The 72089-nt window shown below is 39.0% G+C and overlaps 1 protein-coding gene across 1 annotated transcript; it reads right to left on the minus strand.

Annotated features, from left to right (window-relative positions):
- Nucleotides 1-9511: 9511 nt before the first annotated feature.
- NBDY (negative regulator of P-body association) lies at nt 9512-44730 on the minus strand. The gene is made up of 3 exons (XM_060138280.1): nt 44418-44730; nt 42578-42712; nt 9512-9785 (listed from the first exon to the last, which is right to left on the minus strand). Exon 1 carries the CDS (start codon nt 44651-44653, stop codon nt 44447-44449), a length of 207 nt encoding a protein of 68 aa, XP_059994263.1. The 5' UTR covers nt 44654-44730; the 3' UTR covers nt 9512-9785; nt 42578-42712; nt 44418-44446.
- Nucleotides 44731-72089: the final 27359 nt, after the last annotated feature.

Genomic DNA, 72089 nt, shown 5'->3' on the forward strand with positions numbered 1-72089 from the left:
ACCATTGAGGATGATGTTTGCTGTGGGCTTGTCATATATGGCCTTTATTATGTTGAGGAAAGTTCCCTCTATGCCTACTTTCTGCAGGGATTTTATCATAAATGGGTGTTGAATTTTGTCAAAAGCTTTCTCTGCATCTATTGAGATGATCATATGGTTTTTCTCCTTCAGTTTGTTAATATGGTTTATCACATTGATAGATTTGCGTATATTGAAGAATCCTTGCATTCCTGGAATAAACCCCACTTGATCATGGTGTATGACCCTTTTAATGTGCTGTTGGATTCTGTTTGCTAGTATTTTGTTGAGGATTTTTGCATCTATGTTCATCAGTGATATTGGCCTGTAGTTTTCTTTCTTTGTGACATCCTTGTCTGGTTTTGGTATCAAGGTGATGGTGGCCTTGTAGAAGGAGTTTGGGAGTTTTCCTCCCTCTGCTATATTTTGGAAGAGTTTCAGAAGGATAGGTGTTAGCTCTTCTCTAAATGTTTGATAGAATTCGCCTGTGAAGCCATCTGGTCCTGGGCTTTTCTTTGTTGGAAGATTTTTAATCACAGTTTCAATTTCAGTGCTTGTGATTGGTCTGTTCATATTTTCTATTTCTTCCTGATTCAGTCTTGGCAGGTTGTGCATTTCTAAGAATTTGTCCATTTCTTCCAGATTGTCCATTTTATTGGCATAGAGTTGCTTGTAGTAATCTCTCATGATCTCTTTTATTTCTGCAGTGTCAGTTGTTACCTCTCCTTTTTCATTTCTAATTCTATTGATTTGAGTCTTCTCCCTTTTTTTCTTGATGAGTCTGGCTAGTGGTTTATCTATTTTGTTTATCTTCTCAAAGAACCAGCTTTTAGTTTTATTGATCTTTGCTATTGTTTCCTTCATTTCTTTTTCATTTATTTCTGATCTGATTTTTATGATTTCTTTCCTTCTGCTAGCTTTGGGGTTTTTTTGTTCTTCTTTCTCCAATTGCTTGAGGTGCAAGGTTAGGTTGTTTATTCGAGATGTTTCCTGCTTCTTAAGGTGGGCTTGTATTGCTATAAACTTCCCCCTTAGAACTGCTTTTGCTGCATCTCACAGGTTTTGGGTCGTTGTGTCTCCATTGTCATTTGTTTCTAGGTATTTTTTGATTTCCTCTTTGATTTCTTCAGTGATCACTTCATTATTAAGTAGTGTATTGTTTAGCCTCCATGTGTTTGTATTTTTTACAGATCTTTTCCTGTAATTGATATCTAGTCTCATGGCGTTGTGGTCAGAAAAGATACTTGATACAATTTCAATTTTCTTAAATTTACCAAGGCTTGATTTGTGGCCCAAGATATGATCTATCCTGGAGAATGTTCCATGAGCACTTGAGAAAAATGTGTATTCTGTTGTTTTTGGATGGAATGTCCTATAAATATCAATTAACTCCATCTCGTTTAATGTATCATTTAAAGCTTGTGTTTCCTTATTTATTTTCATTTTGGATGACCTGTCCATTGGTGAAAGTGGGGTGTTAAAGTCCCCTACTATGAATGTGTTACTGTCAATTTCCCCTTTTATGGTTGTCAGTATTTGCCTTATGTATTGAGGTGCACCTATGTTGGGTGCATAAATATTTACAATTGTTATATCTTCCTCTTGGATCGATCCCTTGATCATTATGTAGTGTCCTTCTTTGTCTCTTCTAATAGTCTTTGTTTTAAAGTCTATTTTGTCTGATATGAGAATTGCTACTCCAGCTTTCTTTTGGTTTCCATTTGCATGAAATACCTTTTTCCATCCCCTTAATTTCAGTCTGTATGTGTCTCTAGGTCTGAAGTGGGTCTCTTGTAGACAGCAAATATATGGGTCTTGTTTTTGTATCCATTCAGCCAATCTGTGTCTTTTGGTGGGAGCATTTAGTCCATTTACATTTAAGGTAATTATCGATATGTGTGTTCCTATTCCCATTTTCTTAATTGTTTTGGGTTCGTTATTGTAGGTCCTTTCCTTCTTTTGTGTTTCTTGCCTAGAGAAGTTCCTTTAGCAGTTGTTGTAGAGCTGGTTTGGTGGTGCTGAACTCTCTCAGCTTTTGCTTGTCTGTAAAGGTTTTAATTTCTCCATCAAATCTGAATGAGATCCTTGCTGGGTAGAGTAATCTTGGTTGCAGGTTTTTCTCCTTCATCACTTGCAATATGTCCTGCCACTCCCTTCTGGCTTGCAGAGTTTCTGCTGAAAGATCAGCTGTTAACCTTATGGGGATTCCCTTGTGTGTTATTTGTTGTTTTTCCCTTGCTGCTTTTAATATGTTTTCTTTGTATTTAATTTTTGACAGTTTGATTAATATGTGTCTTGGAGTATTTCTCCTTGGATTTTTCCTGTATGGGACTCTCTGTGCTTCCTGGACTTGATTAACTATTTCCTTTCCCATATTAGGGAAGTTTTCAACTATAATCTCTTCAAATATTTTCTCAGTCCCTTTCTTTTTCTCTTCTTCTTCTGGAACCCCTATAATTCGAATGTTGGTGCGTTTAATGTTGTCCCAGAGGTCTCTGAGACTGTCCTCAGTTCTTTTCATTCTTTTTTCTTTATTCTGCTCTGCAGTAGTTATTTCCACTATTTTATCTTCCAGGTCACTTATCCGTTCTTCTGCCTCAGTTATTCTGCTATTGATCCCATCTAGAGTACTTTTAATTTCATTTATTGTGTTGTTCATCGTTGCTTGTTTCATCTTTAGTTCTTCTAGGTCCTTGTTAACTGATTCTTGCAATTTGTCCATTCTATTGTCCATTCTATCTCCAAGATTTCGGATCAACCTTACTATCATTATTCTGAATTCTTTTTCAGGTAGACTGCCTATTTCCTCTTCATTTGTTAGGTCTGGTGGGTTTTTATCTTGCTCCTTCATCTGCTGTGTGTTTTTCTGTCTTTTCATTTTGCTTATCTTACTGTGTTTGGGGTCTCCTTTTTTGCGGGCTGAAGGTTCGTAGTTCCTGTTGTTTTTTGTGTCTGTCCCCAGTGGCTAAGGTTGGTTCAGTGGGTTGTGTAGGCTTCCTGGTGGAGGGTACTAGTGCCTGTGTTCTGGTGGATGAGGCTGGATCTTGTCTTTCTGGTGGGCAGGTCCACGTCTGGTGGTGTGTTTTGGGGTGTCTGTATACTTATTATGATTTTGGGCAGCCTCTCTGCTAATGGGTGGGGTTGTGTTCCTGTCTTGCTAGTTGTTTGGCATAGGATGTCCAGCACTGTAGCTTGCTGGTCGTTGAGTGAAGCTGGGTGCTGGCGTTGAGATGGAGATCTCTCCGAGATTTTTGCTTTTGATATTATGTGCAGCTGGGAGGCCTCTTGTGGACCAGTGTCCTGAAGTTGGCTCTCCCACCTCAAAGGCACAGCACTGACTCCTGGCTGCAGCACCAAGAGCCTTTCATCCACAGGGCTCCTTAATTTGGGATGATTCGTTGTCTATTCAAGTATTCCACAGATGCAGGGTATATCAAGTTGATTGTGGAGCTTTAATCCGCTGCTTCTGAGGCTGCTGGGAGAGATTTCCCTTTCTCTTCTTTGTTCTCACAGTTCCCAGGGGCTCAGCTTTAGATTTGGCCCCGCCTGTGCGTGTAGGTCGCCGGAGGGCGTCTGTTCTTTGCTCAGACAGGACGGGGTTAAAGGAGCCGCTGATTCGGAGGCTCTGGCTCACCCAGGCCGGGGGTAGGGAGGGTCATGGAGTGCGGGGCGGGCCTGCAGCGGCAGAGGCCGGCGTGACGCTGCAGCCTGAGGCGAGCCGAGCGCTCTCCCGGGGGAGCCGTCCCCGGATCCCGGGACCCTGGCAGTGGCGGGCTGCACAGGCTCCCCGGAAGGGCGTGTGGCTAGTGACCTGTGTTCGCACACAGGCCTCCTGGCTGCAGCAGCAGCGGCCTTAGCGTCCCATGTCTGTCTCTGGGCTCCGCAATCTTAGCCGCGGCTCGCGCCCGTCCCTGGAGCTCTCTCAAGCAGCGTTCTTAATCCCCTCCTCGTGCACCAGGAAACAAAGAGGGACGTAAAAGTCTCTTGCCTCTTCGGCAGGTCCAGACCCCTCCCCGGACTCTCTCCCGGCCAGCCGAGGCGCACCAATGCCCTGCAGGCTGTGTTCACGCCGCCAACTTCAGTCCTGTCCCGGCGCTCCGACAAAAGCCGGAGCCTCAGCTCCCAGCCCCACCCGCCCCGGCGGGCAAGCAGACAAGCCTCTCGGCTGGTGAGTGCCGGTCGGCCCCGATCCTCTGCGCTGGAATCTGTCCGCTTTGCCCTCCGCACCCCTGTTGCTGTGCTCTCCTCCGCGGCTCCCAAGCTCCCCCACTCCGCCTCCCGAAGTCTCCACCCGCGAAGGGGCTTCCTAGTGTGTGGACACTTTTCCTCCTTCACAGCTCTCTCCCGCTGGTGCAGGACCCGTCCCTATCCTTTTGTCTCTGTTTAGTTTTTTCTTTTGCCCTAACCAGGTACGTGGGGGGTTCCTTGCCTTTTGGGAGGTCTGAGGTCTTCTGCCAGCGTTCAGTAGGTGCTCCGGAGGAGTTGTTCCACGCGTAGATGTATTTCTGGTGTATCTGTGGAGAGGAAGGTGATCTCCGTGTCTTACTCTTCCGCCATCTTCCCCCATTACTCTTTTTCAATCATGGTTTTCTCAGGGTATATGCACAGTAGTGGGATTGCTGGGTCATATGGCAGTTCTATTTGTAGTTTTTTTAAGGAAGCTCCATACTGTTCTCCATAGTGGCTGTACCAATTCACATTCCCACCAGCAGTGCAAGAGTGTTCCCTTTTCTCCACACCATCTCCAGCAATTATTGTTTCTAGATTTTTTGATGATGGCCATTCTGACAGGTGTGAGATGATATCTCATTGTAATTTTGATTTGAATTTCTCTAATGATTAGTGATGTTGATCAGTCTTTCATGTGTATGTTGGCAGGCTGTATACTTTCTTTGGAGAAATGTCTTTTTAGGTCTTCTGCCCATTTTTGGATTTGTTTGTTTGTTTTTTTGCTATTGAGCTGCATGAGCTTCTTATAAACTTTGGAGATTAATCCTTTTTCAGTTGCTTCATTTGCAAATATTTTCTCCCATTCTGAGGGTTATCTTTTTTTTTTTTTTTTTGCGGTAAGCGGGCCTCTCACTGTTGTGGCCTCTCCCGTTGCGGAACACAGGCTCAGGACGTGCAGGCTCAGCGGCCATAGCTCACTGGCCCAGCCGCTCCACGGCATGTGGGATCCTCCCGGACCAGGGCACGAACCCGTGTCCCCCGCATCGGCAGGCGGACTCTCCACCACTGCGCCACCAGGGAAGCCCCTGAGGGTTATCTTTTAGTCTTGTTTATGGTTTCGTTTGTTGTGCAAAAGCTTTGAAGTTTCATTAGGTCCCATTTGTTTATTTTTGTTTTTATTTCCATTTCTCTAGGAGGAGGGTCAAAAAGGATCTTACTGTGATTTATGTCATAGAGTGTTCTGCCTATATTTTCCTCTAAGACTTTGATAGTTTCTGGCCTTACATTTAGGTCTTTAATCCATTTTGAGCTTAACTTTGTGTATGGTGTTAGTGAGTGATCTAATCTCACACTTTTACATGTACCTGTCCAGTTTTTCCATCACCAATTATTGAGGAGGCTGTCCTTTCTCCACTGTACATTCCCGCCTCCTTTATCAAAGATAATGTGACCATGTGTGGGTGGGTATATCTCTGGGCTTTCTATCCTGTTCCGTTGATCTATCTTTCTGTTTTTGTGCCAGTACCATACTGTCTTGATTACTGTAGCTTTGTAGTATAGTCTGAAGACAGGGAGCCTGATTCCTCCAGCTCGTTTTTTCGTTCTCAAGATTGCTTTGGCAATTTTGCACAGAGATTTCTGTGCATTAATTTTGTATCCTGCTACTTTACCAAATTTATTGATTAGTTCTAGTAGTTTCTGGTAGCACCTTTAGGATTCTCTATGTATAGTATCATGTCATCTGAAAACAGTGACAGGTTTACTTCTTCTTTTCCAATTTGGATTCATTTTATTTCCTTTTCTTCTCAGATTTCTGTGGCTAAATTTCCAAAACTATGTTGAATAAGAGTGTTGAGAGTGGGCAACCTTGTCTTGTTCCTGAGCTTAGTGGAAATGCTTTCAGTTTTTCACCATTGAGGACGATGTTGGCTGTGGGTTTGTCATATATGGCCTTTACTATGTTGAGGAAAGTTCCCTCTTTGCCTATTTATGCAGGGTTTTTATCATAAATCGGTGTTGAATTTTGTGGAAAGCTTTCTCTGCATCTCTTGAGATGATCATATGGTTTTTTTCCTTCAATTTTTTAATATGGTGTATCACGTTGAGTGATTTGCGTATATTGAAGAATCCTTGCATTCCTGGAATAAACCCCACTTGATCACGGTGTAGGATCCTTTTAATGTGCTGTTGAATCCTGTTTGCTAGTATTTTGTTGATGATTTTTGCATCTATGTTCATCACTGATTTGGCCTGTAGTCTTCTCTCTTTGTGACATCCTTGTCTGGTTTTGGTGACAGGGTGATGGTGGCCTCGTAGAATGAGTTTGGGAGTGTTCCTTCCTCTGCTATATTTTAGAAGATTTAGAGAAGGATAGGTGTGAGCCGTTCTCTAAATGTTTGCCAGATTCGCCTGTGAAGCCATCTGGTCCTGGGCTTTTGTTTGTTGGAAGATTTTTAATCACAGTTTGAATTTCAGTGCTTGTGATTGGTCTGTTCATATTTTCTATTTCTTCCTGATTCAGTCTTGGCAGGTTGTGCATTTCTAAGAATTTGTCCATTTCTTCCAGGTTGTCCATTTTATTGTCATGGAGTTGCTTGCAGTAATCTCACATGATCTTTCGTATTTCTGCAGTGTCAGTTGTTACTTCTCCTTTTTCATTTCTAATTCTATTGATTTGAGTGTTCTCCCTTTTTTTCTTGATGAGTCTGGCTAATGGTTTATCAATTATTTTTATCTTCTCAAAGAACCAGTTGTTAGTTTTATTGATCTTTGCTATCATTTCCTTCATTTCTTTCTCATTTATTTCTGGTCTAATCATTATGATTTCTTTCCTTCTGCTAACTTTGGTGGTTTTTGTTCTTCTTTCTCTAATTGCTTTAGGTGCAATGTTAGGTTGTTTATTCAAGATGTCTCCTGTTTCTTACGGTAGGATTGTATTGCTATAAACTTCCCTTTTAGAACTGCTTTTGCTGCCTCCCGTAGGTTTTGCGTCACCATGTGTCCATTGTCATTTGTTTCTAGGTATGTTTTGATTTCCTCCTTGATTTCTTCAGTGATCACTTCTTTGTTAAGCAGTGTATATTTTAGCCTCCATGTGTTTGTATTTTTTACAGATCTTTTCCTTTAATTGATACCTAGTCTCATTGCATTGTGGTCCAAAAAGATACTTGTACAATTTCAATTTTATTAAATTTACCAAGGCTTGATTTGTGACCCAAGATATGATCTATCCTGGAGAATGTTCCATGAGCACTTGAGAAAAATGTGTATTCTGTTGTTTTTGGATGGAATGTCCTATAAATATCCATTAAGTCCATCTTGTTTAATGTATCATTTAAAGCTTGTGTTTCCTTATTTATTTCCATTTTGGATGATCTGTCCATTGGTGAAAGTGGGGTGTTAAAGTCCCCTACTATGAATGTGTTACTGTCAATTTCCCCTTTTATGGCTGTTAGTATTTTCCTTATGTATTGAGGTGCTCCTATGTTGGATGCATAAATATTTACAATTGTTATATCTTCTTCTTGGATCGATCCGTTGATCATTATGTAGTGTCCTTCTTTGTCTCTTCTAATACTCTTTATTTTAAAGTCTGTCTGCTCTGATATGAGAATTGCTACTCCAGCTTTCTTTTGGTTTCCATTTGCATGGAATATCTTTTTCCATCCCCTCACTTTCCGTCTGTGTGTGTCTGTAGGTTCGACGTGGGTCTCTTGTCCACAGCATATATTTGGGTCTTGTTTTTGTATCCATTCATCCAGTCTGTTTCTTTTGGTGGAAGCATTTAATCCATTTACATTTAAGGTAATTATCGATATCTATGTTCCTATTCCCATTTTCTTTATTGTTTTGGGTTCATTATTGTAGGTCTTTTCCTTCTCTTGTGTTTCCTGTGTAGAGAAGATCCATTAGTATTTATTGTAAAGCTGGTTTGGTGGTGTTGAACTCTCTCAGCTTTTGCTTGTCTCTGAAGATTTTAATTTCTGTCAAATCTGAATGAGATCCTTGATGGGTAGAGTAATCTTGGTTGTAGGTTCTTGTCCTTCATCACTTTAAATATATCCTGCCACTCCCTTCTGGCTTGCAGATTTTCTGCTGACAGATCAGCTGTTAATCTTATGGGGATTACCTTGTGTGTTATTTGTTGTTTTTCCCTTGCTGCTTTTAATATGTTTTCTTTGTATTTCATTTTTGACAGTTTGATTAATATGTTTCTTGGCATGTTTCTCCTTGGATTTATCCTGTATGGGACTCTGTGCTTCCTTGACTTGATTAACTATTTCCTTTCCCATATTAGGGAAGTTTTCAACTATAATCTCTTCAAATATTTTCTCAGTCACTTTCTTTTTGTCTTCTTCTTCTGGAATCCCTATAATTCGAATGTTGGTGTGTTTAATGTTGTCCCAGAGGTCTCTGAGACTGTCCTCAGTTCTTTTCCTTCTTTTTCCTTTATTCTGCTGTGCAGTAGTTATTTCCACTATTTTATCTTCCAGGTCACTTATCTGTTCTTCTCCCTCAGTTATTCTGCTACTGATCCCTTCTAGAGTATTTTTAATTTCATTTATTGTGTTGTTCATCATTGCTTGTTTTATCTTTATTTCTTCTATGTCCTTGTTAAATGTTTCTTGCATTTTGTCTCTTCTATTTCCAAGATTTTGGATCATCTTTACTATCATTATTCTGAGTTCTTTTGCAGGTAGACTGCCTATTTCCTCTTCATTAGCTAGGTTTGTTGGGTTTTTTTCTTGCTCCTTCAACTGCTGTGTATACTTCTGTCTTCTCATTTTGCTTATCTTACTGTGTTTCAGGTCTCCTTTTTTCAGGCTGCAGGTTTGTAATTCCCGTCGTTTTTTGTGTCTGTCCCCATGGCTAAAGTTGTTTCAGTGGGTTGTGTAGGCTTCCTGGTGGATAGGACTAGTGCCTTTGTTCTGGTGGATGAGGCTGGATCTTATCTTTCTGGTGGGCAGGTCCATGTCTGGTGGTGTGTTTTGGGGTGTCTGTGGACTTATTATTATTTTAGTCAGCCTCTCTGATAACGGGTGGTTTTGTTTTCCTGTCTTGCTAGTTGTTTGGCATAGAGTGTCCAGCACTGTAGTTGCTGGTCATTGAGTGAAGCTGGGTGTTGATGCTGAGATGGAGATCTCTGGGAGATTTTCACTATTTGATATTATGTGGAGCTGGGTGGTCTCTTGTGGACCAGTGTCCTGACGTTGACTCTCCCACCACAGAGGCACAGCACTGACTCCTGGCTGTAGCACCAAGAGCCTTTCATCCACATGGCTCAGAATAAAAGGGAGAAAAGGTAGAAATAAAGCAAGAAAGGGAATAAAAGAAAATAAAATAAAGGCAAAATAAAATAAATTAACATAAAAAATAAGTATTAAGCAATTTTTTTGTTTGTTTTTTGCCGTACGCAGCCCTCTCACTGCTGTGGCCTCTCCTGTTGTGAAGCACAGGGTCTGGACGCACAGGCTCAGCGGCCTTGGCTCCCGGTCCCAGCCGCTCCATGGAATGTGGGATCTTTCTGTACGGGGGCATGAACCCGCATACCGTGCATCGGCAGGCGGACTCCCAACCACTGCGCCACCAGGGAAGCCCTAGAAAAATTTTTTTTGAAAATTAAAAACAAAAACACGGACGGATAGAACCCTAGGACAAATGGTGAAAGCAAAGCTATACAGACAAAATCTCACACAGAATCATACACTTACACACTCACAAAAAGAGGAAAAGGGGAACAATAATAAATCGTGCTCTCAAAGTCCACCTCATTAATTTGGGATGATTCGTTGTGTATTCAGGTATTCCGCAGATGCAGAGTACATCCAGTTGATTGTGGAGATTTAATCCGCTGGACCGGAGCCTGCTGGGAGAGATTTCCCTTTCTCTTCCCTGTTCGCACAGCTCCCAGGGTTAAGCTTAGGTCGCCAGACGGCGTCTGTTCTTCACTCAGGACAGGGTTAAAGGAGCCACTGATTCGGGGTCTCTGGCTCACTGAGGCCGCAGGGAGGGAGGGGCACAATGTGGGATGAGCCTGCAGCAGCAGAGGCCAGTGTAACATTGCACCAGCCTGAGGCGCGCCGTGCGTTCTCCTGGGGAACTTGTCCCTGGATCCCGATACCCTGGCAGTGGCGGGCTCCACAGGCTCCCGGGAGGGATAGTGGGGATAGTGACCAGTGCTCACACACAGGATTCTTAGTGGTGGCAGCAGCAACCTTAGTGTCTCATGCCCGTCTCTGGGGTCCGCGGTGATAGCCGCCGCTCGCGCACATCTCTGGAGCTCCTTTAAACAGCGCTCTTAATACCCTCTCCTCGTGCAGCGGGAAAGAGGGAAGAAAAAGTCTCTTGCCTCTTCAGCAGGTCCAGTCTTTTTCCCAGACTCCCTCCTGGCTAGGTGTGGCGCACTAGCCCATTCAGGCAGTGTTCATGCCACCAACCCCAGTCCTCTCCCTGCGATCTGACTGAAGCCCGAGCCTCAGCTCCCAGTCCCCGCCCGCCCCGCCGGGTGAGCAGAAAAGCCTCTCAGGCTGGTGAGTGCCGGTCAGCACTGATCCTCTGTGCGGGAATCTCTCTGCTTTGCCCTCCACACACCTGTTGCTGTGCTCTCCTCCGCAGCTCCTCAGCTTCCCCCCTCCGGCACCTGCAGTCTCCACCCGTGAAGGGTCTTCCTAGTGTGTGGAAACCTTTCCTCCTTCACAGCTCCGTCCCACTGGTGCAGGTCCCATCCCTATTCTTTTGTCTCTGTTTATTCTTTTTTCTTTTGCCCTACCCAGGTACATGGGGAGTTTCTTGCCTTTTGGGAGGTCTGAGGTTTTCTGTCAGTGTTCAGTAGGTGTTCTGTAGGAGTTGTTCCATGTGAAGATGTATTTCTGATGTATCTGTGGGGAGGAAGGTGGTCTCCACGTCTTACTCTTCCACTGTCTTCCCCAATCTGGATGAACTTTTTAGGAATAATTATGTTTTAGGAATGTGTACTTAAAAAGAATCTCTCCAGGGTGTGGAGAAAAGGGAACCCTCTTACACTGTTGGTGGGAATGTAAATTGGTACAGCCACTATGGAGAACAAAACTTAAAACGTAGTTACCCTATGATCCAGTCATCTACTCTGGGCATATATCTGGAGAAAACCATAATTCAAAAAGATATATGCATCCCGATGTTCACCACAGCACTATTTAGAATAGCCAGGACATGGAAGCAACATAAATGTCCATCAACAGAGGAATGGATAAAGAAGATGTGGTACATATATACAATGGAATATGACTCAGCCATAAAAAGGAATGAAGTAATGCCATTTGCAGCAACATGGATGGACCTAGAGATTGTCATGAGTGAAGTAAGTCAGACAGAGAAAGACAAATATCATATGCTATCGCTTATATGTGGAATCTAAAAATATGGTACAAATGATCTTACCTCCAAAACAGAAATAGAGTCCCAGATATAGAAAACAAATTTATGGTTACCCAGGGGGATGGGGGAAGGGATAAATTTGGAGATTGGGATTGACGTATACACACTAATATATATAAGATAGATAACCAAGAAGGACGTATTGCATAGCACAGGGAACTCTACTCAATAATCTGTAATGACCTATATGGGAAAAGAATCTAAAAAAGAATGGATATATGTATATGTATATAACTGATCCATTTTGCTGTACAGCAGAAACTAACACAACATTTTAAATCAACTATACTACAATAAAAATTAAAGAATCTCTCCAGATATTTGGAAATTTACTTGATATTTAGAGTTGTTCTAAGTTAAGTGATGGAAGTTTATTTAATAGCTAGGTTATTCCCAAATAAAATGTTACTGAGATATAAATTACTGAACAGAGAAACTAAAGGTATTTAGCACTAATGATAAATATATTTGGTGCCACCCTGAGTTATTCTCTATAAGAAAGCATATGTTTTTAGAAATCATTAGTATTTATGTTTACCAATCTACAAAGTCCTGGTGCAGAACACAGTTTATGGTTGCTTAAGGAATGTAGGGTGTGTATTTTAAACAAAAGAAGGTGTGAGGAAGGGCATTACATTCTCTTAAGGGAAAAGAGCAATTTTTGTCCTACAGCTGGTTGCTCCTAAATGGGAAGAAAATGGACAAAATAACATAGATACAAAAAGTTGTCAAAGGTTTGTGGAAAAGGAAAAGGAAACTTAGTTGGGTAAATGGATTTTGTTGGGAGTGGGCTGGGGCAAGAATGGATTTGGTTTCTCCCTCCAAAGTTTTCTTAAAATGCTGCTTTTAGTAACAGGTTGTATGAGTTTCTTTGCCTTTAAGTGATCTGTATTTGCTTTTGAGATCTCTTTTAACTTTGGTTAAGGAATAAGTATTGTCTCACAGTGACCTATGATCGTATTTGACCAAGTGTTTTGAAAGTTTTTCACAAACTTCCCAAGTAACAAATTTTAATTCAATTTCTTTTGACTTCCAGCTAACTTTGGGATGTTTTAGAGGGCCCCTGAGGTATCTTAACAAAAGGTATTTAACTAGTATTATTTGGTATGTTAAATTACATGGAGAACATTATCACATGAGCAATAAACCTACTTAAAATACACTGTATGGATGAATGGCATTAATATAGACATTCTAAAAGTTATATAAATTTTTTGAAATTTGGATATGTCCTGGTATAATGCTATAGTTATAGTTGTTATCTTAAAATGTTGTATGTCACAACAGTAACCAAGCTTCTTTATCGATTTCACTGTAATCAGATGTTTAACCATGCATGCTTTAGTCTTTTGTCAGTTATAAACAGTTATTGTTGTACTGATGCTGTTGCAAAAAGTGCTTCATCTTCAAGAAGATTCATAGGAAGGCTACAGAAGCAGTTACAACAGTTTGACATCAAGATGTTGGCTACATGAGGATTCCAGGATTCCAGTCCTTACTACCCTCTGACTCAAAACAAGAAGCCATCCTGCCACTGGGGTCACTAGATCAGGCATCCAGAGAGTTTTATTCCCTGACAGGCAGGGTTAACACTTCTAGTCAGCTCTCAAGCAGCTACAGAAGAGAGACCATCACCCCTCTGCTTCCCAGAAGATTATGGGAGTAAAATCTCTGAGGGGGGAAGGAAACAAGAGAGAAGGAGGCATGGCACAACCTCTAAAAGAATGACACAGCCCTACGACATAAACTGGTTAGAACCATCTAGGTCCAAGATGGCGGAAGATTCAACTTCCAGTAGACCTTGGGCCTCATTATATGCTCATTGTAATACACTAGCATGCTAAAAGACTCACCCACAGGTGCCATGGCAGTTCTGAGGCCGACCATAAAACGTGAAAAAGTGGGCAGTGGCACAATTCTTGGAAATCCCCGCCCCTTTGCCAAAATAGTTGCAATAATCCTCCCACTCATTAGCCGATGAAATTACCCAGCCCATAAAAACTGACCACCCCATATTTTGAGGCCTCTTGCCTTCTGAAATGGCCCACACTCTGTCTATGGAGTGTGTATCTCCCTGAATAAACCTTCTTTCTCTTAAAAAAAAAAAGAAAGAAAACAAGTTAACCTCTTCTGGGAGAGAGAAATGGAAAAAACAATCTCTTCTGGGAGAGAGAAATGGACAGACAACCAGCCAGGCTACATAAATGCTCTGAGGAAGGAAAATATTATGGCAGAATAGACATGAGAACTCCCTTTAATGCTGAGCACTTCTATAAACGTAGACAAGGAATACGATGCTATTTATAAACTATAATTTCACCTGTTTCCAAAAAAGTGTGACTATTTCCCAAGGAGAAAGTAAAAAGTACCCACATAGCTATTCATAAAGTCACTGAAGGGCATCAAAGCCTTACATTCTGACATCTCCTGAACAGCATTCTGTAACAAGAAATTGAAAGTTAAAGAACAATTTGACATTGTGCACCACCTAATATAAAACACTGAGAAGAAAAAAACCTCATTTCAGTGGTATTCCTTGACAAAAGTACATAAGCTGAATCTAACCATGAGGAAAGCTCGGAAAACTGAAATCAAAGGAAATTCTATAAAATAACTGTGTTATATCTTCAAAAACATTTTTTTCTTAGACAAAGAAAGTCTAAGAAATTATTGCAGATTAAAGAAAATTAAACAGACATGACAACTAAATGCAACATATGATTCTGGAGTGGATCCTGGACCAGATTTTCTTTTCTTTCTCTTTACCTAAAGGACATTTATTGGCATAATTGGTAAAAAATAAATAAGGTCTTTAGGAAACACATACTGAAGTGTTTTTGAGTCATGAGGCAACTTATTGTCTAATGTTTCAAAAAATATATGTGTACATATAAAAGAAGAAATAAATGTATAAATATAACTATAAATATAAAAAATCATGATTCTTGATGTTTATCCAAAAGAGTTGAAAACTCATATCCACAGAAAAACCTGCACATGGCAGTTTATAGCAGCCTCATTCATACTTGCCAAAACTTGGATACAGCCTTCAGTAGATGAATGGACAGATAAACTGGTACATCCAGACAATGGAATGTTATTCAGCATTGAAAATAAATGAGCTATCAGGTCATGAAAAGACATGGAGGAAGCATAAATGCATATTACTAAGGGAAAGAGGACAATCTGAAAAGACTACATAATGTATGATTCCAACTACACGACATTCTGGAAAAGGTAAAACCATGGAGTCTCTAAAAAGATCAGTGGTTGCCAGGGGTTGAGGCAGTGGGATGAATAGGTGGAGCACAGAAGATATTAAAGGCACTGAAAATACTCTGTATGATGAATACATGTCATTATACATTTGTGCGAACTCATAGAATGTATAACAGCAAGAATGTATATTGTTCAAGAATAAAAATATAACTATGGACTTTGGAATATAATGATATGTCAATGTATGTTCATCAAATGTGACAAATGTACAAATCTGGTACGAGATGTTAATAATGGAGAAGGCGCTATGCCTGTGTAGGGGCAGTGGGCATATGGGAAATCTCTGTTCCTTCCTCTCAATTTTTTTGTGAACTTAAAACTGCTCTTAAAAAAGTCTTTAAACAAGGTCAACAAACTTAACATCGTCAATAATGAATGGGACCAAATGGCATTTTGTGCCTCTTGATGTGATGCAATAGCAAGGACAGAGCATCACCTATGTAGACTTCTTACTAAAAATGTTCAAATTAATCTTGGGAAAGCAGACAAGTTTGGATTGTGGGATGAATGTAGGACAACTGCCTGGACTCATCCAAAATGCCAATGTAATGAAAAATTAAAAGAAAAGAATGAGAAGGTGCAATTCGAGATTTTAAAAGACTAAAGGGGCATGACAGCTAAATATGGTGCATGATTCTTGACTGGATCCTGGATCAAAACAAATAAAAAGATATAAAGGATATTGTTAGGACAACTGGAGAACTTTGACATGAATAGTATATTAGATAATTGCATCAATGTTGAATTTTTCTGAGTGTGATAATAGTAATGCACTCGCTCCTAAGAGATACACATCAAAGTGTTTAAGGTTGAAGTGTCACAATAGCTGCAAGTTACTTCCAAAAGGTTCAGCAAAAAAAGTGTATATCTATCTATCTATATATCTATCTATATATATATATCTCTATATATATATCTACAAAGAAAAAATATGTAGAAAAATAAACAATAGACGTATCTACATGAAGGATGGCTTTTGATGTTCCTGAAGAGTTGAAGTTTCATAAAATAAAAAATTGGTGAAGAAAATAATGTTTGGAGCTATGAAGTTTATCCTTAATTCTAATTATAAATCCTACTGGTAAATTCAGAAGTAAACCAATGCATTCAATTTTTTTGGCAAAAAATTCTCTGAAAAATAAAAGAAAGGAAATAAAGAAATTAAGTAAGTAAAAGGATAGAAAACAGAAATATCATCCAAAACAAAGTCTATCAAAGTAGACTTTAAATTCAAAAAGGTCAAATGAGTCACTATAAAAGATAAAAAGTGTATCTATTTTAGACTAGTATGCACATAATAAAGCCTTGAATATATAAAGCAAAAACTTACAGAACTACAAGAATTTGACAAATCTACAATTACAGTGGGAGATTTTTAATTGCTCTCAATAATGGATAGATGTAGCAGACAAACAGAATTAACAGTAATATAGAAGACAAACAATACAATTAACAAGTTTAATGGACTTTTATAGAATGCTACATGAAACAATTAGAATATACAAAATATTTTCAGGCACACATGAAACACTTATAAATTCATCATGTTCTCTAGAACATAAAGCAAATCTCAACATATACTAAAAATCAGTATCATGTAAACCATGTTGTCTGTACTAAGTGCAATTAAATGGAAAAGAGTAACAAAATATTAAGCTAAAAAATATCCATGTGACCTTCAAGATGGCAGAGGAGTAAGACGTGGAGATCACCTTTCTCCCCAGAAATGTCAGAAATACATCTACATGTGGAACGACTCCTATAAAATACCTACTGAATGCTGGCAGAAGAACTCAGACTCCCCAAAGGCAAGAAACTCCCCATGTACATGTGTAGGGCAAAAGAAAAAACAGAGACAAAAGAATAGGGAAGGGACCTGCACCTCTGGGAGGGAGCTGTGCAGGATGAAAAGTTTCCACACACTAGGAAGCCCCTTCACTGGCAGAAAAGGGAGGTGGCAGAGGGAAGTTTCAGAGCCTTGGAGGAAAGGGCAGCAATAAAGGTGCAGAGGGCAAAGCAGAGAGATTCCCACACAGATGATCAGTGCCGACCAGCACTCACCAGCCTGAGAAAGCCCACTGGGTCAGGTGGGGAATGGGAGGTGAGGCTCCAGCTTCAGAGATCAGATCTCAGGGAGAGAACTGGGATTGGCTGCATGAACACAGCCTGAAGGGGGCTAGTGTGCCACAGCTAGCCAGGAGGGAGTCCAGGAAAAAGTCTGTAACAGCCTATGAGAAAGGAGACCATTGCTTCAGGGTGTGCGAGGAGAGGGGATTCAGAGCACTGTGTAAATGAGCCCCGGAGACAGGTGCGAGCTGTGGCTATCAGTGCAGACACCAGAGATGGGCATGAAATGCTAAGTCTGCTTCTGCAACCACCAGGAAGCCTGTGTGCAAGCACAGGTCACTATCCACACCTCCCCTCCCAAGAGCCTGTGCAGTCCGCCACTGTCAGGGTCCCGTGATCCAGGGACAAATTCCCCAGGAGAACACATGACATGCCTCAGGCTGTTGCAAGCTCACACCCCCACCTCTGCTGATGCAGGCTTGTCCCACATTCCGTATCCCTCCCTCCACCCCGGCCTGAGTGAGCCAGAGCCCCCTAGTCAGCTGTTACTTTAACCTCGTCCTGTCTGAGTGAAGAAAAGACACCCTCAGGCAACCTACATGCAGAGACGGGGTCAAATCCAAAGCTGAACCCAAGCAGCGGTGCAAACAAAGAAGAGAAAGGGAAATTTCTCCCAGCAGACTCAGGAGTAGCGGATTAAATTGCCACAATCAACTTGATGTACCCTGCATCTCTGGAATTCCTGAATAGACAACGAATCATCCTAAAATTGAGGCAGTGGATTTTGGGATCACCTTTAGACTTTGGGTTTGCTTTCTACATCTAATTTGTTTCTCATTTTATGTTTATCTTAGTTTATTATTTAGAGTTTATTATCATTGGTAGATTTGTTTATTGATTTGGTTGTTCTCTTCCTTTCTTTTCTTTTCTTTATATATATATATATATAATTTTTTTCCCTTTTTCTCTTGTTGTGAGTATGTATGTGTATGTTTCTGGGTGTGATTTTGTCTGTATAGATTTGCTGCTACCATTTGTACAAGGGTTCTGACTGTCCATTTTTATTTTTGTTTTTTTTAGTATAGTTTTCAGTGCTTGTTATCATTGGTGGATTTGTTTTTCAGTTTGGTTGCTCTCTACTTTCTTTCATTTTTTTCATAACTTTTAAAGAGTTTAAATTGTAATATTTAAAATAAATTTTATTTTAATAACTTTATTTATTTTTCTTTCTTTCATTATTTTCTCTTTTCTTCTGAGACGTGTAGCTGACAGGGTCTTGGTGCTCCATCTGGGTGACAGGCCTGTGCCTCTGAAGGTGGGAGAGCCGAGTTCAGGACACTGGTCCATCAGAGACCTCCAGGCTCCACGTACTATCAAACAGCAAAAGATCTCCCAGAGATAGCCATCTCAACACTAAGACCCAGCTCCACTCAACGACCAGCAATCTACAGTGCTGGACACCCTATGCCAAACAACTAGCAAGACAGGAATACAACCCCACCTATTAGCAGAGAGGCTGCCTAAAATCATAATAATGTCACAGACATGCCAAAACACACCACCGGACATGGTCCTGCCCACCAGAAAGAGAAGATCCAGTCTCAGCCAACAGAACACAGGCACCAGTTCCCTCTACCAGGAAGCCTACACAACCTAATGAACCAACATTATTCACTGGGGCCAGACACCAAAAACAACGGGAACTACGAAAATGCAGCCTGTGAAAAGGAGACTCAAAACACAGTAAGTAAGTAAGATGAGAAGACAGAGAAACACACAGCAGATGAAGAAGGAAGATAAAAACCCACCCACCAAAAATATGAGGAAATAGGCAGCCTACCTGAAAAAGAATTCAGAGTAATGATAGTAAAGATGATCCAGAATCTCAGAAATAGAATCAAGAAAATACAAAAAATGTTTCACAAAGACGTAGAAGAAATAAAGAGCAAACAAACAATGATGAACAACACAATAAATGAAATTAAAAATTCTCTAGAAGGAATCAATGGCAGAATAACTGATGCAGAAGAATGGCTAAGTGACCTGGAAGATAATATAGTGGAAAAACTACCACAGAGCAGAATAAAGAAAAAAGAATGAAAAGAATTGAGTCTCAGAGACTCTGGTAGAACATTAAACACACGACCATTCAAAGTATAGGGGTCTATGAAGAAGAAGAAAGGAAGGGTGCGAGAAAATATTTGAACATATTATAGTTGAAAACTTCCTTAATATGGGAAAGGAAATGGTCAATCAAGTACAGGAAGCACAGAGAATCCCATATAGGATAAATCCAAGGAGAAACACACCAAGACACAAATTAATCAAACTATCAAAAATTAAATACAAAGAAAAACTATTAAAAGCAGCAAGGGGAAAACAACAAATAACATACAATAGAATCCCCAGAAGGTTAACAGCTGATCTTTCAGCAGAAACTCTGCAAGACACAAGGGAGTGGCAGGACATATTTAAAGTGAGGAAAGGGAAAAACCTACAACCAAGATTACACTAAACAGCAAGGATCTCATTCAGATTTGATGGAGAAAGTAAAAGCTTTACAGACAAGCAAAAGGTAAGAGAATTCATCACCACCAAACCAGCTTTACAACACATGCTAAAGGAACTTCTCTAGGCAGGAAACACAAGAGAAGGAAAAGACCTACAATAACAAACCCAAAACAATTAAGAAAATGTTAATAGGAACATACATATTGATAACTACCATAAATGCAAATGGTTTAAATGCTCCACCAAAAGACATAGACTGGCTAAATGGATACAAAAACAAGACCCATATACATGTTGTCCACAAGAGACTCACTTCAGACGTAAGGACACATATAGACTGAAACTGAGGGGATGGAAAAAGATATTCCATGGAAATGGAAATCAAAACAAAGCTGGAGGGCTTCCCTGGTGGCACAGTGGTTGAGAGTCCACCTGCCGATGCAGGGGACATGAGTTCCTGCCCTGGTCTGGGAAGATCCCACATGCCATGGAGCAGCTGGGCCCGTGAGCCATGGCCGCTGAGCCTGTGAGTCTGGAGCCTGTCCTCTGCAATGGGAGAGACCACAACAGTGAGAGGCCCGTGTACCAAAAAAAACAACAAAACAAAAAAACAAAAAAAACAAAGCTGGAGTAGCTATTCTCATATCAGACAAAATAGACTTTAAAATACAGACAATTACAAGAAACAAAGAAGGACACTACATAATGATCAAGGGATCAATCCAAGAAGAAGATATAACAATTGTAAATACTTATGCACCCAACATATATAAGGCAAATGCTAACAGCCTTAAAAGGGGAACTTGACAGTAACACAATTATAGTAGGGGACTTTAACACGCCACTTTCACCAATGGACTGATCATCCAAAATGAAAGTAAATAAGGAAACCCAAGCTTTAAATGATACATTAAACAAGATGGACTTAATTGATATTTATAGGACATTCCATCCGAAAACAACAGAATACACTTTATGGTCAAGTGTTCATGGAATATTCTCCAGGATACATCATATCTAGGGTAAGCCTTGGTAAATTTAAGACAATTGAAATCATATTAACTATCTTCCCCGACCACAATGCTATGAAACTAGATATCAATCACAGGAAAAATTGTGTAAAACATAAAAACACATAGAGGCAAAATAATACACTACTAAATAACCAGGAGATCACTGAAGAAATCAAAGAGGAAATAAAAAAATACGAAGAAAAAAACGACCATGAAAACATGATGACTCAAAACCTTTGGAATGCAGCAAAAGCAGTTCTAAGAGGGAAGTTTATAATAATACATGGCTTCCTCTGCAAAGAAGAAAAATCTCAAAAAATCTAACCTTACACCAAAAGGAACTAGAGAAAGAAGAGCAAACAAAGCTCAAAGTTAGTAAAAGGAAAGAAATCATAAAGATCAGAGCAAAAATTAATGAAATAGAAACAAAGAAAACAATAGCACAGATGAATAAAACTAAAAGCAGGTTCCCTAAGAAGATAAACAAAATTGATAAACCATTATCCAGACTTATCTGGAAAATAAGGGAGAGGACTCCAATAAAATTAGAAATGAAAATGGAGAAGTTACAACAGACACTGCAGAAATACAAAGCATCGTAAGAGACTACTACAAGCAACTCTATGCCAATAAAATGCACAACCTGGAAAAAAATGGAGAAATTCTTAGAAAGGTATAACCTTCCAAGACTGAATTAAGAAGAATTAGAACTGGAGGGGAAGATGGCGGAAGAGTAAGACGCGGAGATCACCTTCCTCCACACAGATACACCAGAAATACATCTACACGTGGAACAACTCCTACAGAACACCTACTGAACGCTGGCAGAAGACCTCAGACCTCCCAAAAGGAAAGAAACTCCCCATGTACCTGGGTAGGGCAAAAGACAAAAGAAAAAACAAAGACAAAAGAATAGGGACGGAACCTGCACCAGTGGGAGGGAGCTGTGAAGGAGGAAAGGTTTCCACACACTAGGAAGCCCCTTCACGGGCGGAGGCTGCAGGTGGCAGAGGGGGTAGCTTCAGAGCCACGGAGGAGAGCACAGCAACCGGGGTGCGGAGGGCAAAGCGGGGAGATTCCCGCACAGAGGATCAGTACTGACTGGCACTCACCAGCCCAAGAGGCTAGTCTGCTCACCCGGTGGGGCGGGCGGGGCTGCGAGCTGAGGCTCGGGCTTTGGTTGGAGCACAGGGAGAGGACTGGTGTTGGCTGTGTGAACACAGCCTGAAGGGGTTAGTGCACCATGGATAGCCAGGAGGGAGTCCGGGAAAAGGTCTGGAGCTGCCGAAGAGGCAAGAGACTTTTTCTTCCCTCTTTGTTTCCTGGTGCATGAGGACAGGGGATTAAGAACGCTGCTTAAAGGTCCAGAGACCGGTGCAAGCCGTGGCTAAAAGCGCGGACCACAGAGACGGGCAGGAAACGCTAGGGCTGCTGCTGCTGCCACCAAGAAACCTGTGTGCGAGCACAGGTCACTATCCACACCTCCCTGGGAGTCTGCAGCCAGCCACTGCCAGGGTCCCGGGATCCAGGAACAACTTCCCCAGGAGAATGCATGGCGCGCCTCAGGCTGGTGCAATGGAATTCTGGTCTCCGCTGCCGCAGGCTTGCCCCGCACTCCGTGCCCCACGCTTCCCCCGGCCTGAGTGAGCCAGAGCCCCGGAATCAGCAGCTCCTTTAATCCCGTCCTGTTTGAGCGAAAAAAAGATGCCCTCTGGCGACCTACACGCAGAGTCAGGGCCAAATCCAAACCTGAGCCTCTGGGAGCTGTGAGAACAAAGAAGAGAAAGGGAAAACTCTCCCAGAAGCCTCAGAAGCAGCGGATTAAAGCTCCACAATCAACTTGATGTATCCGGCATCTGTGGAATACATGAATTGACAACGAATCATCCCAAATTGAGGAGGTGGAGTTTGAGAGCAAGATTTATGATTTTTTCCCCTTTTCCTCTCTTTGTGAGTGTGTATGCTTCTGTGTGAGATTTTGTCTGTATAGCTTTGCTTCCACCAATTGTCCTACGGTTCTATCCGTCTTTTTAAAAAAATTTTTTTCATAATAATTATTTTTTATTTTAATAACTTTACTTTATTTTACTTTATCTTCTTTCTTTCCTTCTTTCTTTCCTTCCTTCCCACCTTTAGACAACGAATCATCCCAAATTGAGGAGGCGGACTTTGAGAGCAAGATTTATGACTTTTTCCCCTTTTCCTCTTTTCGTGAGTGTGTATGTTTATGCTTCTGTATGAGATTTTGTCTGTATAGCTTTGCTTCTACCATTTGTCCTAGGGTTCTATCCATTTTTAATTTTTTTCCTTAATAATTATTTGTTTATTTTAATAATTTTATTATATTTTACTTTGTTTTATTTTACTTTATCTTTTTTCTTTCTTTCCTTTTTCCTTCCTTCCTGCCTTTCTTCCTTTCTTCCTTCCTCCCTACGTCCCTCCCTCTCTCCCTCCCTCCTTTCTTTCTCTCCTTCTTTTCTTCTTTCTTTCTTTCTTCCTTCCTTCCTTCCTTCCTTTCTTTCTTTCTCTATTCTTTCATTCTTTCTTTGTACTTCTACTAATGCTTTCTTTCTACTTTTTCTTCCTTTTACTCTGAGCTGCGTGGATGAAAGGCTCTTGGGGCTGCAGGCAGGAGTCAGTGCTGTGCCTCTGAGGTGGGAGAGCCAACTTCAGGAAACTGGTCAAAAAGAGACCTCCAAGCTCCACATAATATCAAAAGGCGAAAATCTCCCAGACATCTCCATCTCAACGCCAGCACCCAGCTTCACTCAACGAACAGCAAGCTACAGTGCTGGACACCCTATGCCAAACAACTAGCAAAACAGGAACACAATACTACCCATTAGTAGAGAGCCTTCCTAAAATCATAATAAGTCCATAGACACCCCAAACACACCACCAGTGGTGGACCTGCCCACCAGAAAGACGAGATCCAGCCTCATCCACCACAACACAGGCACTACTGCCCTCCACCAGGAAGCCTACACAACCCACTGAACCAACCTTAGCCACTGGGGACAGACACCAAAAACAACGGGAACTATGTACCTGCAGCCTGCAAAAAGGAGACGCCAAAAACAGTAAGATAAGCAAAATGAGAAGGCAGAAAAACACACCACAGATGAAGGAGCAAGATAAAATCTCACCGGACTTAACAAATGAAGAGGAAATAGGCAGTCTACCAGAAAAAGAATTCAGAATAATGATAGTAAAGATGATCCAAAATCTCGGAAATAGAACAGACAAATGGCAAGAAATATTTAACAAGGACCTAGAAGAACGGAACATGAAACAAACAATGATGAACAACACAATAAATGAAATTAAAAATACTCTAGATGGGACCAGTAGCAGAATAACTGAGGCAGAAGAATGGATAAGTGACCTGGAAGATAAAATAGTGGAAATAACTACTGCAGAGCAGAATAAAGAAAAAGGAATGAAAAGAACTGAGGACAGTCTCAGAGACCTTTGGGGACAACATGAAATGCACCAATATTCGAATTATAGGGATTCCAGAAGAAGAAGAGAAAAAGAAAGGGACTGAGAAAATATTTGAAGAGATTATAGTTGAAAACTTCCCTAATATGGGAAAGGAAATAGTTAATCAAGTCCAGGAAGCACAGAGAGTCCCATACAGGATAAATTCAAGGAGAAATATGCCAAGACACATATTAATCAAACTGTTAAAAATTAAATACAAAGAAAACATATTAAAAGCAGCAAGGGAAAAACAACAAATAACACACAAGGTAATCCCCATAAGATTAACAGCTGATCTTTCAGGAGAAACTCTGCAAGCCAGAAGGGACTGCCAGGACATATTTAAAGTGATGAACGAGAAAAACCTGCAATCAAGATTACTCTACCCAGCAAGGATCTCATTCAGATTTGACGGAAAAATTAAAACCTTTACAGACAAGCAAAAGCTGACAGAGTTCAGCACTACCAAACCAGCTTTGCAACAAATGCTAAAGGAACTTCTCTAGGCAAGAAACACAAGAGAAGGAAAAGACCTAATAATGAACCCAAAACAATTTAGAAAATGGGAATAGGAACATATATATCGATAATTACCTTAAATGTAAATGGACTAAATGCTCCCACCAAAAGACACAGATTTGCTGAATGTATACAAAAACAATACCTATATAGATGCTGTCTACAAGAGACCCACTACAGACCTAGGACACACACAGACTGAAAGTAAGGGGATGGAAAAAGATTTTCCATGCAAATGGAAACTAAAAGAAAGCTGTAGTAGCAATTCTCATATCATAGAAAATAGACATTAAAATAAAGAGCATTAGAAGAGACAAAGAAGGACACTACATAATGATCAAGGGTTTGATCAAATAAGAAGATAAAAGAATTGTAAATATTTATGCACCCAACATAGGAGCCCCTCAACACATAAGGCAAATACTAACAGCCATAAAAGGGGAAATCGATAGTAACACAATCATAGTAGGGGACTTTAACACCCCATTTTCACCAATGAACAGATCATCAAAAAATGGAAATAAATAAGGAAACACAAGCTTTAAATGATACATTAAACAAGATGGACTTAATTGATATTTATAGGACATTCCATCCAAACACAACAGAATACACATTTTTCTCTAGTGCTCATGGAACATTCTCCAGGATAGATCATATCTTGGGTCACAAATCAAGCCTTGGTAAATTTAAGAAAATTGAAATTGTATCAAGTATCTTTTCTGACCACAACGCTAAGAGACTAGATATCAATTACAGGAAAAGGTCTGTAAAAAATACAAACACATGGAGTCTAAACAATACACTACTTAATAACGAAGTGATCCCTGAAGAAATCAAAGAGGAAATCAAACAATACCTAGAAACGTATGACAATGGAGACATGACAACCTGAAACCTACGGGATGCAGCAAAAGCAGTTCTAAGAGGAAAATTTATAGCAATACAAGTCCACCTTAAGAAACAGGAAACATTTTGAATAAACAACCTAACCTTGCACCTAAGGCAATTAGAGAAAGAAGAACAAAAATCCCCAAATTTAGCAGAAGGAAAGAAATCATTAAAATCTAACCAGAAATACATGAAAAAGAAATGAAGGAAATGATAGCAAAGAGCAATAAATCTAAAATCTGGTTCTTTGAGAATATAAAAAAAATAGATAAACCATTAGCCAGACTCATCTAGAAAAAAAAGGGAGAAGACCCAAATCAATAGAATTAGAAATGAAAAAGGAGAAGTAACAACTGACACTGCAGAAATACAAAAGATCATGAGAGATTACTACAAGCAACTCTATGCCAATAAAATGGAAATACTGGAAGAAATGGACAAATTCTTAGAAATGCACAACCTGCCAAGGCTGAACAGGAAGAAATAGAAAATATGAACAGACCAATCATAAGCACTAAAATTTTAAATGTGATTAAAAATCTTCCAACAAACAAAAGCCTAGGACCAGGTGGCTTCACAGGCGAATTCTATCAAATATTTGGAGAAGAGCTAACATCTATCCTTCTCAAACTCTTCCAAAATATAGCAGAGGGATGAACACTCCCAAATTCATTCTACGAGGCCAGCATTACCCTGATACCAAAACCAGACAATGATGTCACAAAGAAAGAACACTACAGGCCAATATCAGTGATGAACATAGATGCAAAAATCCTCAACAAAATACTAGCAAACAGAATCCAACAGTACATTAAAAGGATCATACACCACTATCAAGTGGGGTTTATTCCAGGAATGCAAGGATTCCTCAATATACGCAAATCAATCAATGTGATAAACCATAGTAACAAATTGAAGGAGAAAGCCATATGATCAACTCAATAGATGCAGTTAAAACTTTCGACAAAATTCAACACCCATTTATGATAAAAACCCTGCAGAAAGTAGGTATAGAGAGAACTTTCCTCAACATAATAAAGGCCATATATGACAAACCCACAGCAAACATCATCCTCAATGGTGAAAAACTGAAAGCATTTCTACCAAGATCAGGAACAAGACAAGGTTGCCCACTCTCACCACTCTTATTCAACATAGTTTTGGAAGTTTTATCCACAGTAATCAGAGAGACAAAGAAATAAAAGGAATCCAAATCGGAAAAGCAGAAGTAAAGCTGTCACCGTTTGCAGATGACATGATACTATACATAGAGAATCCTAAACAGGCTACCAGAAAACTACCAGAGCTAATCAATGAATTTGGTAAAGTAGCAGGATACACAATTAATGCACAGAAATCTCTGGCATTGTTATACACTAATGATGAAATATCTGAAAGTGAAATTAAGAAAACACTCCAGTTACCATTGCAACGAAAAGAACAAAATATCCAGAAATAAACCTACCTAAGGAGACAAAAGACCTGTATGCAGAATATTATAAGACACTGATGAAAGAAATTAAAGGTGAGAGAAATAGATGGAGAGATATACCATGTTCTTGGATTGGAAAAATCAACATTGTGAAAAGGACTCTACTACCCAAAACAATCTACAGATTCAATGCAATCCCCATCAAACTACCACTGGCATTTTTCACAGAAGTAGAATAAAAAATTTCACAATTTGTATGGAAACACAAAAGACCCCGAATAGCCAAAGCAATCTTGAGAATGAAAAACGGAGCTGGAGGAATCAGGCTCCCTGACTTTAGCGTATACTACAAAGCTACAGTAATGAAGACAGTATGGTACTGGCACAAAAATAGAAAGATATATCAATGGAACAGGTTAGAAAACACAGAGATAAACCCATGCACATATGGTTACCTTATTTTTGATAAAGGAGGCAGGAATGTAGAGTGGAGAAAGGACAGTCTCTTCAATAATTTTTGTTGGGAAATCTGGACAGGTACATGTAAAAGTATGAGACTAGATCACTCCCTAACACCATACACAAAAATAAACTCAAAATGAATTAAAGACCTAAATGTAAGGCCAGAAACTATCAAAGTCTTAGAGGAAAACATAGGCAGAACATTCTATGACATAAATCACAGCAAGATCCTTTTTGACCCACCTCCTAGAGAAATGGAAATAAAAACAAAAATAAACAAATGGGACCTAATGAAACTTCAAAGATTTGCACAACAAACGAAACCATAAACAAGACTAAAAGATAACCCTCAGAATGAGAGAATATATTTGCCAATGAGGCAACTGACAAAGGATTAATCTCCAAAATTTACAAGCAGCTCATGCAGCTCAATAACAAAGAAACAAACAACCCATTCAAATACTGGGCACAAGACCTAAATAGACATCTCTCCAAAGAGGATATATAGACTGCCAACAAACACATGAAAGAATGCTCAAAGTCATTAATCATTAGAGAAATGCAAATCAAAAGTACAATGAGGGCCTTCCCTGGTGGCGCAGTGGTTGAGAGTCCGCCTGCCGATGCAGGGGACATGGGTTCGTTCCTCGGTCCAGGAAGACTCCACATGCCCCGGAGCAGCTGGGTCCATGAGCCATGGCCACTGAGCCTGTGCGTCTGGATCCTGTGCTCCCCAACTGGAGAGGCCACAACAGTGTGAGGCCCGCATACCGCAAAAAAAAAGAAAAGAAAACTACAATGAGATATCATCTCACACTAGTCACAATGGCCAGCATCAAAAAATCTAGAAACAATAAATGCTGGAGAGGGTGTGAAGGAAAGGGAACACTCCTCCACTGCTGGTGGGAATGTGAACTGGTACAGCCACTATGGAGAAGAGTATGGAAGTTCCTTAAAAAACTACAAATAGAACTACCATATGACCCAGCAATCCTACTAATGGGCATATACCCTGAGAAAACCATAATTCAAAAAGAGTCATGTACCAAAATATTCATTGCAGCTCTATTTACAATAGCCCAGAGATGGAAACAACCTAAGTGTTCATCATCAGATGAATGGATAAAGAAGATGTGGCACATGTATAGAATGGAATATTACTCAGCCATAAAAAGTAATGAAATTGAGTTATTTGTAATGAGGTGGATAGACCTAGAGTCTGTCATACAGAGTGAAGTAAGTCAGAAAGAGAAAGACAAATACCGTATGCTAACACATATATGTAGAATTTAAGAAAAAAATGTTATGAAGAACCTAGGGGTAAGACAGGAATAAAGACAGAGACCTACTAGAGAATGGACTTGAGGTTATAGGGTGGGGGAAGGGCAAACTGTGACAATGTGAGAGAGAGGCATGGACATATATAAACTACCAAACGTAAGGTGGATAGCTAGTGGGAAGCAGCTGCATAGCACAGGGAGATCAGCTCTGTGCTTTGTGACCGCCTGGAGGGGTGGGATAAGGAGGGTGGGAGGGAGGGAGACGCAAGAGGGAAGATATATGGGAACATATGTATATGTATAAGTGATTCACTTTGTTATAAAGCAGAAACTAACACACCATTGTAAAGCAATTATACCCCAATAAAGATGTTTAAAAAAAAAAAGCAGAAACTACCACACCATTGTAAAGTAATTATACTCCAATAAAGATGTAGAAAAAAATAAGGAGAAATAGAAAATAAGAAAAGACCAATCAAAAGTAATGAAATTGAAACTGGGATTAAAAATCTTACAACAAACAAAAGTCCAGGACTGCATGACTTCACAGGAGAATGCTATCACATATTTAGAGAAGAGCTAAAACCCATCCTTCTCTAGCTCTTCCAAAATGTTGCAGATGTAGGAACACTCTGAAACTCATTCTATGTGGTCACCATCACCGTGATACCAAAAGCAGAGAAAGACACTACAACAAAAGAAAATTACAGACCAATATACTGTTGAATATAGATGCAAAATTCTCAACAAAACACTAGGAAACAGAATCCAACAACACATTAAAAGGGTCATATACTATGGTCAAGTGGCATTTATCCCAGCGATGCAAGAATTCTTCAATATACGCATTTCAATCGATGTGATACACCATATTAACAAACTGAAGAAGAAAAACCATTATGATCATCTCAATAGATGCAGAAAAAGCTTTGGACAAAATTCAACATGCACTGATGATAAAAACTCTACAACAAGGGGGCATTAGGTAACCTACTTCGACATAATAAAGGCCATATACAACAGATTCACAGCAAAATCATTCTCAATGGTGAAAAACTGAAAGCATTTCCTCTTAGATCAGGAACAAGACAATAATTTTCACTCTCACCACTGTTATTCAACATAGTTTTGGCAGTCGTAGCCACGGCAATCAGAGATGAAAAAGAAATAAAAGGAATACAAATTAGAAAAGAAGAATTAAACTGTCACTGTTTGCAGATGACATGATACTATACATGGAGAATCCTAAAGATGCCAACAGAAAACTACTAGAGCTAAGCAATGAATTTGGTAAAGTTGCAGGATACCAAATTTATACACAGAATTCTCTGGCATTCCTATACACTAATGATGTAAAATATGAAAGAGAAATTGGGGAAACACTCCCATTTACCATTGCAATGAAAAGAATAAAATATCTAGGAATAAACCTACCCAAGGAGACAAAAGACCTGTATGCAGAAAATTATAAGACGCTGATGAAAGAAATTAAAGATGACACAAATAGATGGAGAGATATACCATGTCCTTGGATTGGAGGAATCAACATTGTGAAAATGACTCTACTACCCAAAGCGATCTACAGATTCAATGCAATCCCTATCAAACTACCACTGGCATTTTTCACAGAACTAGAACAAAAAATAGCACAATTTTTGTGGAAACACAAAAGACCCCGAATAGCCAAAGCAATCTTGAGAATGAAAAATGGAGCTGGAGGAATCAGGCTCCCTGACTTCAGACTATACTACAAATCTACAGTACTCAAGACAGTATGGTACTGGCACAAAAACAGAAAGATATATCAATGGAACAGGATAGAAAGTCCATAGATAAACCCACGCACATATGGACACCTTATCTTTGATAAAGGTGGCAGGAATGTAGAGTGGAGAAAGGACAGCCTCTTCAATAAGTGGTGCTGGGAAAACTGGACAGGTACATGTAAAAGTATGAGATTAGATCACTCCCTAACACCATACACAAAAATAAGCTCAAAATGGATTAAAAACCTAAATATAAGGTCAGAAACTTTCAATTTCTTAGAGGAAATTATAATCAGAACACTCTATGACATAAATCACAGCAAGATCCTTTTTGACCCATCTTGTAGAGAAATGGAAATAAAAACAAAAGTAAACAAATGGGACCTAATGAAACTTCAAAGCTGTTAGACAGCAAAGGAAACCATAAACAAGACCAAAAAACAACCCTCAGAATGGGAGAAAATATTTGCAAATGAAGCAACTGACAAACGATTAATTTCCAAAATTTACAAGCAGCTCATGGAGCTCAATAACAAAAAAGCAAACAACTCAATCCAAAAATGGGCAGAAGACCTAAATAGACATTTCTCCAAAGAAGATATACAGACTGCCAACAAACACATGAAAGAATGCTCAACATCATTAATCATTAGAGAAATACAAATCAAAACTACAATGAGATATCATCTCACACCAGTCAGAATGGCCATTATCAAAAAATCTAGAAACAATAAATGCTGGAGAGGGTGTGGAGAAAAGGGAACACTCTTGCCCTGCTGGTGGGAATGTGAATTCGTTCAGCCACTATGGAGAACAGTATGGAGGTTCCTTAAAAAACTACAAATAGAACTACCATATGACCCAGCAATCCCACTACTGGGCATATACCCTGAGAAAACCAAAATTCAAAAAGGGTCATATACCAAAATGTTCATTGTAGCTCTATTTACAATAGCCCGGAGATGGAAACAACCTAAGTGCCCATCATCGGATGAATGGATAAAGAAGATGTGGCACATATATACAATGGAATATTACTCAGCCATAAAAAGAAATGAAATTGAGCTATTTGTAATGAGGTGGATAGACCTAGAGTCTGTCATACAGAGTGAAGTAAGTCAGAAAGAGAATGACAAATACCGTATGCTAACACATATATATGGAATTTAAGAAAAAAAAATGTCATAAAGAACCTAGGAGTAAGACGGGAATAAAGACACAGACCTACTGGAGAATGGACTTGAGGATATGGGGAGGGGGATGGGTGAGCTGTGACAGGGCGAGAGAGAGGCACGGACATATATACACTAACAAACATAAAGTAGATACCTAGTGGGAAGCAGCCGCATGGCATAGGGATATCGGCTTGGTGCTTTGTGACTGCCTGGGGGGGTGGGATAGGGAGGGTGGGAGGGACGGAGACACAAGAGGGAAGAGATATGGGAACATATGTATATGTATAACTGATTCACTTTGTTATAAAGCAGAAACTAACACACCATTGTAAAGCAATTATACCCCAATAAAGATGTTAAAAAAAAACAACGTAGGAATAAACCTACCTAAGGAGACAAAAGAGCTGTATGCAGAAAACTATAAGACACTGACGAAAGGAATTAAAGATGATACAAACAGATGAAGAGATATACCATGTTCTTGGATCAGAAGAATCAACATTGTGAAAATGACTATACTACCCAAAGGAATCTCAAAATTCAATGCAATCCTATCAAAATAACAGTGGCAGTTTTTACAGAACTACAACAAGAAATCTTAAAATATGTATAGAGACACAGAAGACCCTGAATATCTGAAGCAGTCATGAGGGAAAAATACGGAGCTGGAGGAATCAGACTCCCTGACTTCCGACTATACCACAAAGCTACAGTAATCAAGACAATATGATATTGGCAGAAAAACAGAAATATAACTATAACACAAAGCTACAGTAATCAAGACAATATGATATTGGCAGAGAAACAGAAATAGATGAAAGGATCAGGATAGAAAGCCCAGAGATTAACCCAGCTACCTATGGTCAACTAATCTGTGACAAAGGAGGCAATGATTAACAATGGAGAAAAGACAGTCTCTTCAATAAGTGGTGCTGGGAAAACAGGACAGCAACATGTAAAAGAATGAAATTAATAACACTCCCTAACACCATACACAAAAATAAATTCAAACTGAAATGGAGACTTAAATGTAAGACTGGAGATTATAAAACTCTTAGAGCAAAACATAGGAAGAATACTCTTTGACAAAAATCACAGGAAGATTTTTTCGATCCACCTTCCAGAGTAATGGAAATAAAACCAAACTAAGATCCTTTTTGACCCACCTCCTAGTGAAATGGAAATAAAAACAAAAATAAACAAATGGGACCTAATGAAACTTCAAAGCGTTTCCAAAGCAAAGGAAGCTACAAACAAGACGAAAAGACAACCCTCAGAATGGGAAGAAATATTTGCAAATGAATCAACTGACAAAGGATTAATCTCCAAAATGTATAAAGAGCTCATGCAGCTCAATATTAAAAAAACAAACAATGCAATCCAAAACTGGGCAGAAGCCCTAAATAGACATTTGTCCATAGAAGACATACAGATGGCCAAGAAGCTCATGATAAGCTTCTCAACATCACTAATTATTAGAGAAATGCAAATCAAAACTACCATTAGGTATCACCTCACACCAGTTAGAATGGGCATCATCAGAAAATCTATAAACAACAAATGCTGGAGAGGGTGTGGAGAAAAGGGAACCCTCTTGCACTGCTGTGGGAATGTAAATTGATACAGTCAGTATGGAGAACAGTATGGAGGTTCCTTAAAAAACTAAAAGTAGAATTACCATATGACTCAGCAATCCCACTACTGAGCATATACCCAGAGAAAATCATAATTCAAAAAGACACATGCACCCTAATGTTCATTGCAGCACTATTTACAATAGCCAGGTCATGGAAGCAACCTAAATGCCCATTGACAGATGAATGGATAAAGAAGATGTGGTAGATATGTACAATGGAATATTACTCAGCCATATAAAGGAACAAAATTGGGTCACTTGCTGAGACATAGATGGATCGAGAGACTGACATACAGAGTGAAGTAAGTCAGAAAGAGGAAAACAAATATTGTATATTAATGCATATATGTGGGATCTAGAAAAATGTTACAGATGAATCGGTTTGCAGGGCAGAAATAGAGACAGAGATGTAGAGAAAAAACGTATGGACACCAAAGGGGCAAAGTCGCGGGAGGGGGCGTTTGGTGTGACACACTGGGAGATTGGGATTGACAAATATACACTAATATGTATAAAATGGATAACTAATAAGAACCTGCCGTATAAAAAAATAAATAAAATTCAAAATAGTGTAAAAAAACAGGAAAATAAATAAGGAAACACAAGCTTTAAATCGTTAAAGAAGATGGACTTAATTGATATTTATAGGAGATTCCATCCAAAAAAGACAGAATACAGTTTCTTCTCAAGTGCTCATGGAACATTCTCCATGATTGATCATATCCTGGGTCACAAATCAAGCCTTGGTAAATTTATGAAAATTTATGAAATCGTATCAAGTACCTTTTCCTACTACACCACTATGAAACTAGATATCAATTACAGGAACAAATCTTTAAAAAAAACAAACACATGGAGGCTAAACAATACATTACTAAATAACCAAGGGATAACTGAAGAAATCAAGGAGGAAATAAAAAAATACTTAGAAACTAATTACAATGAAAACATGACAACCCAAAACCTATGGGATGCAGCAAAAGCAGTTCTAAGAGGGAAGATTATAGCAATAGAATCCTACCTCAGGAAACCAGAAACATCTTAAATACACAACCTAACCTTATACCTAAAGCAATTAGAGAAAGATCAAAAAAACCCCCAAAGTTGGCAGTAGGAAAGAAATCATGAAGATCAGATCAGAAATAAATGTAAACAAAATGAAGGAAACAATAGTGAAGATCTATGAAATAAAAGGTGGTTCATTGAGAAGATAAATAAAATTGAAAAACCATTAGCCAGGCTCATCAAGAAAAAAAGGGAGGGGCTTCCCTGGTGGCGCAGTGGTTGAGAATCTGCCTGCCAATGCAGGGAACACAGGTTCAAACCCTGGTCTGGGAAGATCCCACATGCCACAGAGCAACTAAGCCCGTGCACCACAACTACTGAGCCTGCGCGTCTGGAGCCTGTGCTCTGCAACAAGAGAGGCCGCGACAGTGAGAGGCCTGCGCACCGCGATGAAGAGTGGCCCCCGCTTGCCACAACTAGAGAAAGCCCTCACACAGAAACGAAGACCCAACACAGCCAAATAAATAAATTAATTAAATTTAAAAAAAAAAGAAAAAAGAAAAAAAGGGAGAAGGCTCATATCAATAGAATTCAAAATGAAAAATGAGAAGTAACACCTGATACTGAGGAAACACAAAGGATCTTTAGATATTACTACAAGCAACTATATACCAATAAATTGGACAACCTGGAAGAAATGGACAAATTCTTAGAAAAGCACAACCTTCCAAGACTGAATCAGGAAGAAATATAAAATATAAACAGAGCAATTGAAGCACTGAAATTGAGACTGTTTTTCAAAATCTTCCAACAAACAAAAGCCCAGGACCAGATGGCTTCACAGGTGAATTCTATCAAACATTTAGAGAAGAGCTACCAACCATCCTTCTCAAACTCTTCTAAAATATAGCAGACGGAAGAACACTCCCAAACTAATTCTACGAGGTCATATCACCCTGATTCCCAAATTAGACAAAGATGTCACAAAGAAAGAACACTACAGGCCAATATCACTGATGAACATAGATGCAAAAATCCTCAACAGAATACCAGCAAACAGAATCCAAAACAGATGAAAAGGATCATGCACCATGATCAACTGGGGTTTATCCCAGTAATGCAAGGGTTCTTCAATATAAGCAAATCAATCAATGTGATAAACCGCATTAACAAACTGAAGGAGAAAAATCCATATGATCATCTCAATAGATGCAGAAAAAGTTTTTGACAAAATTCAACACCCATTTATGATAAGAACCCTTCAGAAAGTAGGTATAGAAGGAGCTTACTTCAACATAATAAAGGCTATATATGACAAACCCACAGCCAACATCATTCTCAATGGTGAAAAACTGAAACCATTTCCTCTAAGATCAGGAACATGACAAGGTTTTCTATTCTCACCACTATTATTCAACATAGTTCTGGAAGTTTTAGCCACAGCAATCAGAGATGAAAAGGAAATAAAAGGAATCCAAATCAGAAGAGAAGTAAAGCTGTCACTGCTGATGACACGATACTGCACATAGAGAATCCTAAAGATGTTACCAGGAAACTACTAGAGCTAATCAGCAAATTTGGTCAAGTAATTAATGCACAGAAATCTCTTCCATTCCTATACACTAATGATGAAATATCTGAAAGAGAAATTAAGGAAACACTCCCATTTACCACTGCAACAAAAAGAATAAAATACCTAGGACTAAACCTAGTTAGGGAGACAAAAGACCTGTACTCCAAAAACTGTAAGACACTGATGAAAGAAATTGAAGACATAAAAACATGGAAAGATATACCAGATTCTTGGGTTGGAAAAATCAATATTGTTAAAATGACCATACTATCCAAGGCAATCTGAAGATTCATTGCATTCCCTATGAAAGTACCAGTGGCATTTTCCATAGAACCTGAACCAAAAATCATAAAATTTTTATGGAAACACAAAAGACCCATAATAGCCAAATCAATCTCCAGAAGAAAGAACAGAGGTGGAGGAATCATGCTCCCTGACTTCATACTATACTACAAAGCTACACTAATCCAAATCATACGGTACTAGAACAAAACAGACATGTAGATCAATGCAACAGGATAGAAAGCCCAGAAATAAACCTACACACTCACAGTCAATTAATCAATGACAAAGGAGGCAGGAATACACAGTGGAGAAAAGACAGTCTCTTCAATAAGTAGTGCTAGGAAATCTGGACAGCTACATGTAAAAGAATGAAATTACAACATTCTCTAACACCATATACAAAAACAAACTCAAAATGGATTAAAGACCTAAATGTAAGATTGGATACTATAAAACTCCTAGAGGAAAACAAAAGCAGAATACTCTTTGACATAAATCACAGCAATATTTTTTTGGATCTGTCTCCTAAAGTAAAGGAAATAAAAGCAAAAATAAACAAATGGGACCTAATCACGTTTAAAAGCTTTTGAAGAGCCAAGGAAACCACTGACAAAATGAAAAGACAGCTTAGTGAATGGGAGAAAATATTTGAAAATGGTATGACCTATGAGGGATTAACAACCAACATATATAAACAGCTCATACAGTTGAACATCATAAAAAAAAACCAACTAAAAAATGGGCAGAAGAACTAAATAGACATTTATCCAAAGAGGAAATGCAGATGGCCAACAGGCACATGAAAACATGCTCAACATCACTAATCATCAGGGAAATGCAAATCAAAACCACAAGATAACACTTCACACCTATCAGAATGGCTATCATTGAAAAGAGCACAAATAAAAAATGTTGGTGAGCATGTGGAAAAAGTGACCATTTTATACTCTTGTTGGGAATGTAAATTGGTGTAGCTACTGCGGAAAACAGTATGGAGGTTTCTCAAAAAACTAAAAATAGTACTACCATATGACCCAACAATTCCACTCTTGGGTATATATCCAACAACAACAAAAAACAGTCATTTGAAAAGATACATGCAACCCCAATGTTCCTAGCAGCATTATAATTACCAAGATAACACACACACACACACACACACACACACACACACACACAAAATGGAATACGACTCAGCCATAAAAAAGAATGAAATTTTGTCATCTACAGCAACATGGATGGACTTGGAGGGCATTATGCTAAGTGAAATAAGTCAGACAGAGAAAGACAAATACTGTATGATATCACTTATATGTGGAATCTAAAAAATACAACAAAGTAGTGAATATAACAAAAAAGGAGCAGACTCACAGATATAGAGAACAAATTAGTGGTCACCAGTGGGGAGAAGGGGGAGGGGCAGTATAGGGGTGGAGGAGTGGGAGGTACGAACCATTGGGTATAACACAGGCTCAAAGATGTGTTGTACAACGTGGGGAATATAGCCAATATTTTGTAATAACTGTAAATGGAAAGTAATCTTTATAATTGTATGAAAAATTTTTTAAAAAGTTAAAAAAAATCCATGTACCCATGTCTTGGTTTCCAAATACTGTCTCCCACTAAATGGTACCAGAGATCCATAGAGAAATGGTCAATGAGTCAGGAAACACCAGACAAACATGAAAGTAAAAAAGTAAGGAAATATTGAACTCAAAGTATATATCAAAGAATGATGGGAATATGTCAAATAATCAGAGAATCCAGGTTGAATGGGCTGCCACTGGGACAATTTGAGCATTAAAATAAATTATGATAGCAATAGCGTATTCATGAAATAAAGTAAAAAAAATCTGTGTGCCAAACTAAGATAAATAAATAAATAGATGGAGGGGGAAAAAGCTCTTCCTTGAAGTAGAATACAAACTAATGTAGTAAAAATGATGATGTTTGAAAATGACCATTTTGCAGCCTTCATAGTAATAACTGATGTGGTAAAGAATTATCAATAGATATTAAGGCCAGTGGATTTTAGTTTGATGAGGAATAGGATATCTACACAGTTTCAAAGTACCCCCAGCAAAATTATTACCTACAAAGAGGAAAACGGAACTTTATAGTGGATTAATCTAGCAAACATCATCTGAACAAAGTAATCAAGGTTAACATTTCTTCTAAGGGGTCAAATCAATATTATACGCCACTGATATGCTGCCCTAAGAACAATTTATTACTTCTCTGACATTCCTGCCAAAATGCATAATCTATACATAATAATGAGGAACTGGCATGCAAATTTAAACTTAAGAACAATCTACAAAATAATTGTTCTGTAGTCTTCTAAATTGTCAATGTCATGAGAGATAAAGAAAGGTTGAACTGTTCCAGGTTAATAATAAAAAAAAAAAACTGAAGAGACATGAGAACTAAATGCAATGCATCATCTTGGATTGAAATTTTGATCAGGAAAAGAAAATAGCTATAAAAGACATTATTGGGATAAATAGGTGAAATTGGAATATGGCCTAGATAATAATATTGGAACCCCAATTTCATATACTACAAAACTATAGTAATCAAAAGAGTATGGTGCTGACATAAAAACAGACATGCAGACCTTGGAACAGAATCGGGAGCCCAGAATAAAATGCTGCATATACAGTCCACTAATATTTGACAAGGGATCTGAGAGTACTTAATGGAGAAAAGATAGTCTATTTCATAAATAATGCTGAGGAAACTGAATATTCACACAAAAAAGAATAAAACTGGAGCCCAATCTTATACCACTCGCAAAAATTAATTCAAGATAGATTAAAGACTTAAAGGTAAGGATCTGAAACCATGAAATTCCTAGAAGAAAACAGGGAAAAAGCTTCTTGATATTTGTCTTTGCAATGATTTTATGGATATGACACCTGAAGCATAAGCAACAAAAGCAAAAAATAAATGAATGGGACTATACCAAACTAAAAAGCTTCTGCACAGAAAAAGAAATGATTGACAAAATGAAAAAGCAAACTATGGAATGGGAGAAAATATTTTTAAAACATATATCTGATAAGAAATTAATATCCAGAATATATAAGGAACAGAAAAACAAGTAATCTAATTCAAAAAGGTGCAAAAGACCTAAATAGACATTTTTCCAAAGAAGACATATCTGGCTAACAGGCACATGAAAAGGTACTCAACATCACTAATCATCAGGGAAATACAAATCAAAAACACAATGAGATATCTCACACTTTTTAGAATGGCTATTAACAAAAGCAGGAGATAACAAATGCTGGTGATGATACAGAGAAAAGTGAACCCTTGCACATCCCTTGATGGGAACGTGAACTGAAATATCTACTATGGAAAGCAGTATGTTGGTTCCTCAAAGAATTAAAAATAGAACTACCATATGATCCAGCAATTCCACTCCTTGGTATATCTGAAGGAAATGAAATCATGATCTCGAGATATCTGCAACCCCTATGTTTACTGCATCATTATTTACAATAGCCAAGATGTGGAAACAAACTAAGTGTCCACTGACAGATGAATGGACAAAGAAAAAAAAATACACAATGGAACATTATTCAGCTATAAAAAAAAGGAAATCTTGTCATTTCTGACATAGTGGATAAACCTTGAGGGCATCAGGCAAAGTGAAATAAGTCAGACAGAAAAAGATAAATACTGTATGCTCTCACTTATGCATGGAATCTAAAAAAACTGAACTCATAGAAACAGAGAGTATATTGGTGGTTTCCAGGGGTGGTAGGGTAGGGGAAATGGGTGAAGGTGGTCAAAGGGTATAAACTTTCAGTGGTAACATGAATAAGTTCTAGGGATCTAATATAAAGCATGATGTATATTATACTGTAATTAATACTATAGTTATAGTATATATAGTTATATAACTATAGTTAATAGAGTTAATACTATAGTATAATGACTACAGTTAACAATTCTGTATTGTATACTTAAAAGTTGCTAGGAGAGTAGATCTTAAAAGTTCTCACCACACACACACACAAAAATAGTAACTATATGAGGTGATTGATGTGTTAACTAATCTTATCCTGTGTAATCATTTTGTAATATATACATGTAGCAAATCATCACACTGTACACTTTAAACTTACAATGTTATATGTCAAATATAACAGTATGGAGGTTCCTTAAAAAACTAAAAATAGAACTACCATATGAGCCAGCAATCCCACTACTGGGCATATACCCTGAGAAAACCATAATTCAAAAGGACACATGTACCACAATGTTCATTGCAGCGCTATTTAGAATAGCCATGATATGGAAACAAATGTCCAATGACAGATGAATGGATAAAGAAGATGTGGTACATATATACAATGGAATATTACTCAGCCATAAAAAGGAATGAAATTGGGTCATTTGTGGAGATGTGGATGGACCTAGAGTCTGTCATATAGAGTGAAGTAAGCCAGAAAGAAAAAAAGAAATATCGTATATTAGCACATATATGTGGAACTTAGAAAAATGGTACAGATTAATCTATTAGCAGGGCAGGAATAGAGATGTAGACATAGAGAAAGGACATGTGGATATGGTGGGGGAAGGGGAGGGTGGAACAAAGTGGGAGATTAGGTTTGACATAAATACACTACCATGTGTAAAATAGCCAGTGGGAACCTGCTGTATAGCACAGGGAACTCAGCTCAGTGCTCTGTGACAACCTAGATGGGGCGAGGGGTGGGAGGGAGGTTTAAGAGGGAGGGGATATTGGTATACATATAGCTGATTCTGATTCACTTCATTGTACAGCAGAAGCTAACACAACACTCTAAAGCAATTATACTCCAATAAAAAAAAATAAAGCTGGAAAAAATGAACTATAATAGAGCTTACATTGTCCATTTGAAATACATGTTCTCCCAAACTCATCCCTTTTTCAGTGAGTATGAGTGGATAATCTTGACAATAAAGGTTTATGGAACAAAAAATTGGAACAATGTCCAATTTCTATTTTGACACATGTACTGAGGCTATGTAAGAGAAAGGCATTATTCTGAGGAAATATACACTGAAGTATTTACAGGTAAAGGAGCATGATGTCTGCAAGTTACTCTCAAATAGTTCAAAGAGAGAGAAGGAGGGAGGGGGGAGGCTTAAGACAGGGAAGGGAAAGGGGAAGGGAGAGTGAGAGGGAGAAACAGAAATAGAGAATTATAAAGCAAACATGGTAAAATGGTAATTGGTGAACCTGGGTAAAGGGTGTATGGGAGTTTTTTGTAATATTCTCAGAACTTTTCTTTAAGTGTAGAATTAGATCAAAATAAAAGGTTTAAAATCACAAGTGTAAATATCATCAATAACTCCATCACTGAATAGCGTAATCAGTTTCCCTATGTATTTAATGAAAGAAAAAGTTTTATATTGCTGAAATCTATTGGGATGAGGAGCCAGTGTATAATTTTGTTTTTGTTACCAGAAGAATAATAAAGATGAAGTTTAACTGTAACTGGATTAATAATTTCACAATATGATTTCTAAAAAAGAGATCATATGTATGTAAATTGAAACAAAACCAAATAACTCATGAGTCAAAAAAGAAATCATAAGAGCAATTAGATACTAATAATTGAATAATAATAAAAATACTACACATAAAAACCTGTGAAATTCTTCTAAAGTGGTATGTAGTGGAAAACTTCGTTATAAATTCTTATTTTAGGAAAGAAGATTTAAAATTACTGAGCTAATGGTCCAAATAAATAAATTAGAAAAAGAGCAAACAAAAAGAAAGTAAAGAGAAAAATAAAGATAAAAGGAAAAATTATAAAAATAGGGGACAAAATATTCAATGGTGAGGCCTGATGAAACCAAAAGCAGGAAATACATTAGAAAACTGAATATTATAATTTATCACACAGTCAGTGTCATATTAATGGAGGAAAATACCCCACATGCTCATGGCAGTAGATACAAAGTATTTGGAGAAAAAACTCCATACTCATTCAGAATAAAAGCTCTCAGCAAACTAAGAATACAAAGGAATTTCTTTAACCCGAAAAAGAAAATCTACTAAAAATGGTGAAATACGTATAGTTTCCTTGTAAATTCAGGAGCAAGACAAGGAAATCCTCTGTCACTGCCACTATTTCTCATTGTACCGAAGATCCTAGCTAGCCCGGTAAGACAAATTAAAAAATAAATATTGGAAAGGAACAAACTGCCATTATTCACAATATAATAAATTAACAGATAATCCAGAGAACCTACAAATTATTAGAACAGATATAAATCAGAAAGGTTACAGTGTATAAAATCAGTATGTAAAAATATCAATCGTGTTCTCATTTACGGGCAATAATCTGAAAATGTGGTTTAAAATATACATTTCACAGTAACAGCAGGAACTATAAGGTAATTAGGAATGAATATAGCAAAACAGCTTATAGATAACATTATTATTATATGGTATATATGCTTTCATATAATGTAGAAAATGGTTTCAATTTATCATTTGGTGCTAGCTTTTTGTTTGGCTAGTTATATTTAATGTGTCATAATCAACTCTTATTCCTGCTCCTTCCTTAAAAAGTTTTTGGTAAAGAGATTACCTTAAAAATCACAACTTCCTGAAGCAGGACATCAGAAAAGCAGGGTAGCGTTGTCAATAATCTTCATTGTCTTCACTGAATAATTATTTTATGGATGCACCAAGGAAATGGAGTCATACTGCAATCCCTCAAAGACTGAAAAATAATAAAATAACATTAAATCATTTCTTCTGTTACTGTTCATCTCTTTCCCCTGGGCTCCTCAAGTCCTTATGCTTTACCATACCCCCATTGCAGTTATATATTCATGAAAAACAGTTATATAGACAGTAGTAGAAGGGATCTATTGCATAGTAATTATGAGCAGAGACTTTAGGAAGCTTTGTAGAACAGTGTCTGGCACATAAAGATGTTCAGTAAATATTTGCTATTATTATAATTTTCAATGATTTGAGTCACTGGAGGAAATTATGTAGCTCTTGCACTTTTTGCCCTGTACAACCTTCTTTGTTTTCTGTTTGAGCATTGCTATCCCTATGGTGCCTCCCAGCCCCAACTCTACCCCTTTGAACAAAGAGGTAAAGTTGAGGGAAATCAGGCAGTAAGGAATGACTGGGTGATGCCTCCAAGCACAATAGAGCTCATTCTTTTTCTATGCACTACCACCAAGCCCCAAGTCCAGAACTCCCTTTGTTGCCACTGTTATCCCATCATTCATTGACCTATTTATTCAAATATCTGTTTCACTCCTATGTGCTTTGGTTATCCATCCCCTACAGCTTTCAGCATAATGCCTAGTCCATTGCAAGGGCTTCTTAAAGGTTTGTTGCATGAATGAAGAAAGGATGCCCTGTCTCCTTTGGATTACAAGAATCTGTGAGGTTTCGGTCAGCGTTTGTTTTTTGTATTCTATAAGCTCATCTAAATAGAAGATCATTTTTCTGATAGTAAAAACTGGACTGCTAAAATACAATACTTCCTTGAAAATCTTCAGTGGCTTCCACTGCTTATGAATTAAACTGCATACTCCTTAGTATAACATTTAAAGCCCTGCAGCACTCTATCTCACCTAGTTCTTCTCATACATTCAGAGTTATAGCCAAGTTTTCCTAGAACAAGCCTGCCTTGGGAAAGGTAAGCCAGAAAAACATTCTCTCCCCCTCCACATGGCAGATGTCACTCACCCTTTAAGGTCCACCCAGAGTTACCCCTTTCTCTTTGATGGCTCAGGATTACTACCAGGCAGAATGATTTGGTCCATCTCGTCTCCCCCGCCCCCGTGCTTCCTAAATACCTTGAACAAGCAAACATTATGGCACTTGGGTTTGAGTTACCATATTGTAACTTTTTGTTTTTTACTAATTGAATTCTCCTGCCATACACAGAGAAGCACACACCTCTGAAGGCTCACCTTACAATACTGCTACCACAGTGCTAGCCATAGGAATTAGGCCTTCAATATAATGTTGTTATTATTGATCTTGAACCAATCATTTTTTGAATGGAAAAGTTTCAAATATACACAAAAGTAGCAAGAACAGTTTAATGAATCCCCATGTATACGTCACTCAGCTTTAACAATTATTAACTCATGAACATTTTGTTTGTACCCCTCACCTTGGCCCTACTGAATTACTTTCAAGCATATCAAAAGATTAAGTCTACTTCTTAAAAATATAACCACGATTGTCATAGCTAATATATTAAAATAATTACTTAATGTTATTAAATATCCATAAATTCACCCCCACATATTTTGTGAAAGAGCTATTTAATGCCTGCATGTTCTTTCTTCAACTTTGAAATCCTGGAGAGAATAGGGAAAGGGAGAAGGAGATCTGGGAAAATATATAATTAAGTTTCAGAGAGCCTGGATATCCCAAATGAGAAAGAATCTGACCTGGTTTGGGGTGAGAGAAGTATATTGTACTATTTCTCCGGAGAAGGTGGGTGCGACTTCAGGCCCGGTGATGCTGGAGGAGGTGTGGAAGGGAGAGGGGTACTACCTCCGTTGGGGGTTCCTTCTGGATAATCCCAACGTGGAGCTAGGAGGCAGCGCTTTTTTGGAGGCTTGATTTCCCGCGTGTTTCCAGGCTGGAGCGTGGATCTCCCGGAGGTACAAGGTTGGTCCCCCATAAGGATTATAGGACCCGGGTGTCAGCTCTCTCCGGTGGGCCCTGGCGAAGCCAAGAGACCGGAGATGGCGGCGGGTCCCCTCCAGGCACAGAGCTTCCTCCGGGTTTCGCTTTTTCCGTATTTCCTGTATCCTGAGACGTATATCCCCTCTCCGCCTCGCTCCCTACCCCACCACATTTTAACGTTTCTACAAGGATGGGTCTTTAAAAAAACGATGCTCATATTTAATATAATGTTTTCCCCATCCCGCCCCCCAGTGTAACTAAATCTGTGAAGTCTTATACTGTCTATGAAATTCTAAGTTACAAGAAATTTAGGTTTACTCATAAGTGGTAAACTCTGCGTAGATTGTTGAAAGGCGCTTGGTGTGGGGGCGGGGCGGCGGGGGGGAGGAGAACAAAGAGGTGATTGAAGAGCTAAGAGCTTTACGATCTAGTTGCAGAAGCACAACACAGAGCCATGAAACAATCTACGACCATTTAGAAAGCAATATACAAACGTCTTAGTTGACTAAAGTGCAGAATAGCACACCAGCCACCAGCACTGACCGTGGAAATTGAATGTAGAAAACAAATTCATCGTATGTCATAGAATCTAAGATTACTTTCTTCTTCATATTTTAACAAATTAGAAATCTCTGAAGGCTTACCTTTTAAAAAATATTTCAACATCTAGGAAATCTCTGACAATTGATGGTATATCATACTTTCGTTGTCAATTTTTTATCTTTTCTAGAGTTAAGGAAAATAATGATTCATCCTCCTATGGCTGGTGTATTATATTCTGGGATATACGGTAAGCAACCGGAAGAGGGTGCACTGTGGCTTAGAATAAAAGGCTATTGGAACGTCTTAGACCTTCCTCATTCACATCCATCTCCCTTTGGCTATGGACACACTTTTCCAGCACTGTCCCCAGTGTTTTTTAATGTAGAGAGTTCAATCCTTAATGTCAAAATAGAACTGACTTTTAAAATACTCTGCTATTTACAAGCTCTGTGATAGTTAAGTAGTTGATTAAGCACTTGAGGCTTTCGTTTCCAGGAGATAATAATTTCTTCCTTGTAAAACTATTGCCATAATCAGGGATAATGCATTTAAGACACTTACTATGATTACCTCTCATCTCCACCACCACTACCTTCTTTCAAATACTAGTGCTGCCCTTTACACAAACTAGATACTCAGTAAATGTTTGGGAAATAAATGACCCTGTGGTTTTCTACCAGATGCTACTTATAAAGACAAGAAACGTAGCAGTAAGTTAATGAAAAGATGTGAAGGGAAATACAAAGAAAAAATGCTCTAGAGCTAGAAGAACAGTTGGGACTAGGCATAAAGATGTGGGAGTTAGCAACATAGAATTGGTAGTTGAAGTCATGAGTGATGTTCCCAAGAGAAAATGTAGAGGAAAAGAGAAGTGGGCTGCTAAAGGCAGACTATTGAGCAATTAGAGTCAGAAGAGGAGAAGCCTGCTGCAAAGGCTGAGAAAGAGTGGCCAGATTCAGAAGAGAGGGTGCCAACCCAAGGTTTCTCACTCTTGGCACTATTGACATTTGGGGACAGATCACTCTTTCTGGTGGGAGCCTGTCCTGTGCACTGTAGGATGTTTAACAGTATCCCAACCCAGGCCAATAGCATGCCCCCACATCCCACAACTGCCTCCAGGTGTGGTAACCAGAAATGTCTCCAGGTACTCCCAAATGTCCCCTGGGGGGGAAATCATACCTTTTGAGAACAGTTGATCTAGCCCTAATCCTCCAAACTTGCTCCTTTCCTACTCTTCATTTCAGTGAATGTCACACTTCTACCCAGTTGTACAAGTCAAACCTTGGAGTTTTGTGTGTGTGTGTGTGTGTGTGTGTGTGTGTATATATATATATATATATATATATATATATATATCAGACTATTTATTATTTCCCAAAGTAAATGTAGTAATATTTTCACAATCGTTTTACAGGGGTCTCTAAATCTTGCAAGACAAAAGACTTCAAGAGTAAAATTGGAAATTAAGTTGTTTTATAGCTATAGATATAGTTTTAGTAAATTAAGAGAAATATGTGCGTATTTTATCTAGAAACAATAAATGCTGGAGAGGGTGTGGAGAAAAGGGAACCCTCTTACACTGTTGGTGGGAATGTAAATTGATACAGCCACTGTGGAGAACAGTATGGAGGTTCCTTAAAAAGCTACAAATAGAACTACCATACGACCCACCAATCCCACTACTGGGCATATACCCTGAGAAAACCATAATTCAAAAAGAGTCATGTACCAAAATGTTCATTGCAGCTCTATTTACAATAGCCCAGAGATGGAAACAACCTAAGTGTCCATAATCGGATGAATGGATAAAGAAGATGTGGCACATATATACAATGGAATATTACTCAGCCATAAAAAGAGACGAAATTGAGCTATTTGTAATGAGGTGGATGGACCTGGAGTCTGTCATACAGAGTGAAGTAAGTCAGAAAGAGAGAGACAAATACCGTATGCTAACACATATATATGGAATTTAAAAAAAATGTCATGAAAAACCTAGGGGTGAAACAGGAATAAAGACACAGACTTACTAGAGAATGGACTTGAGACTATGGGGAGGGGGAAGGGTAAACGGTGACAAAGCGATAAAGAGGCATGGACATATATACACTACCAAACGTAAGGTAGATAGCTAGTGGGAAGCAGCCGCATAGCACAGGGAGATCAGCTCGGTGCTTTGTGACAGCCTGGAGGGGTGGGATAGGGAGGGTGGGAGGGAGGGAGACGCAAGCGGGAAGAGATATGGGAATATATGTATATATATAACTGATTCATTTTGTTGTGAAGCTGAAACTAACATACCATTGTAAAGCAATTATATCCCAATAAAGATGTTAAAAAAAAGAGAAATATGTGCGTATTTTAGTAAAATGACTGGAATTAAAAATTGTATCAAATCCAGGTGGGTTTGATTTATGGGAAACATTTTAATTGAGTTGAAAACATTCCCAACTTAGAGCTGCTGACATCAACCCGAACCATTTATACTTTAAATGGATTTATTTATTTTTATTTTAAACTGCATTAAGATGCATATAACATAAAATTGACCATATTAACCTTTTTTAAGTGTACAGTTCAGTCATGCTAAGTATATTCACAGAGTTGTACAACCAAAGTCCAGAATTTTTTATACCCATTAAATAACTTCACATTTTCCCATCTCCCCAGCCCTGTCAACCACCATTATACTCACAACTGGATTTTTGTGTTTTTTTGTTATACTAGAATGGAAAACTAAAGCCTTTTACTTCTAGGTTTCAAAATGATTTTTCCCCATCATTTTTTCCAAGTTCAGCCTTTTTTTTTTCAACATTGATGAACTAGCTGCATGTGAAACATGGAACAAGAAGAGGGCATTGCCAAGGTGAAGGACTATAGATCTGAAATTCTTTCATAATTTCAAGTGCTCAAAGGATGACAACAGAGAACAAAACTGAACCCTCTGGGCGATAGTAATCTGTTTTCATTTAGGGTTTTTTAATTGAGGAGTTCGTTGATTCATTGTGTTTTTTCTGGAAATTAGCTTTCATCTTAAGGCCAAGAATTTTTCTCTTCTTTGAACAAATATAAAGGACTTCTCTGTTAATTTTTTTAAGGTAAAAATCTAAGGATAAGAACCATGGAGTCCCTGTAACATTCTCATAAAATGAAAAATAAGAATGATTTGGAGGAAGACTACATGTATTTTTGTGTGTGTGTTTTACTTCAGGTTTTTTTTTTTTTTTTTTTTTTTTGCCACGCGGGCCTCTCACTTGCTGCGGTCCCTCCCCCTGCGGAACACAGGCTCCGGACGCGCAGGCTCAGAGACCACGGCTCACGGGCCCAGCTGCTCTGCGGAATGCGGGATCCTCCCGGACCGGGGCACGAACCTGCATCCCCTGCATCGGCAGGCAGACTCTTAACCACTGCGCCACCAGGGAAGCCCTTACTTCAGGTTTTCAATGTAATATTTCACTTAGAATTTTTTAGAATTCTATGAAACACAAAGAAGAAAGTAAGAAGATCTATTATCTCTCTATCTAGATAGCCTCTATAAACATTCAAAAGATTAAATAAGTAAAAGAGATAAAATAGTGTAAGATTAGAAAAAATTAATACTGCAGAAAGAGCCAATGAAAAGTAAAAATATCCAAAGTTGGCCAGTATAGTCATGATTCAATAATTAATAGCGTGGAGAAGAGCAGAATATAAATTTGTATATGTTTACACAAACACACACATACACACAGATATGTGTGTGAGAGTTGCATCTACCTGCATATGTGTTGCTTTTCATTTCACAAAGTGATCATACATTCACCATTTTGGTAGGGTGTTTTTTTAAAGTTAACCATGTAGCTTGGTGATTTTTCCATGTAACATGTTCTTTATTCTCATTTTTAAAGGTCCTTTTAATGGCTGCACACAAACCCATTGTATGGACTTACCATAATTTTTAATTTAAATAATTATCTATTCATGGATGTTTGTGGATACTTTCATTGTTTCCAGCTTTTAAAATTGAAAATTAATCCATAACCATAAATTCACCTTTTTATAGTATACAATTCAGCGTTTTAAAGTATACACAGGGGCTTCCCTGGTGGCGCAGTGGTTGGGAGTCCGCCTGCCGATGCAGGGGACACGGGTTCGTGCCCCGGTCCGGGAAGATCCCACATGCCGCGCGGCTGGGCCCGTGAGCCATGGCCGCTGAGCCTGCGCGTCCGGAGCCTGCAATGCGAGAGGCCACAGCAGTGAGAGGCCCGCGTACCGCAAAAAAAAACAAACAAAAAAAACCAAAATAAAGTATACACAAAATTGTGCATCCATTACCACTATCTAATTCCAGAATATCTTTATCACTTCAAAAAGAAAACATGTACCAATTAGCAGTCACTCCCAATCCTCCATCCCACAGCCACTGGAAACCACTAATCTATTTTCTGTCTCTATGGATTTGACTATTCTGGATATTTCATATAAATGGAATCATAGAAATAACAAGATGGCAGAGTAGAAGGACGTACACTTACTCCCTCTTATGAGGACACCGGAATCACAACTAACTGCTGAACAGTCATCAACAGGAAGACACTGGAACTCACCAAAAAAGATACCCCACATCCAAAGACAAAGGAGGAGCCACAATGAGATGGGAGGAGGGGCGCAATCACAATAAAATCAACTCCCATAACTACTGGGTGGGTGACTCACAAAGAACACATATAGCACAGAAGTCCACCCACTGGAATGAAAATTCTGAGCCCCACATCAGGCTTCCCAACCTGGGGGTCCGGCAATGGGAGGAGGAATTCCTAGAGAATCAGACTTTGAAAGCTAGTGGGATTTGATTGCACGACTTTGACAGGACTGGGGGAAATAGGGACTCCACTATTGGAGGGCACACACAAAGTAGTGTGTTCATCGGGACCAGGGGAAGGAAAAGTGACCCCATAGAGACTGAACCAGACCTACCTGCTAGTGTTGGAGGGTCTCCTGCAGAGGCTGAGGGTAGCTGTGGCTCAACGTGAGGACAAGAACACTGGCAGCAGAAGTTCTGGGAAGTACTCCTTGGCGTGAGCCCTCCCAGAGTCGGCCATTAGCCCCACCGAGGAGTCCGGGTAGGTTCCAGTGTTGGGTTGACTCAGGCTAAACAACCAACAGGGAGAGAACCAAGTCCCACCCATTAGCAGACAAGCGGATTAAAGTTTTACTGAGCTCTGCCCACCAGAGCAACACCCAGCTCTACCCACCACCAGTCCCTCCCATCAGGAACCTTGCACAAGCCTCTTAGATAGCCTCATACACCAGAGAGCAGACAGCAGAAGCAAGAAGAACTAGAATCCTGCAGCCTGTGCAACAAAAACCACATTCACAGAAAGATAGACAAGATGAAAAGGCAGAGAGCTATGTACCAGATGAAGGAACAAGATAAAACCCCAGGAAAACAACTAAATGAAGTGGAGATAGGCAACCTTCCAGAAAAAGAATTCAGAATAATGATAGTGAAGATGATCCAGGACCTCAAAACAAGAATGGAGGCAAAGATCGAGAAGATGCAAAAAGTTTTAACAAAGACCTAGAAGAATTAAAGAACAAACACCTAGAAGAATTAAAGAACAAATGAACAGGGATCAATAATACAATAACTGAAGTGAAAAATAAACTAGAAGGAATCAATAGCAGAATAACTGAGGCAGAAGAACAGATAAATGACCTGGAAGACAGATGGTGGAATTCACTGCCACAGAATAGAATAAAGAATGAAAAGAAATGAAGACAGCCTTCAGACTTCTGGGACAACATTAAAGTCTTCATTCATTAAAGACTTCATTCAGCCTTCACAGACTTCTGGGACAACATTAAAAGGAACAACATTCGCATTATAGGGGTCCCAGAAGGAGAAGAGAGAGAGAAAGGACCCGAGAAAATATTTGAAGAGATTATAGTGAAAGATTCCCTAACATGGGAAAGGAAATAGTTAATCAAGTCCAGGAAGCACAGAGTGTCCCAGGCAGGATAAACTCAAGGAGAAAGATGCCGAGACACATAGTAATCAAATTGACAAAAATTAAAGACAAAGAAAAATTACTGATAGCAACAAGGGGAAAACTACAAAAAACATACAAAGGAACTCCCATAAGGGTAACAGCTGATTTCTCAGCAGAAACTCTACAAGCCAGAAGGGAGTGACATGACATATTTAAAGTGATGAAAGGGAAGAACCTACAACCAAGATTACTCTTCCCAGCAAGGATCTCATTCAGATTTGATGGAGAAATCAAAAGCTTTACAGACAAGCAAAAGCTAAGAGAATTCAGCACCAACAAACCAGCTCTAAAAGAAATGCTAAAGGAACTTATCTAAGTTGGAAACACAAGAGATGAACAGAACCTACAAAAAAACCCCACCCATAACAATTACAAAAATGGTAATAGGAACATACATATGGATAATTACCTTAAACATGAATGGAATAAATGCTCCAACCACAAGACACAGGCTCGCTGAATGGATACAAAAACAAGACCCATATATATGTTGTCTAAAAGAGACCCAGTTCAGACCTAGGGACATATAGAGACTGAAAATGAGAGGACGTGAAAAGATATTCCATGGAAATCAAAAGAAAGCTGGAATAGCAATACTTATATCAGAAAAAATGAGTTTAAAATAAAGACTGTTAAAAGACACAAGGAAGGATACTACATAATGATCAAGGGATCAATCCAAGAAGAAAATATAAAAATTATAAATATATATGCACCCAACATAGGAACACCTCAATACATAAGGAAACTGCTAACAGCTATAAAAGAGGAAATTGACAGTAACACAATAATAGTGGGGGACATTTAACACCTCACTTACACCAATGGACAGATCATCCAAAAGGAAGTTAATAAGGAAAACAGGCTTTAAATGACACAGTAGATCAGATAGGTTTAATTGCTACTTATAGAAAATTCCATCCAAAAGAGCAGATTACACTTGCTTCTCAAGTGCACACAGAATGTTTTCTAGGATAGATCACATCTTGGGTCACAAATCAAGCCTCAGTAAATTGAAATCATATCAAGATTCTTTTCTGACCACAATGTTATGAGATTAGAAATCAATTACAGGGAAAAAACAGAAAAAACACAAACACATGGTGCCTAAACAATATGTTACTAAATAACCAAGAGATCACTAAAGAAATCAGAGGAAATCAAGAAAAATACCTACAGACAAATTACAATGAAAACACAACAATCCTAAACCTAAGGGATGCAGCAAAAGCAGTTTGGTATAAAGAGGCAAGTTTATAGCAATACAAGCCTACATTAAGAAACAAGAAATATAAATAAAATTTCTAACATTTCACCTTAAGGAATTAGAGAAAGAAGAACAAACAAAACCCAAAGTTAGTAGAAGGAAAGAAATCATAAATATCAAGCAGAAATAAATGAAATAGAAAAAAAGAAAACAGTAGCAAAGATCAATAAAACTAAAAGCTGGTTCTTCGAGATGATAGACAAAATTAATAAACCATTAGGCAGACACATCAAGAAAAAGAAGGAGAAGACTCAAATCAATAAAATTAGAAAGGAAAAAGGAGAAGTTACAACAGACACTGCAGAAATACAAAGCATCGTAAGGGACTACCACAAGAAACTCTATGGCAAAAAAAATGGACAACATGGAAGAAATGGAAAAATTCTTAGAAAAGCACAACCTTCCGAGACTGAACCGGGAAGAAATATAAAATATGAACCGACAAATCCCAAGTAATGAAATTGAAACTGTGATTAAAAATCTTCCAGGGCTTCCCTGGTGGAGCAGTGGATGAGAGTGCGCCTGCCAATGCAGGGGACATGGATTTGTGCCCCAGTCGGGGAGGATTCCACATGCCACGGTGCAGCTGGGCCCGTGAGCCATGGCTGATGAGCCTGAGCATCCGGAGCCTGTGCTCCACAACGAGGGAGGCCACAACACTGAGAGGCCAGCGTACCACAAAAAAAAAAAAAAACTTCCAACAAACAAAAGTCCAGGACAAGATGGCTTCACATGTGAAGCCTGTCAAATATTTAGAGAAGAGTTAACACCCATCGTTCTCAAACTCTTCCAAAAAATTTCAGAGGAAGGAACACTCCCAAACTCATTCTATGAAGCCAACATCACCCTGATACCAAAATCAGACAAAGATACTACAAAAAAAAAAATCACAGGCCAATATCACTGATGAATATAGATGCAAAAATGCTCAACAAAATACTAGAAAACAGGATACAACAACACATTAAAAGGATTATACACCATGATCAAGGGGGACTTATCCCATGGATGCAAGGATTCTTAAATATATGCAAATCAATCAACGTGATACACCATATTAACAAATTGAAGGAGAAAAACCATATGATCATCTCAATAAATGCAGAGAAAGCTTCCGACGAAATTCAACACCCATTTATGATAAAAACCCTACAGAAAGTAGGCATAGAGGGAACTTTCCACAACATAATAAAGGCAATATATGAAAAAACCACAGCCAACATCATCCTCAATGGTGAAAAACTGAAAGCATTTCCACTAAGATCAGGAAGAAGTTGCCCACTTTCACCACTATTATTCAACATAGTTTTGGAAGTTTTAGCCACAGCAATCAAAGAAGAAAAAGAAATAAAAGGAATCCAAATGGGAAAAGGAGAAGTAAAGATGTCACTGTTTGCAGATAACATGATACTATACATAGAGAATCCCAAAGATGCTACCAGAAAATTACTAGAGCTAATCAAGGAATTTGGTAAAGTAGCAAGATACAAAATTAAGGCACAGAAATCTCTGGCACTCCTATACACTAATGATAACAAATCTGAAAGTGAAATTAAGAAAACACTCCCATTTACCACTGCAACAAAAAGAATAAAATATCTAGGAATAAACCTACCTAAGGAGAAAAAACCTGTATGCAGAAAACTGTAAGACACTGATGAAAGAAATTTTAGATGATACAAACAGATGGAGAGATATACCATGTTCTTGGACTGGAAGAATCAACACTGTGAAATGACTATACTACCCAAAGTAATCTACAGATTCAATGCAATCCCTATAAAACTACCAATGGTATTTTTCACAGAACTAGAACAAAAATTTCACAATTTGTATGTAAACATAAAAGATACTGAAGAGCCATAGCAATCTTGAGAATGAAAAAACGCAGCTGGAGGAATCAGATTCCCTGACTTCAGACAATACTACAAAGCTATGGTAATCCAGGAAATATGGTACTGGAACAAAAACAGAAAATAAGATCAATGGAACTGGATAGAAAGCCCAGAGATAAACCCACGCACATATGGTCACCTTATCTTTAATAAAGGAAGCAGGAATGTACAGTGGAGAAAGGACAGCCTCCTCAATAAGTGGTGCTGGGAAAAGTGGACAGGTACATGTAAAAGTATGAGATTAGATCACTCCCTAACACCATACACAAAAATAAGCTCAAAGTGAATTAAAGACCTAAATGTAAGGCCAGAAACTATCAAACTCTTAGAGGAAAACATAGGCAGAACACTCTATGACATAAATCACAGCAAGATCCTTTTTGACCCACTTCCTAGAGAAATGGAAAGAAAAACAAATGGGACCTAATGAAATTAAAAGCTTTTGCACAGGAATGGAAACCGTAAATGAGAAGAAAAGACAACCCATAGAATCGGAGAAAATATTTGCAAATGAAGCAAGTGACAAAGGATCAATCTCCAAAATTTGCAAGCAGTTTATGTAGCTCAATATCAAAAAAACAAACAACCCAATCCAAAAATTTGCAGAAAACCTAAATAGACATTTCTTCAAAGAAGATACACTTATTGCCTTCAGTCACATGAAAGAATGCTCAACATGACTAATCATTTGAGAAATTCAAATCAAAACTACAGTGAGGTATCACCTCAGAGCAGATAGAATGGCCATCATTGAAAATCTACAAATAATAAATGCTGGAGACGGTGTGCAGAAAAGGGAACCCTCTTTATTCTTTTTTTTTCTACATCTTATTGGAGAATAATTCCTTTACATTGGTGTGTTAGTTTCTGCTTTATAACAAAATGAATCAGTTATACATACACATATGTTCCCATATCTCTTCCCTCTTGCATCTCCCTCCCTCTGAGCATCCCCATCCCACCCCTCCAGGTGGTCACAAAGCACCGAGGTGATCTCCCTGTGCTACGCGGCTGCTTCCCACTAGATATCTATTTTACGTTTGGTCGTGTATATATGTCCGTGCCACTCTCTCACTTTGTCACAGCTTACCCTTCCCCCTCCCCATATCCTCAAGTCCATTCTCTAGTAGGTCTGTGTCTTTATTTCTCTCTTACTCCTAGGTTCTTCATGACATTTTTTTTCTTAGATTCCATACATATGTGTTAGCATACGGTATTTGTCTTTCTCTTTCTGACTTACTTCACTCTGTATGACAGACTCTAGGTCCATCCACCTCACTACAAATAAGACAATTTTGTTTCCTTTTATGGCTGAGTAATATTCCATTGTATATATGTGCCACATCTTCTTTATCCATTCATCTGATGATGGAGACTTAGGTTGTTTCCATCTCCTGGCTATTGTAAATAGAGCTGCAATGAATATTTTGGTACATGACTCTTTTTGAATTACGGTTTTCTCAGGGTATATGCCCAGTAGTGGGATTGCTGGGTCATATGGTAGTTCTATTTGTAGTTTTTTTAAGGAACCTCCATACTGTTCTCCATAGTGGCTGTACCAATCCACATTCCCACCAGCAGTGCAAGGGTGTTCCCTTTTCTTTTTTTTTTTTTTATAACATCTTTATTGGAGTATAATTGCTTTACAATGGTGTGTTACTTTCTGCTTTATAAAAAAGTGAATCAGTTATACATATACATATGTTCCCATATCTCTTCCCTCTTGCATCTCCCTCCCTCCCACCCTCCCTATCCCACCCCTCCAAGCAGTCACAAAGCACCGAGCTGATATCCCTGTGCTATGCGGCTGATTCCCACTAGCTATCTACCTTACGTTTGATAGTGTATATATGTCCATGTCTCTCTCTCGCTTTGTCACAGCTCACGCTTCCCCCTCCCCATATCCTCAAGTCCGTTCTCCAGTAAGTCCCTGTCTTTATTCCTGTCTTACCCCTAGGTTCTTCATGACATTTTTTCCCCTTAAATTCCATATATATGTGTTGGCATACGGTATTTGTCTTTCTCTTTCTGACTTACTTCACTCTGTATGACAGACTCTAGGTCTATCCACCTCATTACAAATAGCTCAATTCCATTTCTTTTTATGGCTGAGTAATATTCCATTGTATATATGTGCCACATCTTCTTTATCCATTCATCTGATGATGGACACATAGGTTGTTTCCATCTCTGGGCTATTGTAAATAGAGCTACAATGAACATTTTGGTACATGACTCTTTTTGAATTTTGGTTTTCTCAAGGTATATGCCCATTAGTGGGATTGCTGGGTCATATGGTAGTTCTATTTGTAGTTTTTTAAGGAACCTCCATACTGTTCTCTATAGTAGCTGAACCAATTCACATTCCCACCAGCAGTGCAAGAGTGTTCCCTTTTCTCCACACTCTCTCCAGCAATTATTGTTTTGGTTTTTTTTTGTGTGTGTGTGTGTGGAACGTAGGCCTCGTATTGCTGTGGCCTCTCCCATTGCAGAGCACAGGCTCTGGACGTGCAGGCTCAGCGGCCATGGCTCACGGGCCAAGTCTCTCCATGGCAAGTGGGATCTTCCCGGACTGGGGCACGAACCCGTGTCCCCTGCATCGGCAGGCGGACTCTCAATCACTGCGCCACCAGGGAAACCCTGTTTCTAGAATTTTTGATGATGGCCATTCTGACTGGTGTGAGAAGATATATCATTGTAGTTTTGATTTGCATTTCTTTAATGATTAATGATGTTCAGCATTCTTCCATGTGTTTGTTGGAACTCTGTATATCTTCTTCGGAGAAATGTCTATTTAGGTCTTCTGCCCTTCTTTGGATTGGGTTGTTTGTTTTTTTGTTATTGAGCTGCATGAGCTGCTTGTAAATTTTGGAGATTAATCCTTTGTCAGTTGCTTCATTTGCAAATATTTTCTCCCATTCTGAGTGTTATCTTTTGGTCTTGTTTATGCTTTCCTTTGCTGTGCAAAAGCACTGAAGTTTCATTAGGTCCCTATTGTTTATTTTTGTTTTTATTTCCATTTCTCTTGGGGATGGGTCCAAAAGGATCTTGCTGTGACTTATGTCATAGAGTGTTCTGCCTATGTTTTCCCCTAAGAGTTTGATAGTTTCTGGCCTTACATTTAGGTCTTTAATCCATTTTGAGCTTATTTTTGTGTATGGTTTTAGGGAGTGATCTAATTTCATACTTTTACATGTACCTGTCCAGTTTTCCCAGCACCACTTATTAAAGAGGCTGTCTTTCTCCACTGTACATTCCTGCCTCCTTTATCAAAGATAAGGTGACCATATGTGCGTGAGTTTATCTCTGGTCTTTCCATCCTGTTCCATTGATTCATCTTTCTGTTTTTGTGCCAGTACCATACTGTCTTGATCACTGTAGCTTTGTAGTATAGTCTGAAGTCCGGGAGCCTGATTCCTCCAGCTCCTTTTTTTGCTCTCAAGATTGCTTTGACTCTTCGGGGTCTTTTGTTTTTCCATACAAATTGTGAAATTTTTTGTTCTAGTTCTGTGAAAAATGGCAGTGATAGTTTGATAGGGATTGCATTGAATCTGTACATTCCTTTGAGTAGTAGATTCATTTTCACAATGTTGATTCTTCCAATCCAAGAACATGGTATATTTCTCCATCTGTTTGTATCATCTTTAATTCCTTTCATCAGTGTCTTATAATTTTCTGCATACAGGTCTTTTGTCTCCTTAGGTAGGTTTATTCCTAGATATTTTATTCTTTTTGTTGCAATGGTAAATGGGAATGTTTTCTTGATTTCACTTTCAGAATTTTCATCATTAGTGTATAACAATGCCAGAGATTTCTGTGCATTAATTTTGTATCCTGCTACTTTACCAAATTCATTGATTAGCTCTAGCAGTTTTCTGGTAACATTTTTAGGATTCTCTATGTATAGTAACATGTCATCTGCAAACAGTGACAGCTTTACTTCTTCTTTTTCGATTTGGATTCCTTTTATTTCCTTTTCTTCTCTGATTGCTGTGGCTAAAACTTCCAAAACTATGTTGAATAAGAGTGGTGAGAGTGGGCAACCTTGTCTTGTTCCTGATCTTAGTGGAAATGCTTTCAGTTTTTCACAATTGAGGATGATGTTGGCTGTGGGTTTGTCATATATGGCCTTTATTATGTTGAGGAAAGTTCCCTCTATGCCTACTTCCTGCAGGGTTTTTATCATAAATGGGTGTTGAATTTTGTTGAAAGCTTTCTCTGTATCTATTGAGATGATCATATGGTTTTTCTCCTTCAGTTTGTTAATATGGTGTATCACATTGATTGGTTTGCATATACTGAAGAATCCTTGCATTTCTGGAGTAAACCCCACTTGATCATGGTGTATGATCTGTTTCCTGTGCTGTTGGAGTCTGTTTGCCAGTATTTTGTTGAGGATTTTTGCATCTATTTTCATCAGTGATATTGCCCTATAGTAATCTTTCTTTGTGACATCCTGGTCTGGTTTTGTTATCAGGGTGATGGTGGCCTCGTAGAAGGAGTTTGGGTGTGTTCCTCCCTCTGATATATTTTGGAAGAGTTTGAGAAGCATAGGCGTTATGTCTTCTCCCAATGTTTGATAGAATTTCCCTGTGAAGCCATCTAGTCCTGGGCTTTTGTTTGTTGGAAGATTTTTTATAACAGTTTCAATTTCATTGTTTGTGGTTGGTCTGTTCATATTTTCTATTACTTCCTGATTCAGTCTTTGGAGGTTGTGCATTTCTAAGAATTTGTCCATTTTTTCCAGGTTGTCCATTTCATTGGCATACAGTTGCTTGTCGTAATCTCTCATGATCTTTTGTATTTCTGCAGTGTCAGTTGTTACTTCTCCTTTTTCATTTTTAATTCTATTGATTTGTGTCTTCTCCCTTTTTTTTTTGATGAGTCTGGCTAATGGTTTATCCATTTTGTTTATCTTTTCAAAGAACCATCTTTTAGTTTTATTGATCTTTGCTATCGGTTCCTTCATTTCTTTTTCATTTATTTCTGATCTGATTTTTACGATTTCTTTCTTCCTGCTAACTTTGGGTTTCTTTTTGTTTTGCTTCCTCTAATTGCTTTAGGTGCAAGGTTAGGTTGTTTATTCGATATGTTTCTTGTTTTGTAAGGTAGGCTTATATTGCTATAAACTTCCCTCTTAGAACTGCTTTTGCTGTATCCCATAGGTTTTGGGTTGTTGTGTCTCAATTGCCGTTTGTTTCTAGGTATTTTTTAATTTCCTGATTGATTTCTTCAGGGATCACTTCGTTATTAAGTAGTGTATTGTTTAGACTCCATGTGTTTGTATTTTTTTTACAGATCTTTTCCTGTAATTCATATCTTGTCTCATAGCGTTGTGGTCAGAAAAGTTATTTGATACAACTTCGATTTTCTTAAATTTACCAAGGCTTGATTTGTGACCCAAGATATGATCTATCCTGGAGAATGTTCCATGAGCACTTGAGCAAAATGTGTATACTGTTGTTTTTGGATGGAATGTCCTATAAATATCAATTAAGTGCATCTTGCTTAATGTATCATTTAAAGTTTCTCTTTCCTTATTTATTTTCATTTTGGATGATCTTTTCATTGGTGAAAGTGAGGTGTTAAAGTCCCCTACTGTGAATGTGTTACTGTCGAGTTCCCATTTAATGGCTGTTAGTGTTTGCCTTATTTATTGAGGTGTTCCTATATTGGGAGCATAAATATTTACAATTGTTATATCTCCTTCTTGGAGCAATCCCTTAATCATTAAGTAGTGTCCTTCTTTGTCTCTTGTAATCATCTTTATTGTAAAGTCTATTTTGTCTGATATGAGTATTGCTACTCCAGCTTTCTTTTGGTTTCCATTTGCATGGAATAACGTTTTCCATTCCCTCACTTTTAGTCTGTATGTGTCCCTAGGTATGATGTGGGTTACTTGTACACAGCATATATATAGCTCTTGTTTTTGTATCCCTTCAGCCAGTCTGTGTGTTTTGGTGGGAGCATTTAATCCATATTCATTTAAGGCAATTATCGATATGTATATTCCTATTCCCATTTTCTTAATGGTTTTGGGTTTGTTATTGTAGGTCTTTTCCTTCTCTTGTGTTTCTTGCCTAGAGAAGATTCTTTTGCATTTGTTGTAAAGCTGGTTTGGTGGTGCTGTACTCTCTTAGCTTTTGCTTGTCTCTAAAGTTTTTAATTTCTGCATCCAATCTGAATGAGATCCTTGCTGGGAAGAGTAATCTTGGTTGTAGGTTCTTCTCCTTCATCACTTTAAATATTTCCTGCCTGTCCCTCTGGCTTGCAGAGTTTCTGCTGAAAGAGTAGCTGTTAACCTTATGGGGATTCCCTTTTGTGTTATTGGTTGTTTTTCCCTTGCTTCTTTATTATGTTTTCTTTGTATTTAATTTTTGACAGTTTGATTAATATGTGTCCTGGCATGTTTCTCCTTGGATTTATCCTGTATGGGACTCTCTGTTCTTCCTGGAGTTGATTAGCTACTTCCTGTCCCATATTTGTGAAATTTTCAACTATAATCTCTTCAAATATTTTCTCATTCCCTTTATTTTTCTCTTCCTCTTCTGGAACCGCTATAGTTCGAATGTTGGTGCATTTAAAGTTGTCCTAGAAGTGTCTGATACTGTCCTCAATTCTTTTTATTACCTTTTCTTTATTCTGCTCTGCAGTAGTTATTTCCACTATTTTATCTTCCAGGAACTGATCCATTCTTCTGCCTCAGTTATTCTGCTATTGATCCCTTTTAGAGTATTTTTAATTTCTTTTATTGTGTTTTTCATCGTTGCTTGTGTCATCTTTAGTTCTCCTAGGCCTTTATTGAATGTTTCTTGTATTTTCTCTATTCTATATCCAAGATTTTGGATAATCTTTACTATTATTATTCTGAATTCTTTTTCAGTTAGACTGCCTATTTCCTCTTCTTTAGTTAAGTCTGGTGGGTTTTTATCTTACTCCTTCATTTGCTTTGTGTTTCTCTGTCTTCTCATTTTGCTTATCTTACTGTGCTTCGGGTCTCCTTTTTGCATGCTGCTGGTTTGTAGTTCCCGTTGTTTTTGGTGTCAGTCCCCAGTGGCTAAAGTTGGTTCATTGGGATATGTAGGCTTCCTGGTGGATAGGACTAGTGCCTGTGTTCTGGTGGATGAGGCTGGGTCTTGTCTTTCTGGTGGGAAGGTCCACATCTGGTGGTGTGTTTTGGGGTGTCTGTGGACTTATTATGATTTAAGTCAGCCTCTCTGCTAATGGATGGTGTTGTGTTCCTGTCTTGCTAGTTGTTTTGCATAGAGTGTGCAGCACTGTAGCTTGCTTTTCGTTGAGTGACGCTGGGTGTTCATGTTGAGATGGAGATATCTGGGAGATTTTCGCCATTTGATATTACATGGGGCTGGGTGGTCTCTTGTGGATCAGTGTCCTGAAGTTGGCTCTGCCACCTCAGAGGCTCAGCAGTGCCTCCTGGCTGCAGCACCAAGAGACTTTCATCCTCATGGCTCAGAATAAAAGGGAGAACTAGTAGAAATAAATAAAGAAAGAAAGAGGGTAAAATAGAATAAAGTAAGATATAATAAAATAAAGTTATTAAAATAAAAAGTAACTATTAAGAATTTATTTACGCATTTTTTTTTGCCATACACAGGCCTCTCACTGCTGTGGCCTCTCCCATTGTGGAACACAGGGTCTGGACGCACAGCCTCAGTGGCCATGGCTCACGGGCCCAGCCTCTCTGCAGCATGTGGAAGCTTCCTGGACCGGGGCACAAACCCACGTCCCCAGCATTGGCAGGTGGACTGCCAACCACTGCACCACCAGGGAAGCCCTAGAAAAAAATTTTTTTTAAAAGGAAAAAGAAAACAAATGAAAACGGAGGGATAGAACCCTTGGACAAATGGTGAAAGCAAAGCTATACAGACAAAATCTCTCACAAAAGCATACACATACACTCTCACAAAAAGAGGAAAAGGGGAAAAATAATAAATCTTTCTCTCAAAGTCCACCTCCTCAATTTGGGATGATTCGTTGTCTATTCATATATTCCACAGATGCAAGGTACATCAAGTTGATTGTGGAGCTTTAATACGCTGATTCTGAGGCTGCAGGGAGAGATTTCCCTTTCTCTTCTTTGTCTGCACAGCTCCCGGGGCTCAGCTTTTTATTAGGCCCTGCTGTACGTTTAGGTCGCCGGAGGGCTTCTGTTCTTTGCTCCGACAGGACGGGGTTACAGGAGCCCCTGATTCGCGGGCTCTGGGTCACTGATGCTGGGGGGGAGGGTGAGGCACGATGCGGGGCGTGTCTGCGGCGGCAGAAGCCAGCGTGTCTTTGCACCAGCCTTAGGTGTGCCGTGTGTCCTCCCGGGGAAGTTGTCCCTGGATCCCGGGCCCTGGCAGTAGCGGGCTGCACAGGCTCCCGGGAAGGGCGTTGGGCATAGTGATCTGTGCTCTCACACAGGCTTCTTAGTGGTGGCAGCAGCAGCCTTAGCGTCTCATGCCCATCTCTGTGGTCCGTGCTTTTAGCCGCGGCTCGCACCCATCTCTGGAGCTCTTTTAAGTAGTGCTCTTAATCCCCTCTGCTTGCACAGCAGGAAACAAAGAGGGAAGAAAAAGTCTCTTGCCTCTTCAGCAGGTCCAGACTTTTCCCCAGACTCCCTCCCTGCTAACCGTGGTGCACTAAACCCCTGCAGGCTGTGCTCATGCTGCCAACCCCAGTCCTCTCCCTGCGCTCTGACCAAAGCCCGAGTCTCAGCTCACAGCCCCGCCTGCCTCGGAGGGTGAGCAGACAAGCCTCTCGGGCTGGTCAGTGCCGGTCGGCACCGATCCTCTGTGCGGGAATCTCTCTGCTTTGCCCTCCTCACTCCTGTTGCTGTGCTCTCCTCTGCGGCTCCGAAGCTTTCCCCCTCCGCCACCCGCAGTCTCTGCCCACGAAGGGTCTTCCTAGTGTGTGGAAACCTTTCCTCCTTCACAGCTCTCTCCCACTGGTGCAGGTCCCGTCCCTATCCTTTTGCCTCTGTTTATTCTTTTTTGTTTTGCCCTACCCAGGTACGTGGGGAGTTTCTTGCCTTTTGGGAAGTCTGAGGTCTTCTGCCAGCGTTCAGTAGGTGTTCTGTAGGAGTTGTTCCACGTGTAGATGTATTTCTGTTGTATCTTTTTTTCTTTTCCTTTGTGCTTGTCTAGTTTCATTCGCAGTGCACCCGGCTCTTCAGACCAGAGATCCTAGTGTGAAACTGCGGCACCCAGCACCTCAGCTTTCCAGGCCGTGTGCCTGCTTTCATGTTTTAAAATGTGTTTTTTTTTCCTGCTGTTCTGATTGAGTGATTTCCATTATTCTTTCTTCCAGATCACGTATGCATTCTTGTGTATCACTTGGTCTGCTATTCATTCTTTCTTGTGTGTTTTTTATTTAAACTATTGATTAATTGTAGTTTGTCCTTTTTCATATTTTCTACTTCCTTTTAAAATGTTTACTGTGTACATCAATTATTTTCTCTAATTTAGTCATCCCTTTTATTTCCATTGTTTTGAATTATTTATTCAGTAAATTGTTTATTTCTGTTTTATTATTTATTTTTTCAGGGAATTACTCTTGCTCTTTCAGTTGAATGTAGTTCCTCTGCCTTTTCATTTTGTTTTACTTTCTCAAACCCTATGAATTTAGGTGGGACACTTACCTATTGTGGTCTCAAAGGGTTGTTCTTATGTAGAAGCTTCCCTATACAGTATGCATGTGTCCAATGCCTTTGGTGGAAATATTTGAAGTGGACGTATGTCACGTTTTTCCTCAGGGTGTGTTGGCAGATATCACCTTTGTATGGAGTGGACTTGGAGATGGATGGACTAGAGCTGGCAATGTGTGTGAGGAAGAACTTCCTCTCTGCTCAGTGGCCATCACTGCCTTATTGGGGATGGGGACTGATCCCAAGTTGCTGGAGTAGAAGCCCTGTGGGTCTGCCTGATCTGGCTGTTTCCTTTACATGTGTGTTTTTTTCTCTCCCCACACAAGGACTTTTGTTCCAGAGTAGGTGATTGCAAGAGCAAGTGGCATCCATAGAGTTCTTATGTGCTACCTCTACAGCTGGTTCTGTTCAGATGCAGCCAGGGGTGCAAGGCCCCTTTGTCCCTCAGAGCTGATCACTGCCCTCAGCCTCCACCACCCCTACCCTGTTGTGGAACAGATCTGCAGTTCTGGCTTGAGCTCATGTGGAACTTTTTTTGTGTATCAGGAGGTGAGCTGTGATAGAACAATCACCATCATAGATCTGGTGGCTTCTGAGGAGCTGCTTAAGGGAGTGTCAACAGTGGTTGCCACTGCACCACTCAGGTTCCACCCTGGAACCAGGATTCCTCTGTTTCCTAAGGTCTAGTCTTTTCCCTAATCATGGGTGCCCCATGTACACTGTTGTGCTCTTGCATGAAGTGAGTAGAGCGGGGTGTTTGCTGTGCTCAGGCTGGGGTTTAACACAAGGCATTCATGGGAAACCCAGAAACTTGATTACACCTCTCTCCACCCTGCTTTGGGGGCAAGTCCCCTTTGTCTTCCATAGTTGATCACTGTCCCCAGGCTCAACCTCTCCTGCCCAGTTGTGGAACCACTCCACAATGTAGGCAGTGCCTGCATGACCTTTCTGCATATATCAGGAATGAGCCATGGTGGAGTTGCAATCGTCCAAGGTCTGGGCTGCTTCTGTGTTACTGCTTGAATATGGACCAACAATGGCACATGACACCCCACCAGGGCTCCACCCAGGGATTGGGTCACTTCTACGTCCCATTGTTGTCTTCTTCCTTGTCATGGCTGACTTATAACCAGTGCCACACTGTGTCATGGAGTGTGGGGGCTGAAACACTTGCTGGGTTTTGGCTGGGATGTACGGCTTGGTGGTCATAGGAAACCCAGCAGCTTCCCTGCCTCAGAAGCTAGCCAGTGCTGGAACACTGCTGTTGAGTGGAGTCCAGGCTTCACATTACACTTCTTTTAGTCACAGAGATGCTCCAACCAACTGTGGATGCTTGTTTCCCCCATGAAAGACCTCAGGACAGGGTCACCCAATCTGTGGCTTGAACCACTCACTCACCAGGGGAGGTGTCCAGCTGTGTAATCTCCTTTTTCTTATGAATCCTCTCCCAAGGGCTCAGGTCTCAACTCAATAAGTTTTCTTCCCTTCCTACCTGATAATGTGTGTATCTTTCTTACAGACATGGTTGTAACAGGAGTCCTTCTTCCAGTTTCCAGTTAGTTTTCAGTGAGTATTCTTCCACATGTAGATGTATTCTTCATGTGTTCATGGTGGGGTGGAAGGTGAGCTCCATGTCCACTTACTCCACCATCTTGATTCCTCCCTCCCTTCTCTATTGTTCTCTTCCTCTTTTAGTCTCTTCCACTGTGGTTTAATGATTTTCTTTATTGGTATGTTTGGGTTTCTTCTGCTCTAGTATTTGTGTATCTACAGCTGGGTTTGATGTACGTTTACCATCATGTTCACATGTGTTGACTTAGAAGTATATCTACTTGTTTTAAACTGATAGATACATTCTAAAAGATCTACATTTTTACACCTTACTCAAAATGAAAATAAATAAGGAAACACAAGAATTAAATGATACATTAAACAAGATGGACTTAATTGATATTTATAGGACATTCCATGCAAAAACAACAGAATACACATTTTTCTCAAGTGCTCTTAGAACATACTCCAGGATAGATATCTTGAGTCACAAATCAAGCCTTGGTAAATTTAATAAAATTGAAATTGTATCAAGTATCTTTTCCGACCACAATGCTATGAGACTAAATATCAATTACAGGAAAAGATCTGTAAAAAATACAAACACATGGAGGCTAAACAATACACTACTTAATAACGAAGTGATCCCTGAAGAAATCAAAGAGGAAATCAAAAAATACCTAGAAACAAATGACAATGGAGATACAAAGACCCAAAATCTATGGGATACAGCAAAAGCAGTTCTAAGAGGGAAGTTTAGAGCAATAAAATCTTACCTTAAGAAACAGGAAACTTCTCGAATAAAGAACCTAACCTTGCACCTAAAGCAATTAGAGAAAGAACAAAAAACCCCCAAAGTAAGCAAAAGGAAAGAAATCATAAAGATCAGATCAGAAATAAATGAAAAAGAAATGAAGGAAACGATAGGAAAGATCAATAAAACTAAAAGCTGGTTCTTTGAGAAGATAAAAAAAAGTGATAAACCATTAGCCAGACTCATCAGGAAAAAAAAGGAGAAGACTCAAATCAATAGAATTAGAAATGAAAAAGGAGAAGTAACAACTGACACTGCAGAAATACAAAAGATCATGAGAGATTACGACAAGCAACTGTATGCCAATGAAATGGACAACCTGGAAGAAATGGACAATTTATTAGGAATGCACAAGCTGCCAAGACTGAATCAAGAAGAAATAGAAAATATGAACAGACCAATCACAAGCACTGAAATTAAAACAGTGATTAAAAATTGTCCAGCAAACAAAAGCCCAGAACCAGTTGGCTTCACAGGCGAATTCTATCAAATATTTAGAGAAGAGCTAACACCTATCCACTCAAACTCTTCCAAAATATAGCAGAGGGAGGAATACTCCCAAACTCATTCTATGAGGCCACCATCACCCTCATACCGAAACCAGACAAGTATGTCACAAAGAAAGAAAACTACAGGCCAATATCACTGATGAACATAGATGCAAAAATCCTCAACAAAATACTAGCAAACAGAGTCCAACAGCACATTAAAAGGATCATACACCATGATCAAGTGGGTTTTATTCCAGGAATGCAAGGATTCTTCAGTATACGGAAATCAATCAACGTGATACACCATATTAACAAATTGAAGGAGAAAACCATATGATCATCTCAATAGATACAGAGAAAGTTTTTGACAAAATTCAACACCAATTTATGATAAAAACCCTCCAGAAAGTAGGCATAGAGGGAACTTTCCTCAACATAATAAAGGCCATATATGACAAACACACAGCCAACTCGTCCTCAAGAGTGAAACAGTGAAAGCATTTCCACTAAGATCAGGAACAAGAAACTGTTGCCCACTCTCACCACTCTTATTCAACATGGTTTTGGACATTTTTGTCACAGCAATCATAGAAGAAAAGGAAATAAAAGGAATCCAAATTGGAAAAGGAGAATTAAAGCTGTCAGTGTTTGCAGATGACATGACACTATACATAGAGAATCCTAAGGATGCTACCAGAAAACTACTAGAGCTAATCAATGAATTTGGTAAAGTAGCAGGATATAAAATTAATGCACAGAAATCTCTGGCATTGTTATACACTAATGATGAAAAATCTGAAAGTGAAATTAAGAAAACACTCCCATTAACCATTGCAATGAAAAGAATAAAATATCAGGAATAAATCTAACTAAGGAGACAAAAGACCTGTATGCAGAAAATTATAAGACACAGATGAAATTAATTAAAGATGAGAGAAATAGATGGAGAGACATACCATGTTTTTGGATTGGAAGAATCAGCTCTGTGAAAATGACTCTACTACCCAAAGGAATGTACAGATTCAATGCAATCCCTATCAAACTACCACTGGCATTTTTCGCAGAACTAGAACAAAAAATTTCACAATTTGTATGGAAACATGAAAGACCCCGAATAGCCAAAGCAATCTTGAGAATGAAAGATGGAGCTGGAGGAATCAGGCTCCCTGACTTCAGACTATACTACAGAGCTACAGTGATCAGGACAGTATGGTACTGTGACAGAAATACAAATATCGATCAATGGAGCAGGATCAAAAGCCCAGAGATAAACCCACACACATATGGTCACCTTATCTTTGATAAAGGAGGCAGGATTATACAGTGGAGAAAGGACAGCCTCTTCAATAAGTGGTGCTGGGAAAAGTGGACAGGTACATGTAAAAGTATGAGATTAGAACACTGTGTAACACCATACACAAAAATAAGCTCAAAATGGATTAAACACCTAAATATAAGGCCAGAAACTATCAAACTCTTAGAGGAAAACATAGGCAGAACACTCTATGACATAAATCACAGCAAGATCCTTTTTGACTCATCCCCCAGAGAAATGGAAATAAAAACAAAAATAAAGAAATGGGACCCAATGAAACTTCAAAACTTTTGCACACCAAAGGAAACCATAAAAAAGACCAAAAGACAACCCTCAGAATGGGAGAAAATATTTGCTAGTGGAGGAACTGACAAAGGATTTATCTCCAAAATTTACAAGCAGCTCATGCAGCTCAATATCAAAAAAAAAAGCACAATCCAAAAATGGGCAGAAGACCTAAATAGACATTTCTCCAAAGAAGATATACAGACTGCCAACAAACACATGAACGAATGCTCAACATCATTAATTATTAGAGAAATGCAAATAAAAACTACAATGAGATATCATCTCACCCAGGTCTGAATGAGCATCATCAAAAAATCTGGAAACAATAAATGCTGAAGAGGGTGTGGACAAAAGGGAACACTCTTGCACTGCTGCTGGGAATGTGAATGGGTTCAGCCACTATGGAGAATAGTATGGGGTTCCTTAAAAAACTACAAATAAAACTATCATACCACCCACTAATCCCACTACTGGGCATATACCCTGAGAAAACCATAATTTAAAAAGAGTCATGTACCAAAATGTTCGTTGCAGCTCTATTCACAATAGCCCAGAGATGGAATCAACCTAAGTGCCCATCATCAGATGAATGGATAAAGAAGATGTGACACATATATATAATGGAATATTACTCAGCCATAAAAAGAAACGAAATTGAGCTATTTATAATGAGGTGGATAGACCTAGAGTGTGTCATACAGAGTGAAATAAGTCAGAAAGAGAAAGACAAATACTGTATGCTAACACATATATATGGAGTTAAGAAAAAAAATGTCTTGAAGAACCTAGGTAAGACAGGAATCAAGACACAAACTTACCAGAGAACGGACTTGAGGATATGGGGAGGGGGAAGGGTGAGCTGTGACAAAGTGAGAGAGAGGCATGGACATATATACACTACCAAGCATAAGGTAGATAGCTATTGGGAAGCAGCCGCATAGCACAGGGAGATCAGCTCAGTGCTTTGTGACCGCCTGGAGGGGTGGGATAGGGAGGGTGGGAGGGAGGGAGACGCAAGAGGGAAGAGTTATGGGAACATATGTATATGTATAACTGATTCACTTTGTTTTAAAGCAGAAACTAACACACCATTGTAAAGCAATTATATCCCAATAAAGATGTTAAAAAAAATAAGGAAATGAAATTGAGTTTTTTGTAGTCAGGTGGATGGACGTAGAATCTGTCATACAGAGTGAAGTAAGTCAGAAAGAGAAAGAGTAATACCATATGCTAACACATATATATGGAATCTAAGAAAAGAAATGTCATGAAGAACCTTGGGTTAAGACATGAATAAAGATACAGACCTTCTAGAGAATGGATTTGAGGATATCAGGAGGGGGAAGGGTAAGCTATGATAAAGTGAGAGAGTGGCATAGACATATATACACTACCTAATGTAAAATAGATAGTTAGTGGGAAGCTGCCTCATAGCGCAGGGAGATCAGCTAGGTGTTTTGTGACCACCTAGAGGTGTGGGATTGTGCTGGTGGGAGGGAGGGAGACGGAAGAGGGAAGAGGTATGGGAACATATGTATATGTATAACTGATACCCTTTGTTATAAAGCAGAAACTAACACATCATTGTAAAGCATTTATATTCCAATAAAGATGTAAAAAAAAATAAATAATCAGCATCCTGAAACAAATATATATATATATATATATATATATATATATATATAGAGAGAGAGAGAGAGAGAGAGAGAGAGAGAGAGAGAGAGAGAGGGAGAGAGAGAGAGAGAGAGACTGTTATGCAAAAACCTCAAGGGAAGCACAAATCGAACACGTATAATGGCAGGGACATTCAAGATAATGGAGGAGTAAGACGTGGAGGTCACCTTCCTCCCCACAATACATCAAAAATACATCTACATGTGTAACAACTCCTACAGAACACCTACTGAATGCTGCTAGAACTCAGAATTCCCAAAAGGCAAGCAAGTCCCTACAAACTTGTCTGTATGTCTGACAGGGTCTCAGTGCACTGGCCTGGTGTCAGATCTGAGCCTCTTAGGAGGGAGAACCGAGTTCAGGATATTGGACCAACAGAAACCTACTGGCCCCACGTAATATCAGTTGGCAACAGCTCTCCCAGAGATTTCCGTCTCAATGCTTAGAGCCAGCTCCACCCAACGGATAGCAAGCTCCAGTGCTGGACAGCCCATGCCAAACAACTAGCAAGACAGGAACACAACTCCACCCATTAGCAGAAAGGCTGCCTAAAATAATACTAAGTTCACTGACATGACAAACATACCACCAGACAGGGCCCTGCTCACCAGAAAGCCGATATCCAGCCACACTCCCCAGAACAAAGGCACCAGTCCCCTCCACCAGGAAGCCTAAACAAGCTACTGAACCAACAATAACAACTGGGGGCAGACAACAAAAAGAAGGAGAACTACAAACCTGAAGCCTGTGAAAAGGAGATCTCAAACACAGTAAGTTAAAGAAAATGAGAAGACAAACACACAGCAGATGAAGGAGTAAGGTAAAACCACACCAGATGAAACAGATTAAGGGGAAGTAGGTAGCATAAATGAAAAAGAATTCAGAGTAAGGATAATCAAAAATCTTGGAAATAGAATGGAGAAAATACAAGAAACGTTTAACAAGGACATAGAAGAACTAAAAAGCAAACAAACAATGATGAACAACACAATAAATGAAATTAAAAATTCTCTAGAAGGAATCAATAGCAGAATAACTGAGGCAGAAGAATGGATAAGTGACCTGGAAGATAAAGTAGTGCAAATAACTACCACAGAGCAGAATAAAGAAACAAGAATGAAAAGAACTGAGGACAGTCTCAGAGACCTCTGGGACAACATTAAAAACACCAACATTCAAATTATAGGGGTCCCAGAAGAAGAAGAGGAAAAGAAAGGGACTGAGAAAATATTTCAAGACATTATAGTTGAAAACGTCACTAAGATGGGAAAGGAAGTAGCAAACAAGTCCATGAAGCACAGTGAGTCGCATACAGGAAAAATCTAAGGAGAAATACGCCAAGGCACAAGTATGATAGTATTAATCAAACTATCAAAAATTAAATACAAAGAAAAAAAATAAAAACAGCAAGGGAAAATCACGAAGTAACATACAAGGGAGTCCCCATAACGTTAACAGCGGATCCTTCAGCAGAAACTCTGCAAAACACAAGGGAGTGGCAGGACATATTTAGAGTAATGAAAGGGAACAATATACAACCAAGATTACTCTACCCAGCAAGGATCTCATTCAGATTTGATGGAGAAATTTAAATCTATACAGAAAGAAAAAGTTAAGAGAAATCAGCACCACCAAACCAGCTTTAAAACAAATGCTAAAGCAATTTCTGTAGGTAGGAAACACAAGAGATGAAAAAGACCTACAATAACAAACCCAAAACAATTAAGAAAATGGTAATAGGAACATACATATCGATTATTACCTTAAATGTAAACGGATTAAATGCACCAACCAAAAGACACAAACTGGCTGAATGGATACAAAAACAAGACACGCATATATGCTGTCAACAAGAGACCCATTTCAGACCTAGGGACACACACAGACTGAAAGTAAGGGAATGAAAAAAGATATT

This window comes from Lagenorhynchus albirostris, chromosome X, assembly GCF_949774975.1.
Source record: "Lagenorhynchus albirostris chromosome X, mLagAlb1.1, whole genome shotgun sequence".
Lineage (NCBI taxonomy): Eukaryota > Metazoa > Chordata > Mammalia > Artiodactyla > Delphinidae > Lagenorhynchus > Lagenorhynchus albirostris.

Excerpts from the sequence above, each read along its gene's own strand:
- NBDY (XM_060138280.1), bottom strand. The coding sequence starts at position 44,653 with ATGGGGGACCAACCTTGTACCTCCGGGAGATCCACGCTCCAGCCTGGA.